The following is a 72,089-nucleotide window of genomic DNA, read 5'->3' on the forward strand; positions in this document are numbered from 1 at the left end:
ATGGATAAATATTAATATCACTACTTCTAAGTAAATCGCTGAACAGGTTTTATTTAAGTGTCTATTCTCGATATGGAAACGATTAAAACTATTGTTTCTACAAGCTAATAAGTAGTTCATACGAACACAGGATCATGGTTGAATTACTGCAACAAAATAAGTTGAAACAGATTATTTTGCAGCAAATGTATTTTTTATGGTTACAGCACAAACCCGGTACAGAACAAAAGGCCTAAATTAGCTGATTGGTAAATCAAGTGGGGTGGCAAAGTGGTTAGCACTTTCGCCTCACAGCAATAGTAGCCGGGTTCGATCCCAACTTGTGGCATTGGGTGAAAACTCATTGAGTTTACCAGTTCTCTGACTTCTCTCCCCACCTGTTAAAAGGGTTTTCCCCCGAGTTCTTCGCTTTCCTCTGAGCGGTAATAGTAAGTGTAGGGAGCTTTTGACTCGCGTAGCATGAAGGGCTTGCCACCACCCTCCTGCGCATTGTAAACTGGCCACTTGTTTAAAGGCATTATAAGTCGCTGGATGATTAAAATTTTTGGTGGTACTGGATATTTGTATACACTCTTAAAAAAAGGGTTTTTAATGGTATATTAAAGGTTTAAAATATGTTTATATATACACCCTTAAAAGGTTTTTTCTTGTCCCAAATTTAAAACCTGAAAAGGTGTATAATCGGTGTTATATTGCACCATAAACCGAGTGATTTAACACCCGGTAGGGTGTTGTTCTCTTAAGGCAGTAGTTTAACACTTTAAAGGGAGTATTTTCGAACCCTTAAGAGAGTAGTGTAACACTTTAAATGGAGTATTGTAAAACCCTGAAGGGAGTCGTTTAGTACCCTAAAAGAAGTAGTCTTGTATACCTTTAAGGGAGTAGCTAATAACCCTGAGGGGAGTAGTTTTATACCAGAAACGGTTTAGTAAAGGAAGCAAAAACGAAGGACAAAAGTACCCCAGACAGTGTAAATAAACGCCCTTAAAGGAAAAATACTATTTAAGGTTTAGAAAAACTTCCTTTTTAAACCTGTGAAGGTGTTAAATATGAGACAAGAAAAAACCCTTAAAGGTTTGAAAATAAACCTTTGTTTTAAGAGTGTAGTTTTTTATCGTTCAAAAAAGATGTGGTCAATCTTATAGTGCGTTTATTTTAACAAACAATAACAATAATCAGTGTGATTGAACTATAGTTCATAATTAATTGAGATATTGTTTAATTAATCGTGATCATGGATTTTTGGTTTAAATAAAATGTATTCGTGGTTGTTAGTGATTAGTTTAAACGACAGGGTGGTTGAAAATTCAATTTCAAATCACAACTTAGACATTTTCGTTTTACGCGCGTTCTTTTTTCAGTTTGTACTTTAACAAGTTTTAAAGAACTACAGTTAAGGTTATGATATTTACTATTGAAAGTTTGAAAAAGAGTCTAAGCTATTGTTAAGATGAGAAAAATTATTTGGTATAAATCTTTCTACACGGCTTAAATGTTTTTGAATTTAATTAAAGAAAGGCTTTTCACTATAATAAACCGAAAAGTATGATTGCTGTAAAATATTTTCCAAAAAAAACAAAAAATTTCGAGATTCTAAAAATTTAATTAACAAATTTCCCGATTAGATGACATTAAAGCCTTTATAGTTGTTGTTTCTAAAAATAACTAAAGCAGTGTATGGTTACGATAAATTTATATTGGAGTGTAATCTGAAAATATATTAGAATGAAATTTTGTTTCGTAAAAGTCACGTAAAATTAACAGCGCCGTTGCTATAGTTCCCTGAATTGTACCCGTCATTCACTTTTTCAAGATATTTTGATAACAGAAATAAACAGGGGCATCACTAAAAGGGTAACTCGTATATTGTTTCAATTATGTGATCATTCTGATAAAATCACATTTGAAGGAACATTAAGCTTTTCAATATTTTCGGAAATTATTCCTAAATTTCAGTAAAATATATATTTGTATAACTTTCATATACAATGGGAAATTTCTTAAGCTGTTACAAAATATGTACGCTATATTGGACATAGTTTAAAATTCGGTCATAGCAGATTAAGTTTTGTAAATCAATAGTTCAATACCTTAATTTCTAAGTGAGTTTCTGAATTAATCCAGTAGACTTGATTCTAGAATCCCACGATATTTGCTCAATTCTAGGTATACGGTGACGTTTGAGGCTGCCACTAAGACAAGGAGGGTTCGGCGTTTGCTTCAAGAATTTTGCTCTCTTAAGTTTTAGAAATCAGTGATCCGTTCCGTTAGAAGTCAACTTTAGTGATAGAAAGGTCCACGCTATTACTACACGGTGACGAAATAGAGTGAGTGAATAAGAGAGTACTTTGTTATACAAAAACATAGTTTGGCTTCGCAGTACTAAAAAACTACATTAATATTCGACTCAGATTAATCCTGTGAAGGTACCGAAATTATCTACAGGGTGTTTTAAAAGGGTTATGCAAAACTTTAAAAGAGTTGTACACACAGAGGAAAAACGCTGTTTTTTTAACAGCAAGGTAGTGGCGTTCGTAGATGCCAGTAAAGTGCTGTTTTTATAACAGTGAATCGACATTGTTAAAATAACAGAGGAAATTACAGTTTATTTTTAAACAACCTCGCTGTTTTTGCAACAGCATTTTGGTAGATTTTTAACATCAAATGCAGTATAATAAACGGTTACATATACTGTTCCAATAGTGTTTGCTGCGGTTTGGTTGACTGTCGATTACTGTTTTTTTTAAATAACTCGCTGTTGTTACAATAGCTTTTTGGTACATTTTTAACATCAAATTCAGAATAATAAACGGTTGCATATATTGTTCGAATGGTGTTTGCTACTGTTTGGTTAACTGTCGATTACTGTTTTTTTTTTGTAAACACCACGCTGTTTTTGCAACAACATTTGGGTAGATTTTTAACATCAACAACAGTATAATAAACGGTTGCATATATTGTTCGAATGGTGTTTGCTACTGTTTGGTTAACTGTCGATTACTGTTTTTTTTGTAAACACCACGCTGTTTTTGCAACGACATTTTGGTAGATTTTTAACATCAACAACAGTATAATAAACGGTTGCATATATTGTTCGAATGGTGTTTGCTACTGTTTGGTTAACTGTCGATTACCGTTTTTTTTAAATTCATCGCTGTTGTTACAACTGCTTTTTGGTACATTTGTAACATCAAATGCCGTATAATAAACGGTTGAATATACTGTTCCTATGGTGTTTGCTGCTGTATGGTTAACTGTCGGTTACTGTTTTGTTTTCTAAATACCTTGCTGTTTTTATAACAGCTTTATGCTGTATTTTAACATCCCCTGCAGTTCAATAAACCGTTGCATATACTGTTTCAATGGTGTATACTATTCTAATGGTGTTAGCTGGTGTTTAGTTAACTATCAATTACTGTTTTTTTAAATACCTATAGCTTCATTATTTACAATGCTCACTTTTTATTGGAGCTGTTTGCTGTTTTAAGAACAGTAGATTGTTACTATTGTAACTAATTAGGCAATGTTTATTGCACGTTGTCTGCTGTTTTCAAAACAGTTTATTGCTCAATTAACGATAACCACCGTTCTTAAAACTGTTGAATGCAAATTTGTTACTACTGACCATTACAGTAAGCTGCTTTTAAATAGTTATATTATAAATAAGAAAAAATCTAGCGTTTTTAAAAATTAAAAAATAAAAACAGAACAGCCGTTTTGAAATTTTATTAGATTTTCTTACAAAAATTTAGTCATCTTCTAAATTTCTGGAAATTAGAATAAAGTATATTAGTGATTTTATCAGATAATTATGACATGTTTATGCTTAACACACTTTTCATTGGTTGAGTCGTAGTTCCCTATTATTGTTATTAGAGAAAGACCTTTGGGTTTGTTGGAGGTAGTTGACACCACTTTCTTGACGTTAAATGACATTCCGTGATTATCCGCCCATGCTGAAACAGCGGCCAGGTCTTTCTTTAGCTGGGCTCATTCCAAATCAGTCACTACCGCATATTTTAAAATCATAATTTAAATATATTAACAACATGCAATTGTGAGAAGTTTATAACACTTCCCAAAAATACTGTTTACAATTAAAGCATAACTTTACCTCTGGAGGAATTCCAATGTGCATTTGCACTCTTCCGGGTACTCTATGTTCATCGTGTAATACCAAGTCTATCGAAGCAAAACCTTATTTACGTCCGAAAGTAGGTAACGAGAGCCCATATGAACCACGGCGATCGGTTTTAAACGTCTCTTCCAGTTTACAAACTAGAATTTCTCATATCTCCGACCTAAGCCGAGAGCCCGACACAGCAGTCTGACAGTGTCCCGTGAACAAAGTTCAATGCTAGACTAGCGCGGTTTTTCCCCGCCTGCACTCGATGTCAACTTCCCGAAAGCTTTATCTCGAAAACGAAACTACAAATAACGCCGTATAGGCCTATGACGCACCCTGTAAAATATTTCCAAGGTTTAAAAGATAGCTATCCAACGGCAAAAGTAAAAAAAAATAATTTAAGTTGTCACTTGCATCACTGATGTTCCGGGTGGTACATTTGTACTTTTTTAAAACATTTTAGATTTTGAATACGTATTTAGTACATTTTGTAAATTTATGATCGAAAAGTAAAATTTTTGATACGTATTAAGTACATTTTTAGGAAACTTTGTACAGTTTTTTCATTCAAACCACACCAACACTGTAATACTTGGTTATAAAGCACGAACTCGTCGGTCTCTTGAAGCCTAGTTTAAGCTATCTGTTTAATTAGTACTGATTTTTCTATAATTCCGCGCAGTAAGGTTCGCTGTTAGGTAAATCTGCATCGCCATTTATTCCTATTAACATTTCGCGCCACCTAGTAGTGATTTTTGGAACCTGCGGAAATCTATAGGGGCACCTAAAAATTTAAATACATAAATATCGTGCGGTTATTTAATAAATCTTGTGCCGAATATTGAAATATCACGCCAAGATTTAATAAATATCGCGCTGACATTTTAAATGCTAGGTGTTTTTATGAGAAATGTTATAGTTACAGTAAATTTTTACTAACCAATAAAGCTCGTGACTTATCTGAAATAGTTTTTAAATCGCGCTCTTTTATTTTATCGTATGTCTATTTTATTGAGGCAACGTTATATTTAGTTTGAAGTAACGTGCTGTTGCTTTGGCTGCAAGGTACTGTTTCGCTTGAAGCTCAATTTGAGGCAAAGTACTGTTTCGCTTGAAGCTCAATTTGAGGCAAAGTACTGTTTCGCTTGAAGCTCAATTTGAGGCAAAGTACTGTTTCGCTTGAAGCTCAATTTGAGGCAAAGTACTGTTTCGCTTGAAGCTCAATTTGAGGCAAAGTACTGTTTCGTTTGAGGCTCAATTTGAGGCAACGTACTGTCAGGGATCCTGGCAGTTATAGAGATGCGAAACTCCGCCACAAACCTGACAAAAAAATGCAAGCATCAGCGCCGCCCTTCGGCCGGAAGGAAGCGCCCGTTTCAAGCCGAGAGACGCAAAAATTGTAAACAACGGTAACAATCCTAGGATCTCTGCGATTACTCCCCACGTACAGGCGTCGCTGCGATCGGCAAAAATTTGAAAAAAACTGGTTTGCTTAGGGTATAGGGAGTTTCGCCTCTCTATAACTGCCAGGATCTCTGGTACTGTTTTGTTTAAGGCAACGTTTGGTGTATCTTGTAGCAATTTACTGTTCCAAAGGGAGTAGTGTAATGTTTGTTTATATACCATTATATTGTTATTTTCCTAAAAGGTTACTGTTATTATTACAGCAACTATTTTTTCTCTCAAAAAACACTAACACATTGTGAATTTAACTGCAAGTTGCAATAAAGTATCGCAAACCACAAACTATTGTGTTTTGAGAACCCATAACTTTTAAATTAACAATTTGAAGAAGTACTTTTGAGTGCTACATACTGTGATTGCATAAAACAGCATAATGTTGTATAAAATACTGTTAATGTTGTATATTTTCCAAAACAGCAGCATGCTTTTATTTAAACCGTAGTATTTACTATTGTTTTGACAGTAAGGGATGAGTGTGTAGGGGTGAGTTGAGATGTATGCTTTTTTCCCCATTTTCCTACGATGAGTAAAAAGAGCGCCAGAAAGCTTCAAAGTATGGCCTACTAGCCCCTGGAAGTAGGCTGCAACAAGCACAGAACCAAGCAGCAGGGGCTTTAAATATTGTTTAGTTTACTTTTTTACGTTAGTTACCTCGATTTGTTTACAAAGTCCTTTGTTAGCTATCACACGAACCCAAACTTAAATATTCGCATTTCCCTGCTGCTCAATTTTACGCTCATGGCAGCCTACTTCCAGGGGCTAGTAGACCACACTTTGAAGCTCTCTGGCGCTCTTTTCACTCATCGTAGGAAAATTTTATAAAAACAGGCATACTTCTCAACTCACCCCCTACAACTCCTTAAAAATTTTGCATAACCTTTTGAAACCCCCTGTATAAATATCTATTGGTATGTGTGTGTGTGTGTGTGTGTGTTTTTTTTTGGTTGGTTGGCTGGTCTCACTATAGGTGTCTTCACCGTTCCACCTGGCGCACCCAGACTTCGCACCGTGGTTCTTATTGGTCAACGGAAGCGAATCGCACCATTTGTACGTGAGCCTCGGACCGCTTCAATTATTGTGAAAATTCCCATCACTTTGGGAACCATTTGCTATGCTGAATTTAGGCAATCCTCACGCCAGAAATTTGATATTAGCTAGGAGTATATCAGTTGTTGATTTTGTACTTTTCAGAGCCAAAGTTGACAGTGCAACGGCACCAATTGCGTCAAAAACAAAGAAAACATTTTATTTTCAATTCTAAGATTGATTTCCAGAAATCAAAGTTTTCGAAAAACGAACGATTATCTCACTAAGATCGAAGAGTTAATTTACCCAATAATCTACGCATAAATATTTCGTTATCTGTGTATTAATGAAAATATCTTAAATTGAAGATGCCCGTGACACGAGAACTTCAAAAAACGCCATAATTTTGATAAGTTTCGTTTTGTCGATATTGCCGACTTAATATCTCTTATCGATTCACCTTTTTATCCCTGACAATATTATATTGTATGTTGAATGCAACGCTACGAAACTAACGCTGCTATTAATTGTACTTGTTTTTAAGGTGTTTTTAAAGTTCGGAAATCATGTTATATTAAATGTTTGAGGTAGATAGCTTTATTCAAATTATTTCTGTAAAATTTACTGAAACATGATTATTTCAACTTAAAGAAGCACAAATGTAATTCTGCAGTTGCAGTTAATCTTTTAAAATATTTCCATAACATTTTCAGAATAAAAATGTTTTACTCAAAAAAGGGCTGCGGTATTTTTACAGATCTTATTTTTAAGATAATAGAAGAAGTTTGGTTATTTCTGCAGTTACTCGTAACTATTTCAGTTTCTATGGTAAAGTTAACAGTTGTTTTATGTTTGAAAGTGATTATGACTATTCTGTTTTGCGTGAGTAAAGAAAAAGACAGTAAATGTTCGGTACCTTTCGATACTCCAAACTATTTATGTTAAAGTACAGACATTTATCTCAGTGCTGGACGCTGGTGTGTCATTCAATTGGTAGCAAAATCCAAATATGACAACTGTAGAGCTAGCCGGGGTTCACTTCAATTGTTATAAGAATTAACTTAAATTAAGATATTTTTAATGAAAGTATAAACAAAAGTAAAGTTGATCAAGGGCTATGCTCCAAAATGTAAATTTCAATCAAATCAAATTTAAAGGGCTACATCGATGTGTGAAACGTACGGGTGAAAATCGAGGAGCTTCTCTATTGTTTATGCATTGACGTATCATTTAAACATTTAAACACTAACGTTTTAAAATTATTGATACACTGTGGCGATTATAAAAATCCTCCATTAATATCAGAATTGGCACTTTTTTTAATTAAAAAAAATTCAAATAAATTGGATTTTTTTGGATTAATTGAATTAATTGATTTTTACTATACAATTAATAGCTATTTTCCTGTATAATTAACAGATATTTTACTTTTGAAAGTTAGCTTATCTTGAAATAATTAAATATTTATTACATTTAATTACTATTTAATGTTTTATTTACCGAGTTATATATTTTAAGGTTTAAGAAACTATTTTTGGCTATTTGTTATTCCTCCATTGAAATATATTTTGTGATTTAAATCAATCACTTAAATCAGCCAACACTGCTTAAAATGGCTTAAAGCGCATTATGCTTATAGACTTTGTTTCACCCCAAATGTGGATGATGAAATTTTATACAAACCATGAATATTATGGCTGATTATAAGTAGGCAGTACATTGTAACGATTTTCTTTGCACCTAGATGCAGCAAGAAAAGTACCATTGCATCTTTTAGTATTTTCTAAATGACCTGCTATACAATGTCGATTTTCAGTATAAAGTTAAGGTGACCGACAGATATTTTTCAAAATATACCAATATTGTAATGACATTTTAAAATATGGTTATAACACTGCATACAACTTTTTGTTTTTCAAAAAATCAGCGATTTATTAGTTAAGCAGCGTTCAGACTATGTGAAAATATTACGTTAGCATCGGTCGTGTCGTTTCGGTTATGTTGGTCGCGTCGGTTCGTTCATTTCACCGTTCAGAAAGGAACCAACCTTGCACGGAGATTAACATAAAAAGTGATTGTTCATCCAATCAGAGCTCAGTAATAACGGCGGAAAAATTGAAATAATTTTTATCCACCTCTGATTGGTTATAGTATTTCGATGGTTTTAAAGGTCGCCACTACCTAGAGTCAGCGCTGATGAGGCATAAGGCTATATGCCTGCTATGAACTTTTTGAGCGGAACGAAATGAAAAAATGTAAAGGACACGCGCGAAAATTTAAAGTCTCTGTTGATAAGTCTGAACGGTGTAAGAAATCGAAAGAACCGACACGATCGACGCAAACGTAATATTTTCACATAGTCTGAACGCAGATTAAGGTTTCTCGTATCTGTTCAAACCTTCGACCCTTCAAACTTAAAAGGCAGAAAACACTCTGTCCGATTATTGTATCAACATGGGATAAATTTACCTAAAATCACAATATACAATCACTCCTAGGTGAGAGGGAATGGCGTAAGTGGTTCATATGAGGAAACTGTTATTAAGTGTAAAATGTCTCTAGCCATTACACTCAAAAGAACTTTTTCATTATTTTTTTTTAAACACCATATTAAATATTTTATTGGACAAATAGTGAAGTGATTACAAGAAATTTAAAGTCCTCGAGGGAGGCCCCGGGAAAGAACGTGTTCAGCACCGAAGCCGCGTTTCCGCGTTGAATGGCGATAGCAATCCGTTGCTTGAGGTACTCGACGGAACGGATCTCGCCACTTGCTAAGCGAAGCCGGCGACCAATGGAATGTACCAGGGCTAAGCCGTCGCGGCCAAACGCACCGAGAGTTTCCACGGCAACGGGCTTAAAAATGTAGCGATGCTCGAATAAAAAATTATTGCGTCAACAGCAACCAAATTTGGTTAACGAGATAAGTACTAAGCGAATTTAACAACCGACACTTTTTGTAAATAATTCCATCCAAAACTCGTAAATGTCATCCCACCACCTGCTTCGACGTGAAACGACGTAAGAATTACCGTAGCCCCCCACCTCCCGCGTCCGATTCAGTTACCATTGAATAATCAATCCAAGGAAAGGTTGAAATGTCTATAACAATGCAACGCTTTTTTCAGTCAAGTACCCTTACTTCGTTCCGTGATCAACATCCGTCTTTCTAATTGCGTATTTCCATCCGTTTCGCCAATAAGGTGTTATTTCCTACGGCGGATTATTTTATATTAAATCTAAGTGGTTTGATTGACGCGTGGGCAAATAACTGCTACGTCCCCGATTCAAAGACAGGAAGGAAATGCATTTTCTCTATATATACTCGGTGAAGCACTAAAAACGAGAAAAGCCATTTCTTACGTAAACTATAACGACGTTCAAATGAAATTCAACAGAAAAGCAGATATGAGAGCTTCAATTAAAGCAACTCTTCTTTTAGGTATGTACAATAGTAATTTTATTCACGAATCGTGAGGTTGGACATTTCTTGATTTTGCATACGGGATTAACAATCGAATTTTTACCATCTGAGACTGATTCGAAGAATTTAAAATTAATGGTGACGTTATAAGTTACTTTTACATTTCAGATTTTTATGTTTTATAATAGTCGGCTTTGTTACGGATTTCAATGTTTTAAAGAATTATTACTTTTGGATTTTGAGGTTTTATAATAGTACAGCTATGTTTAGGATATCGATGTTTTAAATTAAGATTACTTTCAGAATAGGGAATTAATAACATGGTTTCTTCTCGTTTTTATTTCAATTTAAAGTCAGTTTGAAAATTTTACAACAAAATTTTATTTTAATCCTATCGAGTTCCAAAATTTTATTTGGAAAGCTTTGTTAAGCCGATTTTGTACAATAAATTAAAATTATTAACAATACAGCTTGGAAAATTAGAACTTCACGTACGTGGAAGGTTTGAGCGGATCTAAAGCTTTTTTAAACATATTACTAGAAGAATATCATATATTATAAGCCCCTTCTTTAGAAGAATGACGAACTATAAAATAAGCCTATAGTTCAGATTATTTTCAACCAAGAATTAAGGTTAAACAATTTTTTTTAAATGGTCTTATCCAAATTTCCAAGATAGACAAATAAAATATCTAGCCAGTTAAAACAATTTAATGGAAATTACACATTGACATTTTCAGTTCTGTAAACCTTGAAGCTCTTTTTCAACTTTTTTCTTTTAAATTGTTTTAAAGTTTATTTTAACTCACGAATAACCTTAATTTTAATATTTATAATTCAACCCTCAGAAAGGACAATGATTTTTGAGTCCTTCCGATAAAAAGGAATTTTAACCTATCGTTTAGCGTAATCTTGAATTGTGACATTACGTATGGATTAGCTCTGAATCCTTTCGCCTCTGCTCTACTACAACCACTTTTCGAACTACGGGGTCCAACATTGGTGAAAATTCCAGGAATAACTAATAAAATCCTTTTGTTAAAAATCCTAGTATTTCTTATTTTTATTAAACATCCTTGGACTAAGGACTTTCTTAATTTAAAATACATGATTTAATAAATCCAAAATCTCGTACGCCAAAAAAGGCGAGGGTCCGAATAGTATTTGACCAAATTTATATTTGATTTTATTCATAATTTTTTATCTACATTTCTAAAGTTTTCATCGTGGGAATTCAACAAGTACGAGCGCAGCGTTTGTACGTTGCACCCACGGACACCCCCGAGGTCATCAGTGCATTCTGTAAGGAATTAACTCAAGACGATTTGGCAGTGGGAAATTTGGTAAGAAACTTCTCACTTTTGCAATCTTTCAGTAACGCCAAATATATGTTTAGGGTAACAGATAATATGATGATGCAACCATGGATAGTAGAATTTAGAGGATCGGTAAAAAGCCTGGTTTTTAGCGCCTGTAAACCAATCACACTAAGGGAGTCGTCCAAGGTTATTTGAAAAAAAAAAAAAAAAAAAAAACAAGTATCGCTAAGAGTGAACGATATTGTTCGAAAAAAGAAAAAAGATAAACACAAACTACATTTTTACGCCAAAAGGTATATTTTCACGTTTTTATAGATTAAATATTATATACTAAATATCAGTTGATAGTTTTTATTGATTTAAAAATCCAAAATGAAAAATTACTGAAATATAAAGCGCAAAATATTACGTAACAATATCAACCGCATTAGATTGCCATTTTTAAATTTGAAGATCACGTGGTACAAACGCCCTTGCAAGACTCCCTCGGAGTCTCTCGAGCTGATTGATACGCGGGGAGAAATAAAATGCACTGTGGCAGAGTATCGAAAACCTGTCCTCTTAGTTTACTGTCCATGATGCAACTATAGTCTTTGTTTTCAAAATATTTAGAGAGTTTCAGCAACCCATTTCTATAGGCGTAAACGCGAACGACTACGCCCGATCCGATTTTATTTGACCTTGAGAACAAAAGGAACGCAGGAATCCCGCATTTGAAAAAGCAGATGACAAGTGAAAATAAGAACAAAGGATATTTTTCTTAACTAGTTTGGTCGTACAGCAAACAAAATGTTGTGTAACATTTTCCTAAATTAAGTTTTATTGGGTGCATATGACACGGTTACCTTCACACCAGTTTTTCAAAGTTAGAAAGATGGTATTGGTGCATGTCACAACGTTGCCTTATCAGTATAATATTTGAAACATAGATGGCGCCGTACTTATTTCAGTTCACTAGACGTCATAATTTTTACGATTTTTGCTTGAAGACATTTTTACTCAAACGTCGGGAAGTAACGTAGAGGTGCGTTGATTTTACTAGGGCGTCACAAAACCCCAACGGGTATTTTTGACAAAAACCTGAGCGGAACGAGCTAGCGACAATATAAATAATTCAAATATTGAACACACATTTAAAGAAATTAATGTAATAGTTCTTTTTTTTTAAAGCTAGCCCGGTCTTACTATTAACTTTCAAAAGTCGTTCTACGTTAAATCCGGGATCGAAAATTATGCCGTCCAATGTTTATACGCGCGAAACGGCAACGTATGCCATGCCACGAGCGAATTCGTTGGGTCCGAGATCAGCAACTGCTTGCTCAAGTGTTAAGCCCTGGGAACGATGAATGCTGATTGCGTAAACAAGTTGCACTGCGAATTGCTTACGAGTACAAGTGGCCGCCCCTTTTTTACACGAAACGGTGACTGGTGGGATCGGTATCAGATTGTTGTATAACGACGGACCTGAGTATGTTGGAAAATTAACAAGCACACAAAGTGGCAACTCGTTTAAATACTCGCGAGTACTGGTGGAAATATAGATAATGTCAATGACTTTGCCTATAGTACCATTGCCAGTTTCAATATCTCTCCATAAAAAAAACCCTCGAAGGGATTCCCCTCATCAATTACTGTTTCCCAGATTTTGTGAAATTTCTGCGAATTATCAGAGCCCCCATCCCCCTCCACTTCTCTACAAAATGTTCCCGTACAACTCGCTCCTATCCCCGCCGAGCGCCCCCTCTACCCTCTCGCTCTCTCTCTCTCTCTCTCTCTCTCTCACAACCCGTGGCTCATACCATTCCTCTTTCTCTTGCGCCCCCCCCCACTCCTTTGAAACTTACTAACGGACGGACGAACGAACGGACAAAACTTTCCCATTGAACTCACTGCTAAGAGAGCTACGCTCGCTTCGCTCAATAAAATAAAAAGTGGTCTTGTCCAATTTTTTAAGATGTTGCTCTTACGTCACAAATCACAGTAACGCTCAGTGAATTATCCGAAAAATTATTTTCCTTGAGACCGTTGCTAAACGTGACGTAGAATCTTGTTGAACGCTTTTTAAGCTTGTTATAAATTTTGTTGAATATCGTCTGCTGTAGAGGTCGGGGACGGTTAATCATTATCCATGATTAAGTTGATTTTTTTCGGGAAAAAAATGTAAACAAAGAAATCTACCGGTTAATATTTCGGAAAATGTTTAAAAAACATGTATTATTCGTAAAATTTCACCTTTTTATCGAAAAAAACGTCGTTTTTCCGTTTAATTTTACAAATTTATCAAAAAATTAATCGGATAATACAGAAATATAAATTACTTGATCAAAAGGTTTTACGAATAATTTTGAGAGCTTTGTCTATTGAATAAAAGTTAACCATCCCCGACCTCTAGTCTGCTGTGGCGTCTGCAGCTAGCCTTCCTCCGTGCTGCGATGTCACGTGACCGTTGAGCAACGAAAAAATACCTGTTAAGAAAGCAATGACTTCGTTGCTCAACGGACGGGAAACGTGACGTCAAGACCTGAAGCGCGAAAAACGAGCAGTACAATCCGGACTCAACGTTTACTCAACATAAGTATATTCTTCGCACGAACGATTGACACACGCGCTAGAAAATCCTATATTATCTCGCGACTGTAGCGCACTCTCGTAGACATGTAAAAGTAAGAGACTATGACGTCAGAGCCACATTAAAACAAGACGAAATATATTTCAAAATGGCGTACTTTTTAGCCTTCCGAACATTATCTGGTCTATTTACAGAGTCCGGGAAATGCTTGCAAGATTACCTGTCTGAGCGGTACAAGGCAAACCACGACCAACCAACCAGATGGGGAATACTGCGCGGGTACCAGCGCTGCTCCCACCTCGGTAAGAATCAAATCTACGAGATATTATCACTGGCTTCTAATCAAATAGCCTTGCCAGTTAACATAGAGCCACGGTAGAAGCATATAAACTGCGGGATTTTCGTCTGCTAAGCGGACGATTTGTTATTACAAAACATTGTACACCTGTTTAGCAGAAGAAAAGGTTAGACGGTCTAGATATTAAAGAGAGTATAAAGTAGGATGTTCAAAGGTGAAACAATCAATCAGTCAGTGTCAATACTGTCCTACTGTACGGAGTGCGTTTTACAGGAGCTGTGAAATGGGGAATAGAAATTAAGTCACTGCCTTCAATTTTCATTTTACATACACTTTATACTCCCTTACTCCCTTTAAATTGAATGATCTATCTACTTGTAATAACTTGTGGCCGAAAGCAGCCAGCCAATAGAATGATTTTCCCTAAGATGGTTTTGGAAATCGTGTTACGTCACAGCCTTAACTTAAATGGCAGTTTTTTTTAAATTCCATTGAATGAACTTTACATGTCACGTTTCTCTAATATCCAATTTAACTGAAGGTGCACATTTCAGTTTTGTTACAAAGGTAAATGTGTAAGAAGACTCGGTGACGCTACATCGGACCAAGGAAAGATCTGCGATTCCATGGGACTGAAATGGCCTATTGCGGTAAGACCATTTCTAACTAAACACCATTTCTCAATCACGAAATATTACCACCCAAATTGAAAGAGCGTGCGTTAAAACCTTAACTGAGGAGCTAAAGATAATAAACTTGATATCAATCGCTTATTATATTAAACACGTGTTCATTATTTGAGTGGAAATCTTTCCAAGATCGGAGCTTCTTTCAAACAACGAAACCCGCAATCTAGATTCGGGTCCAATAGTTGGTTTGTCCAAAGTGTAATCTCGTTATTGTAAGACGTGAGACAGCACTAACTCATTCAATCTAAATGCAGAAGCCAAATCAACCGTGCTCTATCCTCTGCATACCGGAAACTCGTAGCACGGGCACAATTCAAGAGGCGCCGAACAAACTAGGAGCCGCCTGTGTACAAGGGGTAAGACATCAGCCCTAACAGTGGCTCATCAAGATAAGAGTACTTCACAAATGAACGGCGTCATCTTGGAATATTTAAAATTCGGAAATAAACGGTTGGCGAATTATAAGTCAAGACTTGTGGCTATAACCTTCTAGTTTCGTTTCTGTCCCGTTAATGTGCTAAAATTTAACGGTCACTTATAAAATGCTTAAAGCGCCAAAAATCGATATACGTGAGGGAGAACTCGGAACTTGAAGTTATACCCATTTTTTTAAGTTTATTTTGGTAAGATTCAGACAGAAATCTAAAGTATTTATAAATAACAAAACTTTCAGGAATCCCAAATTTTTCCATTTTCCAACTATTTCTAAATAAATAAATGAAAAATACTGTCACGAGTAGAGCTCGGGATTTTGATAAGAAATATTCGTTTTATTTGTTTGTATCCATAACCAAAAATTATCTGAATTAAATCCTATTTTTTACATATTAAATCATTTTATAACCGCGAATATTATCCATAAATAAACAGTTTTAATTTTTATGAATAATCGAAAATTTGGCGGTTAATTATCTGTTCCGCCGAGCTCTAGTCCCGAGAATAATAAATATAAAATGATTACTTTTGTAACTACTAATTATGTGTGATAAAAATTACATTATATAAAAATTATATTATATAAAAATAAAAATAAAATAATATGAATTAAATATAATTAAAATATTTTTAACCACAAATATTTAACGTAATTATAAAAATATGATATTTATAATAATTAATTAATATAAAATACTTAGATGTAATTTTCTTATTCCTTTCAAGATATGGCGCTCTAGAACTAGAATCAAGTTTAAACCTGAAATGGGATAAACCGTATTTCCCGGTTTTACTCTCTTGTAAATTATTTTTTGAGAGCGTTAAAGTCGCATTGACACTGTAGTTTCGCTATTGTACGAAAGGCAGAGCCTCAGTTAAGGGTTGAATTTTATTTAAATTTATCTTCACGGGGGTTAAGTTTTATTAAAATTTTAGCTTCACGGTAATTTCAAGATATGGTGCTTTTGAGCTCTAAAATTGAACAGACACAATCCCGGATAATCCAATAGGCCGAATAGGCCTGGGCCTAGGGCACCAAGCCTACAAGGGGCACCAGGAGATTTCGAAAAAAATAAAAGTACAAAACTTTTATCATTTACTTTTCACAATTTTTTTTCCGTAGTAATTTTAGTAAATGCGTCTACATTTTTCGATGCAGTGTTAAGCAATCATTTATTAACGTCACTAAAATATCAGCAAAGTCTACAATAAAATTGTATTTTCCATTCATTTGTCAATTATAAATTGCAGGAGCGCCTAGCTCGCCACTGAAAGGGGGCACCAAAATTAGCTTGGGTCTAGGGCCCCACAAGGTCTTAATCCGGCCGTGAACAGACATAAAGCATCTGAGTATATTGCAGTTGAATACTCTAGCTTATGAGCTCCTGCCGATTATTACGAGTGGATCTTTAAAACTTGCTCGTTTTTTAAACTCTTTTCCAGAGCACAAGAGGACAATGCATCGGAGCTAAGTGCGTTAGAAGTCGTTAACGACAATGAAAAGGTTTCCATCGTTTCTTGTAACATTGAAAAGTATAATTGAATAAATACAAGCTTGCAAAAAATCTGTATTGGAGTTGATTTATATAACATTATTTGTACACTCTCACGTGGACATACGTCCATCCCATTCCAATCGGAATGGAAGACATGCCAGATAAGGAGCGCCCAAATCCTTCATCTGGAGAAAGTATAATGCTTTTAGACAGATATAGTTTTGAACAAAATAAGTTATACATGGTCTACATCAGAGAAGGGTCTGGCTGAACGTAGTAATGGTTTTCATAACTCATTGTTCAAAAATGATTCGCATCCCGAGAAACTAGCAATTTGTATAGTTTCACCTATTACTAACCTTAAAGGGCCGTAGCTTAGGTCCTTGCTGTCCACCCACAAAACACGAATGATCATAGATACCATTTTCTTCCGGAATTGTTTCCGGCCCGTTATGTAAGCCAATGAACTTAAGCTTTAACTTTACCATCGATTCGCGAATATCTTAGACCCGGAAAAAGAAACAAAATGACGTCATCCGCCGCCATTTGGAACCACCTCCAAAATAAGTCACTTCTACATTCTTCTACAAAGTAGATGTAGCTAAATACGTTGGCCGTGGACCATTTGGGTGCTCTCTAAAATCTATAAAAAAAAACCTCCAAATCATTTGGAAAATAATTCTTCGAATTTTTCTTCAATTTGATTTGTTTTTATTTTCGGAAAAAGGACTTCATTTTGGTAAATATTACTCCTCCAAAAGACGACAGTTCCGCAGCGCAACCTTGACCCGAAACTGACGAGTGCACTGACTCTAAGCCGTCATAATGGAGGTTGTAGGATCTGCCCTAAATTTCGTATAGTGGAAATATTTGAAAAAAGGTCTAAGCTGAAGGCTTACCTCTAAACTAAATCGGCGTTGCTGTATTTGGCGCCCGCGGGGAAATCCAATTCGTCGGTCATGTTCGGATAGGGCTTCTAACGATTATCTGAATAAGCAAACTGATGACTATATCTCATATCAGATATATTTCCGATAAATAACCAGATTTATCTGTCTACCTGTACCGTTTTTTATCTGACCTGCGGCTATCGGGTTTTTTTATTTGGTTTCGGTAACCGATGAGACCACAGATATAGTAAGACGTTTTTTTCTCAGATAAGCGCGTAGATATCAGTCTTCATGTTGTCTACCTTTAGACATCTAATTAATGTTTTTTATCCTTTAAAATTTTTGTATGGCAACAAAAAATTGGCCTAGTTCCACCAAGCCAATATAAAGATAAACTAAAATAGTATATCCGCAGTTATCGCGGAAAAAAAAATACAATTAAAAAAGCAGATCAACCCGTGAAAATCATTTAGGTTTGTCATTCAAGCGCAAATCGTATCCGCGTCCTGCCATTAAAGTAATAAAATATGTTATCCGCTAAAGGTATCGGATTAAAAATAATCCAGTTAATCTTGGAAAGTAACAGATAACAGATCACCGTTAGAAGCCCTATGTTCGGAGAATCTATCTTGTAGCAGAAGAACGTACAAGATGACGTCATGTCTTGAGTAGACGCAAAAGTGATGCCATTTTTGAGGATGGGAATCCGTAGAACTCAATAAATGGTCAATTAGGTCGCTAAAATGTTTAATGTTACGAAGCTGGTCTAGTTGGCCGATTTTTCGTTTAAAATTTAACTGTAGCTTAAAATGATTAGTATATGCAAGATCTTTTTATGGTCAGTGCCTATTCTATGGTCCTCCTAAGTAAAGGTTCTTTATACTTTTGTTCTATTAGCCCTTACCCGTTATTTAGTGGAAGGTAATTATGAAAATCAGCTAAGCTAATACTAGTGACTTGTGAAGCTTATTACTTGCGTAGGAGGGTTGTGACAAGCCCTTTAAGACACGCGAGTCAACAGCTCTCTACACTTAATAATACCGTTAACCTCGATACCAGATTTAATGGTATTATAAAGCTGCACTTCCTAGCGGATATGTCCTTAACTAGGCATTTCCGAAAAATATTTTGCGCAATGCATATGAACGTGTAAATGGACCAAGAATCTAAGGGGACTTAATGATCTGTATATTTTGCCACGGTAGGCGTGGCCTAAATCGGAAGGTTTACTGGGGTAATTCTGTTCAACTATCACCACGAGAGGCTTAGTCGGGGCTTAGGCGACAGTAGGGCGGTAAAATAGATAAGGCTTTGGTAATTAAATTCTTAAGATTGGAAATGAAATGGTTTCAAGTGAATTTGATTAAAAAAGCTCAGCCATATGTGGCTTACTGGGTATTTTTAATGAATCCAATGGTTAATGAACATTTCATATACTTTTGAAGAAGCATTTAAATAAAAATAGGTCTAAGACTTACTAACCTTCATCATTTAACCCTCATCATTTAACCGACCACAATGGCGCCATTTTGTCAAAATTGAGTTAACTTCGACGGAAATCGACTTCAGCGACGCCAAGTTCAACTGTATTTTCCCGCGGTTTTCCAATTTACAATACGCACGCGTGCTTTTTTAAGCCAGAACAGTGAGTCCCCTTAGATTCATGGTCCACGATGCCTACAAGTCATGAGCGCCCAATTATAAACTTGAAATAATACACCGCTAACGAACTTTCCGTTATGTATCAGTTCCAGGTAATAATGGCGAAGAAATTTGCACCGCCAGTCTTTCAACGCAATAGACCCTTTTAATTTTAAAATTAACATTACATTATCATTGACAAGTACGCCATAAAAGTATTGTCTTTAATAAATAATTGTTATCGGGATATGTCATAAAATATGTCACTTCCTCTAGAACTCTTCGACAATCTATAGATTAGCTTGCGCCTCACGATTATTAGATTTCGTTTCCATGGTAACCATTTCAATAGCGCAAGGATTATAAGTATTTTCCATTTTTGGGTCCACTTATTGTATGATCCGTGTGAAACGATGTATCATTGAAATTTGGTCTATGGAAATGATATACAAAGCTTACTTATGTTACATGTACACTAACCTCGGCAAATAAGTGATGAATTATTCAATTGAAACTTAAAATTGAGATTGTAGACCATTGAACCGAAATCCCATTCGTCCGAATGTACCATTCAACCGAATTCCAATCGACCGAAAACCGCGATTTGAGCGGTTTTCATTCAATATACCGTTAGTGATACATATTTATATATCGTAGGTTACGAGACTATAGTATATCTAATTTGGACTAAACTATGTCTTAAATATTTATTATTTCGTACCGACGTGTATTTTTAGACCTTTTCCCTTGAAATTTTATATTTTCCGGGTTTAATTTTGGAATATAACCTTGATAAGACCCGACCATATCTAACCTAACCCAACCAAACCTAACCTAACCTAACCCAACCCAACCTAACCTAACCCAACCCAACCTAACCTAACCCAACCCAACCTAACCTAAGATAACCCAACCCAACCCAACCCAACCCAAACTAACCTAACCTAACCTAGCCCAACCTGAACTAACCTAACCTAACCCAACCCAACCTAACCTAACCCAACCCAACCCAACATGAACTAACCTAACCTAACCCAACCTGAACTAACCTACCCGAAGTGAAAACGAACCAGATTTAAATTTCCCATTCAACTGAATCCCGCCATGTTGGGCTATAAACGAAAATACTTTTCGGTTCAATGGGACTCGGTCAAACGGGATTCGGTCCCATAGTATACAACCTAAAATGGACAGTTAAAAGCCATATTATTTTGTAGTTCATTTATCTGCCTCTACATAACTTGGTTTTTTGGCCAAGTAACAGAATCGACATTTCTCATATAATATGAATTGTAGAATAGCTATAGCCTACTGTGTTAACTGTTAAAAATATTCAACTCGACAACATTTAAAAATACGATGAAGAATTAGAAAAATAAATAACACATCATTTATCTTAATTAAAGGTGTTCCGAACATATGCACATTTTTAAAACGGATTTAAATTTTATATAAGATAAAATTTAATTTTCCTGTTCACAAAAATAATGGTTTTCCCAATTCCTGATATAAATGTTTTGGCTTTTTATATAAAGTTAATTAAATAAATGTAAAGTATTTCTGTTGTAATTATTTAAAAAAATAAAGTTGTGAAATGCGATTTAGAGGCAGGAAAATGATAAGGCAGTAGTTTTTGAAGAAACATATTGTCGTGCCAACAATTTTGGAAAGCTCATTTGATTAAAACAAATACTTAAACCAATCTTTAATGTGTTCGACAAGTCTGAATCCAATATTTAATGAGTTATTTTGTTATTTCAAACAAAATTAAAATTGGCACTATCTACGAAATACAGCCTTATTATTTGTCTAAAACTGACGAACGAACTGCACTGACCTCTCAATAAAAGGATTTTGATTGAAGAGATAATATGGCATACTCATTTTCCCATTTTCTACTTTGCGCATTCGTTTATATAAATGAAAGTGCAAAGTAGAAAATAAATAAAATAGCCAGAAATTCTAACGGTAGACCAGTTGGTGGTTTCTTCTAACTTAACTTATCGTATATACTGTTCTCCACCACACTCCCCCCTTTTCGGCTTTCCGTTGCTATATGCAACGCGTTTTGAAATTTTTAATGTTTAGGCTTAGTTTCTCTTTTAGATTTAACAGTCGCCAGCCAGATATCCCGCACGGTAGTGATGAGATCCAAATAGAACGAAACCGGTCTAACGTTGGAATTTCTGGCTATTTTATTTATTTTTAATTTAGATTATTACTCGAAGATCTATTTGATCCGAGTTTCGCGTTTTTTGTTTGCTCGAAGACCTATTGGTACGTGTTATTAGTAAGTTTTTTAATTTCTTCAAATTTGTTTAGGATTTAGCTATATTATCCCTTTTAATTATGGACTTATATACTTTTTCGCGTATTTTATCATAATTGTTGAAGATACTTGTACTTAATGACATTTGTACGTTTAAGGACACTCGATGCGAAATATGTCTTCAATATTACAAGTTCCATTAAATATATTTATACAGGTATTGACGCAAAAAATATTCGTAGTTTAAAGCTTATCTCTTCGCGAAAACTTGCGTTAGGCTTTTCGAACTTTGATCCCGTCGTTGAAACGAAACTGAACTTCACAGGCAAGCTCATATTTAAGTTTTTCGCCATCAGATGTTGGACGTATTGGGATAAATCGCTGTAAACGCACAGCCTATGAACGATTCTAACTTATAGGGAGCTAGTACAGTTTAATCTGACGGTTATTAATTGGTCTTTAAAAATTGTTTAGTCTAATCGCCGTTAAGCTAATGAAATTTTTCTAAAAATTGCCAAAGTTATTCGAACAATATTTCTTTTTATCTAAACCATAATTCACTATCTTTACCTTTGAAGATCACCAAATTTTTAAATCCAAAGGCTAGAGCGGCCAGAGCTGCTATCGTAAATGTACCACATCAAATACCAGAAATTATATTCCCTTTAATTATAGCTTTTATTTAACCACGTAGCTTAAATTATGACTTTTTTCATCAAAACACATAAAAGTTCACAATTAGGTCGTATATTTGAAGCTGAATAAATTGAAATGAGCCACTACCTTAAAGGGAATATAAAATCAAAGCCTTCTTTATATAAGAACTCTTACAATTTGAGCAAGAGTTCACAAACTAGCGCAAGAAATATCTAGAGCCATATAACTTTAATATTGGAAGTGTTCCACTCGAAATCCCGGAAAATTTATTCCCTTGAAGTAGAACTTATGACCTTTCATATTAGAGTGCTTATGTTTGAAGTGAATATTTTCTATCGAAGAAAAACCAATTTAGAAAACAACTAATCAAACGCAAATGGCTCTATTGACAAAAGTCTTCCTTAATTATTTAGTAAAGTATGTATGGGAAAGATCTACTGAATTTCTTAGTTAACCTTTACTTTTTACAGATAAAATATAGATAATCGAAGCTTCAACGAAAATACAACCATAGTTTTAAATGGTTTTGAATGTAATTTTCGAATAAAAGACTGTCGAAAAAATTTAAAAAACCCGAAAACATCGATAAATTGCTTTTAATTACAAATGTTTATAATTGGTAAAACGCCTTAATCCTAGTAACCGATAAATAAATATACAAAGGTTTGCAAAACAAACCCAAAACCATTATCCAATTTGCATAGAACTTTATTAATATAATCCAAAGTAGCAATAATTTTACAGTTTCATGTTGACACAATACCTTCAATTGAGAATGGGAGATACCCCAGTAGTGACACATATTCCATCACTGTCGCAGAAGCCGTAAGCTCCCAAATCCTTTGTCGAGAAAAATTATAATGTTTAGAGTTAGACTTAACAATAAATGTTTAAATCAAAATAAATTAAATATGGCCTAAATTGTAAAATCGTGTAAATAACCGTAACAAAGGTTTCCCATTTTCCATTGGTCACAAACCATTTTGCAACGCAAAATAAGTTCTTAGGCTAAATTAACGAAATCATTGAGAAAAGCAGGCCTAGCCATCGATTTACCAATTTCTTATAACAGGAAGTAAAGCTATATGACGTCATCCACAGCCAAACAAAATGTAACCACTGCTACGTTTAGTCATTTTTGCCGTAGAAGAGGCCTAACCCTTTAAAATGTAAATTCTAGGAAAAAGGTTTTCAAAGCTACATTATGCCAACTGAATATAATTATTTGAACGCGCCAAACATTTTGGACTACTTAATGTAGTTCAGTTGGAGATGAAGGTTTGCCTCTACGTACATCGGCGTTGCTACATTTAGTCCCAGCAGGTAATTTCTTTTCTTCAGTGGTCACGTCCGGAGAATCCATCTTGTAGCAGAAGAACGTACAAGGCGACGCTGGGTCCTGCAAAGACGACATTATTTAGATTCAATAAATTCGACAAATCTACAACTCATGCAGTTGCTGAGTAGCTATTGGCTCACGTGGCATGAAAGGAATGCCACCACCCTCCTACGCAATATAACACGGCCACCGGAGTTAATGGCATTCAAAGTCGTTATATGAATGATTTTGGCCTAGGGTGGTCCATTGGGTATTAGCCTAGCTGATTATTATTATTAGTATTGTTTGTCTGAATACTTTAATATTACAAAGTGTTTGTCAAAAATACCCGTAGGTGTTTTGTGACGGCCTAGTATAATTTATATTTTTAATATTATTATATTAATAGAAATAATTAAAAAACAAAATAGTTATATTGGTAGCAACAAGAATGTATTGAAGTTACTAAGAATATTGGACTACAGGATTCTGATTCCCATCCTCGCAGCCTTTGTAGCTTAAATTCGTCTGCTTTCCCATTCAAGTTTTTATATCGTATGACCTTGAATGCGCCTTAAATGCAGACGAACTTTCTCCACAAAAGCTGTGAGGATGGTACCAGGGGTTAATGCTATGCTGAAATATTCTTAGTAACTTCAATACATTCTTGGTAGCAAGCATTAATTCAGGTAACAAAAACATATAATGGCAGAGATTATTCACCTTTTCCTTACGTATTATTTAGCAAAAGTGCGTCAGCTTCCGAATTATCGTGGGACTTTCTCGTTTTGTAATTAAAATAAGAAGAACTTACGCTATGAAGTATACTAACATAGTACAAAAGACTAATGTTATAATTTCGTATAATGAGGTACCTAAACAAATATAAATTAATTTGCTTATAAAATGTTTAGTTATTTTAGAGGTACGCTAATTCAGCAGAATGAGATTTTTTTTCAACGTCACACTGACGAGCGAGTTGCAATAACAACCCGGGAGTGAGCTGACCTCTCAGTAAAAGGATCTTGATTAAGGAGATAATATAACGTACTCGGTCCCCGATGTCCATGTTAAGTTTGGCGCATTCTTTCATCAGCGACTTGGCGTGGTAGGTGCATTTGTTCCACAGACATGTCTACAGACGAAACCACAAAAGCCCTATTATAATAAAATTACTATACACCAGTTTAATTTTCAATCTGGCGTTTGCTTTGAAGTAATCACTTTAACCATATGTAACAAAATTACTCATACGTATGCCTCTGTATCACATTTCCATTGAAAACAATTCAATGAGACCTGGTTTCACGCGGAACATACATTAAGCGGACCCAAAAATGCAAAAATGTTTATAATACTTGCGCTATTGAAAAGGTTACCATGGCAATGAAATCATGTGATCGCTAGGCACGAACTAAACTTGTCATGGGCAAAGCCAGAAACGCGCGAGGAATTCTCACTAACTTCCGTTTCCAATCAGTAAAGTTGATGACGCGTATTTCGTCACGGAATTGTAAGTGACGTAATTTAGTCATATCCCGTGAACAATGTTTCATTAACGAAAATGCTTTTATGGCATACTTATGAGTGATTATGTTACATATGCTTTAGGGCCATTCCACGTCAATTCACCCAATGATGTTACCATGGGTCAAGCGATTTTTCTTAAATTTTAAGCACTGTTTGGTCAGTATTAGGAACGACTAAGTCTGAGTTTTTAGCTAACAATTCTTAGTAGTTATTGAAATACGCCCTTACAACCATTAGCCCCGGTTTTTCATGTGGCGCGTTTAAGTAATTCGCCCCCCTTGAAAAAAAGTTGAATATCTTTCTGTCTAACCATTAGAAATCAATGCGAATTAAGTTTCTAGGGTAAATTGGAGTACAGAACGCAGTAATCGTGTTAATATATTTGTAGATAGAAAAGTTTATGAGTTAAAAGCGAAAAAGTAGAAAATATTGTTGTTTTCAGGGGTAACGTACAAAACACTATAAGATGATATGGAAATGATATAAGTTAATATTTTAAGAAATACCTAGAGAGATAACGAAGGGAGCTTTCCAGTGATACCAAAAAACATACACTTATTGGATATTGACGTTATTTTCCAAAAGAAATACCGATTTTTGATATTTGGGTCATTCCATGTGAAATCAACACACTCAAAACCCAGACCATCTCGGATATTAATGAAATTTTGGATATAGATAGTGTCTAGGGATTTCAAGGAAATTGTCAAGTTTTATTGAATTATATCAAACGGTTTTCAAATAACGGCTGTTCAAAATTGTCATAAAATGGCAAAAATGACATGACTGGTATATTTTATAATCCCCATAGCAGCTGTTATAATTAAGCTACAGAGTTGCTAATGGTGTCATTTTACTCAGCTATGTATGCCTTTCCAACGATATACACCATATACATTTTTAAACAATATATTTTTCAAATTTCAAATTATTTTTTGAATTTGATTTATTTTTAAAAGTGCGTCATCAAAATAAAAAGAATACAGTGAATAGTTTGTATCTACGTTAAATGATTGGCCGTAGTGGGAGGGGAGGTTCATGGGTTAAAAATTTTACAAAAATCACTTGACCCATGGTAACATCATTGGGTGAATTGACGCGGAATGGCCCTTTAACTAAATAAAATTTTGGCGCTTTAGAGGGGAAAATATTTCAATAGAAATTCTAGCTGTAAAACCTTGATACGTTATACACAAATTAACCTTGAATTTTCAATACGTTTACCACTAGAGAACTGTTTTCGTTTAATACATTTAGAACTATAATTTCACAACTGCCACGATTTTTCGGATCATTAAGGGTCTGATTTGAAAAACGGAATTTTTATTCCGATAAGACGTTAATAATCTTCTTAATAAACAATTTAATTGTAGAAAGATAATTGTTTGGCCAAAATCAAACCTTATCAGTGCCACAATAGCTCATAGTGGGACGCCAGGTTCTCTTGATGATTGTGGATACGTTGCAATAGATCAAGCAATTGTTTGGATCTTCAACCTTGTTATTGAAAATAGAGCCAATCAATTTTAAATTATCAAATATTTCGACTTTAAAATATGTTTAAGATTTTTATACCGCGTAGTAAGTACCCTGCGCTTGCATTCCATAGCGCTCTTGGCAATATTTCAAATCATCCTTAGCCGTGAACGGTGACCCTACACATTCAATTCAATTTTGAGAACATCAGAAGTATGTAGTATTCGTTTTACGAGAGAAGTAGTCATGTCTCTATACCGCTAATGCTTTGGGCTTGAAACCTACCAAAGATAAACAGCTCGTACCTAAGATCCAAAATAACTGCCTCCCGCGTAGTTAAAAGCGTTTACTCACTTCCTGCCGGGCTTCCTAAAAACCTAGGAGCAACAAACACAAGGAGAACGCAGCTAGCCTTTAAACACGCTAACGAAGGGTTGTGTACGAATTTCATTGGACGAGCGTCATGAGCCTTTACGATGAATGAATGAATGAATAACAATAACAATAACAATAACAAATCCCTTTTAAATCAGGGAGGAATTCACTTTTAAATGAAACCGCGAGTACATATTCATGAACGTTTTACGGGCGGGGGGGGTGAGACAATTTCCGAATTTTCCCCTTCCGACGGCAGCAGGCGCTAAAGCGTCTAACCAATGAAAACTGTACATATTTGTTTGTTGCTCCTAGCTAGAAATTAAGTTTCGTAGTTACCATAGTAACAAACTTTAGATACCAACCGATGGAGACCAATTTTTGAGAGGTTAGGTGCTGGTTCAAGTGGGTTATCGCTTCGTTAAAATCTCGGAAAATCTCTGAATTTGAATATAAAGTACTCAGGCTCCCCCTGATTTCTGTTAAGACTTTTCAGAACACAAAATTTTTATATATCAAATACTAACTTTCTATAGCTATTAGCAAGAAATTTTTCAGCTGTTTATGTACACAGAAAAAACAACGTTTAGCTTTTCAACATTTGAATTGCAATTTAACGCGTTATAAATGTAAATGGATACTTTTGCCATTGATTCACTAAACACCAAAGTGTTTAAATCCAAAATGGCTAAACGACTAAACACGAGGAGCAAGCGAAAATCTATAAAAACGCGTAAAAAACCTAGGCGTTTAACAAAATCAACATAAACCTAAACATCTGTGTTTTAAAGTGTTCAAAACGAATCCACTCAGAAAAAAACAACGTTTAGCTTTTAAACACTTGAATTGCAATGTAACGCGTTATAGATGTAAACGGACCAAATGGCTAAACAACTAAGCACGAGAAGGAATCGAAAATCTATAGAAACACGTTTGAAACCTAGACGATTAACAAATCAGCATAAACCTAAACACACCTGTGTTTTAAAGTGTTCAAAATGGTTCCTCTGGGATATAGATTTGAAACGGCTTCTGTTATAAAAGCCAAAGTTTCCGCTAATAACGCGTTAGATCCGACTGCGCCGATGTAACCGTTTATTTTGCTTCTTTCAAATTCTAATGTTCCTCACAGATTTAGTTATAATTCGTAAACGAGTTATCCTACGGATTTGCGGTCGGTGAAATTCGGCACTAAACAATACGTAACATCCGAAAGTATGGTTGGTCTTGTCCAATATTTAGTGAAATTTCGAGAAAATCACGTTTTTGAGTGTACCTTTGGTCATAACTCGGAAACTATTAGTACTAGCGACCCGCGCTAACACATACTACAGAACGATACCCAACTCGACCAGAGTTCTAAATTTAAAAGGTTTTTTCATATCAGAGAAAAACGACCACGTAATTCAGTACAAATTACTCGGAAACAGTTCATCGTACAGACCTGTGGTTGGTCTCATTCGACTCAGCGTGAAAATTATCATCGGGCACAATACCAAACGCGGTCCAATTTGTTGAAAGCAAATTTCGGGGCCAACTGCCCCCTATTGCCTACTTTGCCCCACCCCCCAAAAACTTTGTTCGCCACCCCGCATCGCTGCGGACTCATCATCCTTAAAGTAGGCCAAATTGCAAGTTGGGGCGAATTTTGCCGTTGAGCTATAGGGACGGTTTGCAGTCGTATATTTTATTATACCTCTCGTGAAAAACGTTCGTTTACAAGCCACCCCCGCGTCCCCCGGCTTGAAATTTGGTGATTCAATTCGGAAACTACTTAGTTCTTAACGCCTTCTATCGTTCGGTTTTTAAACAAATATACGGAATTTTACCCGCCAAAATAGTCAAGTCGTCTGCTAAGTTTATATATGTTTTATAAATGATTCGTAATTTCTGACAATAGTGTAATGGCCGGCACTCCGTAGTTTTGAGCATGGTCGCCATTTTGGTCGCGATTTTTTATCTATAGGAAAAAGCATGGGTGACGTTCCGTGACGTCACACTGCCATTACTCTATACATTACTTTCCTGTATATCATTCCAATGACTTAAATTAGTAAATATCACTAGATTATCATCGCTCTCATGTATTTTAAATAGTTTAATTAACTTCAATATTCCAATGGCCAAGGTCTTAGGCCAAGGAATAAAAATCAAACTATCTGAAAAACTAATTCCTTCATCATCACAAGGTGCTCTTTTTAATATTCCCTACATTTACAAAATAGAACTAATCGGTGCGGCTCTGATGTCTGCATGGCTCCTGATTATTATAGTTGCTAGAAGACTTGGAAACAGCGGTAGTCCTGGGGCCAATGGCCCTTAAAAAAAAATCAGGGGCCCCTTAAAATAAATCAATTGAACGGGGGTAGCGGGCCACCAGGGCCCTCATATTAAATTAAAAAATATTTTTTAAGCTGTTTCTTAAACGCTGTCTTCCTACCCTAGATGAGAGCGAAATCTAGCGTTACTGATAGTCTGATGTGTTACAAATTTTACTACTTAAGCCCAGTTCACACTATACAATTAATTGGGCCACTTAATTGTATCCAACTAATTGTAAGCAAGAACATTGTACAGTGTGAACAGAAAAAGTGGTGACATATAGTATAAACAGAAAAAGTGGTGACATATAGTATAAACAGAAAAAGTGGGGACAATTCTTACAATTATTCGGCTCACACTATATAATTTTCTTGCTTACAATTAGTTGGATACAATTAAGTGGCCAATTAACTGTATAGTGTGAACTGGGCTTTAGTTACGTTTAATATGTTTTGAACATCTGGCAACGCTGTTCCTTAGAAATATTCGCATAGTCGCGTTATTTATGCTTGACTTCCATTTCAAGACGATTCCGAGCTGATCACGTTTTTCTTTGAAAGTAAGTCTACGTGAGAGATGATTTTATTTCTGATTAACAATTACTTGCCAAATAGAAGAGTTGCTTCTTCTTGTATATTAATGTAATTCCAAATATCTGCGTAACGAAAATTTAGGCCTAAGTTAAGCTTGGATGTAGTATTGTACTATTATCATGAATACCAGTGCTAGTCTGCCTAATGAAATCTATAGCTAAACGATTAGTAAATAAAAACTTAAACATTTTAGTTCTAAGCTAATTATTAATTCGATCAAAAATTAATATGAAATTCAACAATGTTATTACAATTTAGGGAAGACAATAATTATAAATGCTGTTGGTAAAGTTTAACTAGCGAAGAGGTTAAAAGTAGGAAGGGGTTAGTCTAGAAATTAAGCTTAGAATATAATTATTGGCAAAATGATATTATTGAAGTGAAGTAGAACTCATGAACGCCATGCAATGTGGTTTAGACAAAATTCTTATTAACTTGACCCCCTGACTCCTATTGTCGAAAAACACATGGTGGTAATAAATAAAGTCAGTACCATTGCGGAGGGGGCGGTTCGATCTGGGCTGCATTTTCAACGTGAGGCAATTTCATTTTCAACGTATTTTGCGTTGGTACAGGACCGTTCTTAGAGCGCTCGTGGCCCCGGGCCAAATGCATGGGCGAAACTGAGTGTAGAGGCCCTCCGGTATATACATCCCTATGGTAAAATTTTAGAGGCCCTGGGCGACCGTCCTGCTCGCCCCTCCCCCCCCTTAAGAACGGCCCTGTATGTTGGTATTATAACTGCCGGCCAAATTAAATGTTAGCCCAGGGCGCCAAAACCTCTATTTACGTCACAGAACGAAATCGTATACTTGGCGCTACGAATCTAAAGTGTTATATGTAAACACGCAAATTTATCGTCTAAATGATTCTTGGGCATCTTTCGTTGTAGACACACAACTTACTAAATATTGTCCACGCAGCTCAAAAGCTTCTTTATGAGCTCTACTTCACTTCACATCAGTTTGGTTGGGTCAAATAATATAGAAAAACAAAAAATGAAGTTTTAGGAAAGAACATAGCTGAACGGGCTCGTCTCACACCAAGAGCCCGAGCTCGATTTGAAGCTAAGCTCAGCCTTTTTATGAAAATGATACGAGCCCGAGAAGAGACCAAAACGTTGTGGTCATTTAATTTGAGCCCGAGATGAGACCTTTATATTATAGCGCGTGCTCGAACTGAAACTATTTTAATATAGCGTATATATGTGAGCTTGAGATGAGACCATTAAAATATAGTAAATTGCAGTGACCCTTAGCGGAGTCCAATATAATGTACTACTACGAGTCCGAGCTGAGACCATATTTTTGTAACGAGGCCGATATGAGACCTTTTTATTTTTAAGAGACGGTTGTGTCCGTTTTTGCACGATTATATTTCCCCTTGGCCACTGGGGAGCGCTGCGGAGCAGAGCAAGAGTACGTACTTAATAATCGGTCCCCAAAATCGTCATTTGTTAAAACCACCAAATATTTAAAATTTGCGGAAGAACATCATATTGATATAAAATGTTTGATAATCAATAAAATATTTTTTGCAAATAAAAATTTTCTTTAGAATAAATTTTTTCTTTGAATAATCCGAAATGTCTCAAGAACTCGATACGTTTGGAATTCTAATGTTGCGGGAACTCGACGCGTTTAAATCTTAAACGTTTCAAGAACTCGACGCGTTTAAATCTTAAACGTTTCAAGAACTCGACGCGTTTGAATCTTAAACGTTTCAAGGACTCGACGCGTTTGAAACTTAAACGTTGCGACAACTCGACGCGTTTGAAACTTAAACACTTCCAGATTTCGACGCGTTTGAAACTTAAATGATTGGAGAACTCAACGCGTTTGAAACTTAAACGCTTCCAGATTTCGACGCGTTTGAAACTTAAACGCTTACAGATTTCGACGCGTTTGAAAATTAAACGTTTCGTCAAATAGACGAGTTTACATTTTAAGCACTACAAGACCTCAACACGCATAAAACAATCATTTCTAGAACTTAACATGCTTTAACCGAAAACGTTTTGTAATTCGACGCGCAAAAAGACTTAACGTTTCTTCTACTCAACGCGTGTTGGTATAGTATATGTCTGTGAGAGCGTTGCATTTTCCCGTTTAGAAAAACGTCTAGAATTTAAACATTGTTTTTTCTGTGTAGGTTCACCTCTTGTTTCCCGGAAGCAAAACCCTCCGTTATGGTGCAGCGTTGCCACACGTACGATAAATATCGTATATGTCGATAACTTAAAGCTAATTTTTGGGCTTTACGATAATTTCAACGGCCTACTATATTGTACGCTATTTTAGATAATTCAGCATTCACGTACGATAATGTACGATAACATTTTAATTTGACAGAAAACCGAATTTTAAATTTTAGTATTTCGTATAAGTCAATATTTTTTCCAATAAGCCAAACTTCATTTCAGCTTTATTAAAAGAACTTATTTTTTGGTAAATATAACCAAGTTTTATATCAATATTCACACACAATTAAGGTTTACCGCTAATTTTCAAACGCACGATATTTTTTCTGAAATCGATAACTTTTGATATTGAACGACAATTTAATTTCCAAGATCTGGCAACGCTGTTCTGTTTTAATCTCTCTTTCTCTCTATGTGAAAGCGGAAAATATGGAAAATAGACCCTACGAGACCGAACCCGATCATTTTAAAGCTAGGTTTCTTAAATTATTTTGTTTCTTCTTTTTTGGAACTGAAAGATTCGTTATAATTTTTAGGCTGGGGCTAAATAATAAAATGTTTTGGAATTCGAGAAAGAATGCCTGAATCACGTTACGAACGGGGAATTAAAATTTATTGGCAGCGGCGGCGGCGCGCCGAAATGTAAATAAAACGGCTGCGGCGGTTCGAAACCAGAGAAAATATCTCTGCGGCGTTATTCTCAACACGTACGTAGTTTAAAGTCTGCGTTGACACTTTTGTGCTTTAAGCGGAGACTTCTCTCGTAAAAGATATACTAAAATATCCGTTAAATTAGGTACACACTTACGCATAATGCCACTGACCCCATCAAACCACAATACGATGGAAAGAACGAGTGAAACGGACACTGATCTGGAAAACATTTTTGGCGAAAAATGCAAATTTAATTGGCGACAAAACTAAATACGAGTTTTAATTATCCATGAAGTAAAAGTACTTTGAAACCATTTGAAATTGTTAAGTTATATCCGCCCGTATCAATGGAACAATAATTTTAAAATTGACGTTGGTTTAAGTCGTGTATAATTGTTTAAACAATGGCGATTGTAGTAAATTATATCTGTACGAATTTAAAATAGGGAAATGCAATAAATTAGAACCGTAGAGTTTTTAGTTAGTTAATATGAAGAAATTGATGCCTAGTTTTGCACATGACTTTAGAAAATGAAGTCAGCAAATGTATTATTTCTAATGATCACTATAGCAATCCGGGTTAAAAGTGAACATTCAAGTAAGGTCAAATTAATTCCGAAACTATTTAAAACCTAAAGGTGTATTCACACGAGCCAATTTTCAATTTAATTTCCAAAACGTTGCTTTTTAGTTCACAAGCTCCAAGAAAAGATGTTTAATCTTAAAAAAATATTTATTCTACTACAAAATATGCGAATTTACATTAAGAAAGTGCTAGATAACTTTGAACTGCGGTGGTGCTTTGGATATTAGCCTAGCTGATTTTTATTATTATTATTATAATTAAATTGACCAAGAAAAGTTTTTCTGTTATCAACACGTCGTGGAAAATTTTGATACCTTTACACGGAGCAACCCGTGTTGGTCAAATATGTTTGCTAAAAATCTGGCTAGTGTGAACAGGTCTTTTACTAACGATGTACATTATTACACAGATATGACTAAAGTTAAATTTATCGGGCAAAACGACGCTAAAGTGTGTGAACAGACGTTTGGTATTGGAACAAAGCTGATGGAGTGGGTCCCTGATACCACATCCAAAGTAAATTTATGAACCGAAATAAATAATATAACTCTTAGTAAGTGTGGAAATGAAACGTGTTCTTTCGCATATTCGATGTAGTTTCCAAAGGCCTCGAAATGATAAGTCTTAGAAAATCTCTATTAAAGATTTCACACCGCAAGACATATTATTTTAGAAAAGCGTGACTAAACGTAGCAACGGTTCCCAACTTTCATTGGTCTAAATTAACTCTTTTAATTTTCAAGTAAAATATCCTTAGTATTTATTACTTGACCTAATTCAGGTAGCAGTTTAACGTGTTTTACGCGAGTTGAAGGCTGGTGAATTACACATGGTAATTAACCGTGTAATCCTGGTTAAACATAACCGTCTAATGTACATTTATAAAAGTTGAAACCTCGCTGAAATAACGCTTTCTTAACACCAACCCTACTTTTAAGTGACATCAACCATACGCTTACCTATCACCAACCGTACGCTTTCCTAACACAAACCATACGCTTCCTTCCACCAAACATACGCTTCCTAAAGCCAACCGTATGCTTTCCTAACACAAATCATACGCTTACCTATCACCAACCATACGCTTCCTAACACCAACCGTACGCTTCCTGACACCAACCATACGCTTACCTATCACCAACCGTACGCTTACCTAACACAAACCATACGCTTACCTATCACCAACCGTACTCTTACCTAACAAAACCATACGCTTCCTATCACCAACCATACGCTTACCTAACACAAACCATACGCTTACCTAACACAAACCATACGCTTCCTAACACCAACCGTACGCTTACCTAACACCAACCGTACGCTTACCTAACACCAACCGTACGCTTCCTAATATCAACCATACGCTTACCTAACAACCACCGTATGCTTCCTAACACCAACCATACGCTTACCTAACACCAACCGTACGCTTACCCAACACCAACCATACACTTACCTATCACCAACCATACGCTTACCTAACACAAACCATACGCTTACCTAACACAAACCATACGCTTCCTAACACCAACCGTACGCTTACCTAACACCAACCGTACGCTTACCTAACACCAACCGTACGCTTCCTAATATCAACCATACGCTTACCTAAAAACCACCGTATGCTTCCTAACACCAACCATACGCTTACCTAACACCAACCGTACGCTTACCCAACACCAACCATACACTTACCTAACACCAACCGTACGCTTCCTAATATCAACCATACGCTTACCTAACACCAACCATACGCTTACCTTACACCAACCGTACGCTTCCTAACACCAACTGTACGCTTCCTAACACCAACCGTACGCTTACCTAACACCAACCGTACGCTTACATAACACCAACCGTACGCTTACCTAACACTAACCATACGCTTACCTAACACTAATCATACGCTTACATAACACCCACGTTACGCTTACCTATCACCAACAGTACGCTTACCTAACACTAACCAACAATTCCTAACACCAACCCTTCACTTACTTAACACGAACCCTTCGCATACTTGACACCAACCCTTCGCTTACTTAACACCAAACCTTCGTTTACCTAACACTAACCGTTTCTTTACCTAACCCCAACCCTTCGTTTACCTAATACCAACTCTTCGCTTACCTAAGGCTTACGTAAGGCCCAGTTCACATTATACAATTATTTGGGCCACATAACTGTATCCAACTAATTGTAAGCAAGAAAATTGTACAATGAGAACAGACAAATTGTAACAATTGTTCCCACTTTCTCTGTTCACACTGTATAATTTTCTTGCTTACAATTAGTTGGATACATTTAAGTGGCCAATTAACTGTATACTGTGAACTGGGCTTCACACCAACCATACGCCTACCTAACACCAACCGCACGCTTACCTAATACTCGATAGCTTATAACTAGAACATAATTGTCGGATTAAAAGAAGTCGAGCGAGATAAAAAATAAGCGAGTTAATTATAACAGAACGAGTTAATGAACTTGTAAAATAATATACTGTTCACTCTTTATAAAATGGAAAGAAATGGATAAAAACATTAATAATATATATAAAAGGTACGTCGCATAAAGTAGATCATATTACGTCGTATCACTACTAACACACCTATTCTCAACGGATATCGGGTGTACCAATTTTGCTCATCGTGTAGTTGAATTTATCTTTTGACAACAATATCAGTCGGACAGTAGCTGATATTAATGGTGCCTTTCTCTCTCATATTTTGTAAAAGTGGTAACGAACATATATATGCTTTGTCCTGCACTGTTTCTTTCGGAGTGACTCAACTTGATACAGCCCTGGTTGTCTTCCCAAAGGCGAGTTGGTTTGGTTGATGGAAGTCCTACTTCATCAAGAAGTTATCTTAACCAAAGCACTCCCTGCGTTGCATGAACCGTGGCTATGTACTCGGCCTCTGTCGATGAGAGTGCTGAAGAACGCCGATAGCTTTTCGACACAGATTAATTGTTATTGGATATCGTGTCTTCTTCTGCAGTCAACTTTAGATAAGCAAGATTAATTGGCGTTTTCGATATTTTCGACTCTCGCACGCCAAAGTCTTCTAGCTTGAACTTCATTTTAGTGCCTCGGTGATTGCTGAAGCTGCCGTCCGATGATCGCTCAATCTGGATACCAAGAAAATATGAGACGTTTCCCAGATTTTTCAGTTCCAAGTGCTTCTTTAATTTCTTGTACAGTGTGTTGATAACCGCTTTTCTCTTGTTCATGGCAAGTAGATCGTTCACATATAACAAATGATATGTCCATGAACCATCCTTCTCCAATCTCGAGTAGAGACCTGAATATGCTTTACTTCTTGTAAGCCCTTCGGCTAACTGAATCTGGTTGGTCTTGGTATTCCATGTTCTCGCTGATTGTTTCAAGTCGTATTAGCTACGTTTAAGTTTACAAACTTTGGCTTCCATTCCAGGTGTGAAGAAACCTGGAGGTCTACGTAACACCAACCCCAGGCTTAACTAAAATCAACCTCACGCTTGTCTAACCCCAACTATTCACGCGAAAAAAACACTAATAATACTGTTGAAGTTCGTATTCAACGAAGTAGTCAGCAAAGCTTCAATGACGGTGACGAAAGTTAAAGGAACGGAAACTGGTTTATAACTAAATTAACATATTTACAATAATTCCATATTAGAGCTAAAATGCTAGTGGACAACTCCAGAAACCGCGGTTTATGAAAGCGCCCTTGGTCAATAACAACATGCTGTTATAAACAAGATTTTAGGAGTATTATCTTTAGATAAAGTTAAGGAACAATCGAAAATATTGCAAAAAAAACGCCCGATAGTCTACGCAGGAAAGATGCATTTAGGGTCAGAAGTCCGCATAGTTTTATCTTTTCAACAAATACACTTATTCAAGCAAGCTTACCTCAAAATTCGGCGAAAAACTAGGCTTAGCCATCGATTTTCCAATTTCATTGGCTTCGGCAAAGGCACAAGTCGACGTCAACCGCATTCAACTGAATTGGAAACCATTGCTACGTTTAGTCGCTTAAATAAGCGGGAGTTTGCGAAGGTACAGACTTCAAGCATATTAAATTTAAGAGTAATATTATATACTTTTGATATAAGTCACTTAGATTAAATATTTTCAATCCCTGTATATTTTCCACTTTCCGAATAGGTGGAAACTGCAGGCTGCCACGTATTTTGTAACGTAACCACATCGCCTACGCTAATGAGGGCCAAACGTCCCACGTTCAGCGTTTGCGGTTTCAGAAAGGTAACTTAATCCATTTAAAGTAAAATGACCATTGTACTGATTTTTAAGACTAACGTTACAATTAAGATTTGCGTCAAAGACATTTGCGTTGACAAGGATCCAGATATTCTACAGCTATGCATAAAAACCAATTCCCAATACATATTTGGAACGGTACGAAAGTTAATTTATTTTTAATTTTAAAGGAAAAATAATTTAAGCATTTTCTCTTCTAATCAATGAATTAACAATTTTTTGGCCGCTAGTAGCGCTGTTGGTTGTACTTCGGGTGAAAAAGAGCCTCTATAGATCGTTTCACCAATTACTTATAGGTACCCCTAGTATTGATTGGATAGTTTGTAAATTGGTCAATAACATAAATTACAGCAATTATAAACAATTTTTTTACATGGGATTTATAATTAAGCTTAAAGTTCACTAAATAGAGTATAAGTTGCGTATCTCAAATACTCTACAATGGTTCTTTGACGACGTTATCATTTGGCTATTTTGAATTTTAGCTTCCTTTGCCATTAAGAGATGGCACCACGCTCTCCAATAATGTCGCGTATTTCGAAGAATCGGATAGATTAATGGCCATCTCTAAGAAAAGAGGCCTTTTCTTTATACACCTGGCAATGATTGAGCCACCACTTGCTTTACAGGAAAACCAACATTTAGCGCGTCCGTCTTAGAGGTTTGAGTTGAATGATTTTTTATAGATACTAGATGGTGCCAAATTTAAAACAAAGTACCTATCTTAAGCCATGTTTTTCAGAAAGACACTATCAACAATTAAATTTCAATTCGTGGAAAAATTGATATATTAAGAAATACCATTTGAAAGTTTATTTGTCAAGGTTTTTTGGATGTATTAAAATAACGACGTTTCAAACTACTGTTGCCATCTGGTAAGACTTCGGGTATTTAACAATCGGTCTCCAATTAAAATTCGTGCGTCTGCTTATCGATTCACCCCAGGAAAACTCCGATCATATCTACAGGAATGCACTTTTGGCAGTGTGAAATTAACAACTTACGTAGCACACTAAGGCGAGGTGGGATTCGTTCGAGTGTTACTAATTTTTATAAGGGGGGACGATTTCACTGGATAGCGTTGTGCCATTTATCATATGTAACATAATTACTCATAAGTATGCCTCTATATAACTTATCTGTATTAAAAATTTCAATGAGTCCTTGTTTCACAACCACCAAAGAAATCCCGAACAAACTACGCGCAAAACCGGTTTTAACTTCCTTCCCTCCCCGCCAGACCTGGTTTTGATGACGAAAAAGCCGTCATCGATTGGAAAGTGACGTCAATCACGTCATATCCTGTGAACAAGGTCTCATTGAGAAGACGTTCCTTTTGGCACACTTATGAGTAATTATGTTACATATGCATTTATTAATGGCAAAGGAAGCTCAAAATCAAAATAGCGAAAAAATAACGTCTTCAGAAAACCATTTATAATAATTGTAATTAGACAACTTAAACCCTACTTAGTGGACTTTGACCTAAATTATATATCCCGTATAAAATATAATGGGAGATATTATTATAATTTAAATTATTGACAAAATTACGAAACGATCCAATTTACGCGAGCGATACTTTTATGTCCCCCCTTTTGGGTCAAAATGTAGCTGAAGTAAAGTTGCTGGTTTTGATTTCGACGCTAGTGACATCTGTTGAAAAAGAGTTACTTCACGTCGAGCCCACACTAACAATTTAATACTTGTTTTTCTCATATGATTGGTTTACTTTTTATATGTAAAACAACAAAATTGCACTGAATATTAAAGCCTTTTTAAACCTTTTATGGTTTATGTATCTGCCAAAGTTACTGCTGCTACTAGTGGACACCAACAATGCATTTATTTGTAATTTAGGCGAATGACATGTTGATCTATCTACTAGACGATGGCAGTATGGCCCTCCCCTTAAACGTCCATCAATGAGCCCGGTATTTCATTGGTTACCTAAAACTGAAGTAATTTCTTCGTTACTACCTTCGCCCCCCTAGTAACGAGGGGAAAAGTAGGTTGGCCGCTGGTCGTCATTGTTGTAGACAAATCACATTTTTAATGACAAAATAAGAATGTTATTCCAGAGAACGGGAGTTGGAACTTGCGGCTACAAATGCTACAAACCAAGAGACAAAGAAGGAACAATATACTACTTCAAAGAGGGGACACCTTGTTTCATGTTTTATCAAACGGTATAGTTCATTTGTGTTTCTAGCCTTTAAATTTCCTAATAATACAGATAACATAAGTAACACAATAAACATAAGTATGACACTTCCTAGTCTCAAAACGCGAACTTCTTTAACGATAGTCTGTTTCACTAATGACCATATGAATCCGTATGTGGCTAAGGACTGACAAAACAATTGACTATTGAATTTACTATTTTATTAGTAAAATATTTTTAAATTTGAGACTGAACGTGTTTTCGCTCGTTTTTATAGCCATTTAACTAATTTGGTAGTTATTTCACCAGCAAAGAGAAAAAGTAGGGACGAGTTTCAGGTTAAGTGACTTCTGATTACGCAATCACTCTACGATAGACTAGCGGGAAGCTTGTCTTTCTCTATTATCTTCGTTAGCAAAATCACACAACCTATTTAAGTCTCAAATTCTAAAGTAGCTACCATGTGAAAAAAGATTATGTTTCTTACAATTGATGTTAGGTTGGGTTAATATTGGGTTTTATAATACTCGTTACGATACTAGAAGGTGGGGTGGCGGAGTGGTTAGCACTTTCGCCTCGCAGCAAGATGAATCAGGTGTGATCCAACCTTGTGGTGCAGCGGTGAGTTTGCAAGTCCACTCCCCACTGGTTTAAGGGGTTTTCCCCCTAGCTCTTCGGTTTCCCCGGCTATAAAAACTTATTATTTATTAATCCCTTTTGGATATAGTGTTACTTATTTAATAATATAACTTCTCTTAATATTCGAAGTATAATTTGTTAGTTTTAATGTTTAATAATAATATTAATAATAAGCTAGGAAAATACCCAAGGCACCACCTTATAGGCCCAAGTCATCTAGCGACTTATAATGCCTTTAAACAGGTGGCCGGGGGTTAGTGGTGCCAATGCTTAGCGTACGATACCATTTTGATAAGATTACTTATTCAATGTATTATAAAAAAAAAGAAAAACGTAAAAATTAATATGAAATAAAATTGCAAATTTGGGCTATTTTTGATCGAATGGGACTCAATGATAATCACTTTCGATCTTATGGTATTTCGGTTGAATGGGACCAAACCGTTTATTTTAGGTGCTGATTCGATAAATCAGTCTTATAAAGTTATCATTATTTTTACTTTTTAAGGGGTGTAAATTGTTGTTACGCCTAGGCTGCTCCACCGGGTGAAAATTCGGTCCAACTCCTTCCACGTTGAGTAAGAAAGTTCTATTCCGGTCCGTAAATAGGTTTTCTTCCGAGTACTTCGGTTTCCTCTTTCCGTAAAACTTGCGGAGGTTTTAAAGCATTAGTTAGTCTAGGGACGCTAGTTAATATCTGTGGCCGGGCTAGCCACAAACCTCTCACGCGGTTTAAATTATCCTGTTACTTGATCAAGCACAAGCAATATTGCTTATGTGGTCGAAGGTGGTGCCTTGCGTATTAGCTCTATTTAAAAAAAAAGGGCCTCAGACCGGCAGCTGCAATGCAGGTTATACATTTATTTATATTATTGTTGTTGTTGTTATAATTATAATCATGAATTTAATTTATGAATAAATACATGTTATTACGATGATTACGATTGTTAAGATTATTACGATTATTATCATGAATTTAATTTATGAATAAATTCCTGTTATTATGATTATTACGATTATTATCTTTAATTTAATTAATGAATAAATTCCTGTTATTATGATTATTACGATTATTATCTTTAATTTAATTAATGAATAAATTCATGTTATTATGATTATTACGATTATTATCACGAATTTAATTTATGAATAAATTCATGTTATTACGATTATTACGATTATTATCATTAATTTAATTTATGAATAAATTCCTGTTATTATGATTATTACGATTATTATCTTTAATTTAATTAATGAATAAATTCCTGTTATTATGATTATTACGATTATTATCTTTAATTTAATTAATTAATAAATTCCTGTTATTATGATTATTACGATTATTATCATTAATTTAATTTATGAATAAATTCCTGTTATTATGATTATTACGATTATTATCTTTAATTTAATTTATGAATAAATTCCTGTTATTATGATTATTACGATTATTATCTTTAATTTAATTAATGAATAAATTCCTGTTATTATGATTATTACGATTATTATCTTTAATTTAATTAATTAATAAATTCCTGTTATTATGATTATTACGATTATTATCATTAATTTAATTTATGAATAAATTCCTGTTATTATGATTATTACGATTATTATCTTTAATTTAATTAATTAATAAATTCCTGTTATTATGATTATTACGATTATTATCTTTAATTTAATTAATGAATAAATTCATGTTATTACGATTATTAAGATTATTATCATGAATTTAATTTATGAATAAATTCCTGTTATTACGATTATTACGATTACTATCATTAATTTAATTTATGAATAAATTCCTGTTATTATGATTATTACGATTATTATCTTTAATTTAATTAATTAATAAATTCCTGTTATTATGATTATTACGATTATTATCTTTAATTTAATTAATGAATAAATTCCTGTTATTATGATTATTACGATTATTATCACGAATTTAATTTATGAATAAATTCATGTTATTACGATTATTAAGATTATTATCATGAATTTAATTTATGAATAAATTCCTGTTATTACGATTATTACGATTACTATCATTAATTTAATTTATGAATAAATTCCTGTTCTTATGATTATTACGATTATTATCTTTAATTTAATTAATTAATAAATTCCTGTTATTATGATTATTACGATTATTATCTTTAATTTAATTAATGAATAAATTCATGTTATTATGATTATTACGATTATTATCACGAATTTAATTTATGAATAAATTCATGTTATTACGATTATTACGATTATTATCATTAATTTAATTTATGAATAAATTCCTGTTATTATGATTATTACGATTATTATCTTTAATTTAATTAATGAATAAATTCCTGTTATTATGATTATTACGATTATTATCACGAATTTAATTTATGAATAAATTCATGTTATTACGATTATTAAGATTATTATCATGAATTTAATTTATGAATAAATTCCTGTTATTACGATTACTACGATTACTATCATTAATTTAATTTATGAATAAATTCCTGTTATTATGATTATTACGATTATTATCTTTAATTTAATTAATGAATAAATTCATGTTATTACGATTATTAAGATTATTATCATGAATTTAATTTATGAATAAATACATGTTATTACGATGATTACGATTGTTAAGATTATTACGATTATTATCATGAATTTAATTAATGAATAAATTCCTGTTATTATGATTATTACGATTATTATCTTTAATTTAATTAATGAATAAATTCCTGTTATTATGATTATTACGATTATTATCTTTAATTTAATTAATGAATAAATTCATGTTATTATGATTATTACGATTATTACGATTATTATCATTAATTTAATTTATGAATAAATTCCTGTTATTATGATTATTACGATTATTATCTTTAATTTAATTAATGAATAAATTCCTGTTATTATGATTATTACGATTATTATCTTTAATTTAATTAATTAATAAATTCCTGTTATTATGATTATTACGATTATTATCATTAATTTAATTTATGAATAAATTCCTGTTATTATGATTATTACGATTATTATCTTTAATTTAATTAATTAATAAATTCCTGTTATTATGATTATTACGATTATTATCTTTAATTTAATTAATGAATAAATTCATGTTATTACGATTATTAAGATTATTATTATGAATTTAATTTATGAATAAATTCCTGTTATTACGATTATTACGATTACTATCATTAATTTAATTTATGAATAAATTCCTGTTATTATGATTATTACGATTATTATCTTTAATTTAATTAATTAATAAATTCCTGTTATTATGATTATTACGATTATTATCTTTAATTTAATTAATGAATAAATTCCTGTTATTATGATTATTACGATTATTATCACGAATTTAATTTATGAATAAATTCATGTTATTACGATTATTAAGATTATTATCATGAATTTAATTTATGAATAAATTCCTGTTATTACGATTATTACGATTACTATCATTAATTTAATTTATGAATAAATTCCTGTTCTTATGATTATTACGATTATTATCTTTAATTTAATTAATTAATAAATTCCTGTTATTATGATTATTACGATTATTATCTTTAATTTAATTAATGAATAAATTCATGTTATTATGATTATTACGATTATTATCACGAATTTAATTTATGAATAAATTTATGTTATTACGATTATTACGATTATTATCATTAATTTAATTTATGAATAAATTCCTGTTATTATGATTATTACGATTATTATCTTTAATTTAATTAATGAATAAATTCCTGTTATTATGATTATTACGATTATTATCACGAATTTAATTTATGAATAATTTCATGTTATTACGATTATTAAGATTATTATCATGAATTTAATTTATGAATAAATTCCTGTTATTACGATTACTACGATTACTATCATGAATTTAATTTATGAATAAATTCCTGTTATTACGATTATTACGATTACTATCATTAATTTAATTTATGAATAAATTCCTGTTATTATGATTATTACGATTATTATCTTTAATTTAATTAATTAATAAATTCCTGTTATTATGATTATTACGATTATTATCTTTAATTTAATTAATGAATAAATTCATGTTATTACGATTATTAAGATTATTATCATGAATTTAATTTATGAATAAATTCCTGTTATTACGATTATTACGATTACTATCATTAATTTAATTTATGAATAAATTCCTGTTATTATGATTATTACGATTATTATCTTTAATTTAATTAATTAATAAATTCCTGTTATTATGATTATTACGATTATTATCTTTAATTTAATTAATGAATAAATTCCTGTTATTATGATTATTACGATTATTATCACGAATTTAATTTATGAATAAATTCATGTTATTACGATTATTAAGATTATTATCATGAATTTAATTTATGAATAAATTCCTGTTATTACGATTATTACGATTACTATCATTAATTTAATTTATGAATAAATTCCTGTTCTTATGATTATTACGATTATTATCTTTAATTTAATTAATTAATAAATTCCTGTTATTATGATTATTACGATTATTATCTTTAATTTAATTAATGAATAAATTGCTGTTATTATGATTATTACGATTATTATCTTTAATTTAATTAATGAATAAATTCATGTTATTACGATTATTAAGATTATTATCATGAATTTAATTTATGAATAAATTCCTGTTATTATGATTATTACGATTATTATCTTTTATTTAATTAATGAATAAATTGCTGTTATTATGATTATTACGATTATTATCTTTAATTTAATTAATGAATAAATTCATGTTATTATGATTATTACGATTATTATCACGAATTTAATTTATGAATAAATTCATGTTATTACGATTATTACGATTATTATCATTAATTTAATTTATGAATAAATTCCTGTTATTATGATTATTACGATTATAATCTTTAATTTAATTAATGAATAAATTCCTGTTATTATGATTATTACGATTATTATCACGAATTTAATTTATGAATAAATTCATGTTATTACGATTATTAAGATTATTATCATTAATTTAATTTATGAATAAATTCCTGTTATTACGATTATTACGATTACTATCATTAATTTAATTTATGAATAAATTCCTGTTCTTATGATTATTACGATTATTATCTTTAATTTAATTAATTAATTAATTCCTGTTATTATGATTATTACGATTATTATCTTTAATTTAATTAATGAATAAATTCATGTTATTATGATTATTACGATTATTATCACGAATTTAATTTATGAATAAATTCATGTTATTACGATTATTAAGATTATTATCATGAATTTAATTTATGAATAAATTCCTGTTATTACGATTATTACGATTACTATCATTAATTTAATTTATGAATAAATTCCTGTTATTATGATTATTACGATTATTATCTTTAATTTAATTAATGAATAAATTCCTGTTATTATGATTATTACGATTATTATCTTTAATTTAATTAATGAATAAATTCATGTTATTATGATTATTACGATTATTATCACGAGTTTAATTTATTAATAAATTCATGTTATTACGATTATTAAGATTATTATCATTTATTTAATTTATGAATAAATTCATGTTATTACGATTATTACGATTTTATCATGAATTTAATTTATGAATAAATTCATGTTATTACGATTATTACGATTATTATCTTTAATTTAATTAATGAATAAATTCATGTTATTATGATTATTACGATTATTATGATTATTATGTTTATTTCGATTATTTCGATTATTAACATTATGACGATTGTTACGATTATTACGATCATTACGCTTAATACGCTTATTACGATTAATGTGATTATTACGATTACTATTATTATTATTACGATTATTATGATTGTTAAGATTATTACGATTAAATCGATTATTATGATTGTTAATATTGTTACGATTATAACGATTTTAGCGATTATTACCATTGTTAAGATTATTACGATTATTACGATTAATATCATTAATTCGATAATTACGATTGGTACGATTATTACTATTGTAGCGATCACTACGAGTTCTACGACTACTACGATTACTACGACTAAAAGCCTAACGCGGGATATTTTGTTAAGCATTAGTTATCGTTATTAATATTTTTACTCGCTATTATTTATGATGCCATAGACTCGCTCTGGGAGAGTATAACGTGTCATACTTATTCGTGTTATGTTCCGTACGATAACAATACTACAGTTTTTTCTGTCCGTTTCAGGTGCAATTAAATGCCGTTTTTGGCATTTGTAAAGGTTACTCTTCTTGCAGCGTGGATAGCGATTTAAAGCCGATTCTTTGAAAATGATACCTGAGCCACCTTTTCAAAGAGACTAAGATTGAAAAGAATAAACAATGTTAAGGGAATTCGATTAATAAATAAAAATGTTAATGATCATTAATATATGAATATTTATTTGCCACCAGTTGACTAATGAAATTAGCACTATAAAGTTGTTTCGACTCTCCCTCTCCTCATAACTAAGATCGACGTTTGATTTGACACCACACACACAATTAAAAGAAATAATAATACTTTGAAAACTAGTTCGGTGGTAAACTTTGTTAGCTGCCATTTTCATGCATATTTCCAGCGATCCCAAAAATATTTTTGCAAAGGCTTAAACTATTTAGGAAAATCAGTTGGAAAATAAATCAACACAGAAACGTTAAACCAAAAATTACTGGAAATGGTTATTTCAATTCTTTTTTTGTTTGATTTCATTTAAGAGATCGTGAACAAAATATACTTATATTGTTTGATATTAATCTCGATGGGCATAATAGGTTTCATTCCCAACTGAAGCGCTCGCTTTGAAATTGGCATTTCGCTAAACTGAATCAGTTTTAGTTTGCAAGAACTACAAGTGCCAAAGTCAGATAAGAGTTAATACCATATTTAGATTAAACTTTTATTGTGGAATCATTTGTTATATGTAATACAATTTTAATTTAATTCTTCTTCAACTTGGACCAATCGCAATCGCTCTGTAAAAAGGAAACTTAGTTTTAAAAATTTCCGTTTCGAATCAGAGCTATAAATATACTTACGCCGCCCAATTCCTTAGCTTTTGCCATCAACTAAATTTAAAATTAATTAAAATTAATTATCTTAGAGATATTTAATAAATAGAAAAATGTCTAGTTTAGATTCGGCTTTTCTTACGGTTTTCTTGGCTTCACAGGCCTTTAGGAAAAGGGTTTATTTGTCAATTAATTATGTTCTTAATTAAAGAGGTTAATTATTTACGTTCATTGTTACAAACCTTTTTAAAATCCTTGTCAGCCTATAAAATTTGTTAATTGTTATTTAAAAATCGTATTATTTTAATTTACAATAAATTAAGATACGTACTTCGAAGTCGGTACAGACTTTATCGAAGTCTGCCTTCATTGGCGTGAGTTTCTGTTACATTTTGCGAAAGAATTAATTAGACCGTATATCAATTTCAAGGAAAACTACCCTACCTCGGTGCATTTTTCTCCCAATTTCTTGGCCATTTCAGCTTTTTTAGCCTTTCCTGCAAAACATAATGTTTAATTACAGCGTCCCCAATACTCCTATATTTAATTTCCAAAATAGCCTTCTAATGAACCATATTGTAAAAATGTTTAACTTCCCTAAATAGGGCTTAGAATTGAATTGAAATCAGATACACTTTGTTCAACAGAACAAATATTTTATCTTTTTGAGTTCAATAGCGCAATTAAAAAAAATGTTTTGAATTGTTTTTAAATAAAACGTAAAATGTAAAAATATAAATTTTAAAAAGTTTTTAAAACTTTTACTTTCCGTTAAAATAGAATTTAAATAAATATATTGTTGCAAAAACTTTTTCTTTATAATATGTTAAAACCTGTTTTTGATATTGAAAGTTTTTAAATGGTTTGTTCAAAAATGTCGTTTAAAACTTGCTGACAAAATGTGTAAAATGAAATTTTATGCGGCTTTAAAAGATTTTTTTTTCTTTTTCCAGCCCAATCGCGTGGTGGTTTTAGCCTATTGAACAAAATCTATTCCGAATTTTTAAATTAATTTATTTTAGTAGGTGGGGTAGCGGAGTGGCTAGCACTTTCGCCTCGCGGCAAGAGGAGCCGGGTTCGATACCAGCTTGTGGAACTGGGTGCAAAGCTCGGAACTACTCCTTCGGCGTTGAGTTTGCAAGTTCTCTCCCCACTGGTCAAAGAGGTTTTTCTTCTAGTTCTTCGGTTTCCCCTTTCCATAAAAACTGGTAGAGGTTAACGGTAATAGTTAGTGTAGGAAGCTGTTGGTTCACCTGGCATGAAGGGCTTGCCACCACCCTCCAACGCATTGTAACCCGGCCAAATGCTAAAAGGCATTATAAGTCGCTTGAAAACTTGGGTATTAACCTAACTGATTATTATTAAATTAAAATTGCTTAATTTATGCAGAAACTACGGTTTAAAGGTATTTTTGATATCTGCCACTATTGTAAACAATCCAATTTGAAAGATTGACTTAAAACTTTTAATTTAACTCTTAAATGGTCTGTGTGACAAAGAGCAAGCATTTTTGCGAACATTACATTTTTACTCAAGGCATGTAGTTCTTTCTCTGGGGGTCGTATCGCTTTCCCAATTGCGTCATAAGAAATCGTACTGGGGTTTATCAAATTACTATTTATATTAAGCTATAGAGTGTCCTAAGCGAAACTGTGGGTAACATCAGAAATGGTAATTGAATATGGAAAAAATGTGACACTTTGATAAAACATTCACTTACAATTGTTAGTTAAGATATCAAATTTCAAACAGTTTAATCTTTATTTTAAATCAATAAGGAAGATTTTTACTCCTACTATGCTGAAGATGGCGCAACTTGCGATCCAATTAGCAGGCCAATCAGGTGGCCCGGTTACAAATAAATAGAAGTATGGTGGCTAGCTCTAATTTGACCTAATAACATCCAATATACCTTGAACAGAGCTTTTACCTCGATTCTCTGTCTATATATTTTAATCAGATTTTTTCACATAACTTTAGTACGAAAGCATCGTAAGACTTTATCTTAACCTTTAATTTAATTTAGAAATTACCGAAACAAGATCTTATCGTCTTGAATTAAACCAAAAATATTTTAGCATATATATATATATATATATATTATATTCTGTTTATTTCAAGAACGGATATGTTTTGAGGCATGCAAAAAAATAGTCCAAACAATGCTGAAAGATTTACAGGCGCTTAAAGAAATCTGATCTATAACTATTACTTCCGCGGCTATCACCTCGGTGTCTTGCCAAAGAATCTATATTTTCGGCTATGTAAAAATGTTCATGGACAAACGTATAATTTACCTGATCTATTTAATGACGTGCGTGTTCAAAAACAACTGTAACACGACGAACGAAATCGGACTCCAAAACACATGAGCCCGTAGATAAAGGGGTGAAGCTACACTTTCCATAAATAGTTATATTGAAATAATTCTCACCCTCCTCGGAACAACATTTTTTGACTCGCTCTTCGTTACACTCTCCGTGAACGACGGCCAAAGCGGCGCACGCTACTATCAACAGGCAAAGCAACGTGGTCTTCATAGTGATTGTATGTGTCTCGAGTATTTACTCAAAGTGAACGTGATCCCGGAAGAGCCTCCAATATATAGCACATCATGGAATTCAGACATACCTACAAACATATTAACGCGTGTTTTCACGGGACATTTCGCAAATTAACGATCGTATATTATATACTAAGGTGAGTAAATAGCGGTGTTTTAAAATCAGCATTACATCTATCTCAGTGTGTTTATTTTTGGTTGACAAATGATCATCGGGAATACCATGCACAACCTTGCTTTTTAAATATTTGATTATTTTTCTTGATTCAGATATAATGAATGTTTCACACGAGACAGGTTCTTTTTAAATGCGTGTCATAGTTCTATTTGGAGTTTTCTATCGTTTTGTTAGAAAACTAGTACCAATTGTTGACTTTGGATCGATTCATATATCGCAATTTCATTTTCGCGTTTGATTAAATGGGTGTATTTTTTTGCTCGATAAGGTAATTTGTTTCAAAAACTATGTTTTCTAGAAAGTGGAAATTTGTACTGTACATTATACGTGCCGGGGAACACTTTCTACCAAAATTGCATCTAAATCGAAAAATGTTTTCACGTTTTTTGAAAATTTAAATTTTAACTGCTAGTTGCTATGAGAAAATTGTCGAGCGTCACCGAAGACGTACAAATAGCGTTGGCGTGAAAAAAATAGACGTCTTTTTCACTGAAAAAATACGACTTGAAAAAGTGACAAGTTATGCAAGCTAAAATAACTTTTTTTAATTCCATTGGGAGAATAGTGTAACTTTATGAAAGTCAGAAATTTGTTAATCTGGTGTTTAATGCAATAAACACCGCTGAAAAATCGAGTAGACAATGGTGAAGAAGGTTTTACACGATTTAATTTAGTAGGATGAAAAATGCGATTTTTGAAAAAAACAAAGAGACATTTTATTTATCTACTTACAAATAAAATTGATAAGTACGTTTCGAAAATACCACCTTCAGCTGCGATGCAGGCTTGGACGCGAACAATCATATTGTCGAAGGCGGCTTGAATCATTTCCGGGGTTACTTCCCGGCAAGCGCTGTAATATAATTTGGCATATTCAGCGTAACAAAATTGTAAAACAAATGTATATGATAAAAAAAATTGTAGAGAAAGAATAAAGCGCGTGTAAACGGAGCGGGTTGCGAGAGCGAGGAGAGTTTTGAAAACGGAGGCGCGTGAAGAAGGCAGTTGAAGATTGAATTTAAAAGAGTGTAGATGTGTAAACGATTTGGAAGAATATATTAACAAAGAGTTACGTTTAAACCCTAGAGTTGTTTAATTTTACCACACTTATTCTTCATTGGTTGCAGCGGTGGGATATTCTCCATTTACCGTCGAAAATGACACGAAATCGACAAGAAATTCCACCCGTTATTTTCCGTTCGAACCTAGACGCTACACCGGATATGTACGACGGAGAAGGTGACTTTGGACCATGGTTGAGATATTTCGAGGTTTGCGCAATTGCGAATGAATGGGACGACGAGAAGAAGCGCAGACTTCTTCCTACGTTTCTAGTGGCGGAGCTTTCAATACTTACGATAATTTACCACAGCAACAAAAAGACAGGTATGATAACCTGGTACAATCATTAACTGACGCTTTTATTCAACCCGAAGAATCCACGTTTTGGGATTTCGCACAAGACTCCAGGAACCAAATGAACATTTGGATGATTTCTGCCAAGACCTTCGGAGACTTGTCGAACGAGCAATGCCAGGATTAAATGTCGATGCGTACGAAATTCTGGTATTCGAGCAGTTTCTATACGGATTACACGCCAGCCTTCAAGACGGGGTACATCAAGCTAACCCTAATAGCCTCTCTGAAGCCTTGTCAGTGGCGAAACGTTTACAGACTCTTCAAGAAATGAGACGAAATGATCCTCGTTACTGTCGACCAGAAACCCTTCAAGGTGTAGCTAAACCTCCGCTACCTACGCACTCAACAAACTTGACAGACAAAGAAAAATTAAATTCTTTGAGAACCACCGTGTCTCGACTAGCCACGGAGGTAGCCGCTTTACGTCTTCAAAGACACCAACCAGATACGACCACGATTCAAGATACGTACCATTCGTCGGAATCACCTCAGCGCCAATCGGCAAGTTACTACGCTAATCCATACTACCCTTCGCCTCAAAATAACCCACCTCGTTTCGCGGCTCCCGGTTATTATTATTCGCGGTATGGCTCGCCACGTAACAGGAGTTCCCGGTCATATCGACAACGTTACGCCGCCCCAGATAATGGTTGGGCTCAACCGGAGTATTTTGATTCCAGGCCAACGTGTTTCTATTGTCAAGAAAAGGGTCATTTTCAGAGGAATTGCCATCATCGTTTCAAAATGGAAGAAAACTTAAGGGAAAACCGTCATGGAAATACGCATGCCACGCGTAAATATCGCCAAGAAGCTTCAGGGTTTTCCGCTCCAAGAGACGACAACTCCGCGCTAAACCGCCCGAACCACGCGATGCAAGTAAAGGGTCACCGGTTGAAATCAATAATCGGCAAGTTTCTAGCCTCATAGACAGTGGATCTTCGATTAGCATTCTTCGAGCGTCATTGGCTCGGGATTTCGGATTAACGTTTGAGCCCCACAACGGTGAAAGTCAAACAAAATTATTCTCAATAACTGGAGAAGCTATTAAAGTTTTAGGAACCACGGAAATTGAATACGGTTTTGGATCAATTAAACAAAAGTGGGTCGTTTACATTGCCGAGGGTCTGGTGAACAATTACGTAATTGGTTGCGATCTCCTGGATTTTATGGAAGTACAACTTGACTTTGGGAAGAAAGTATTGCGTATAAAAGACATAACGCTTCCGTTGCTCAAGTCCCTTCACTTTTCCGATTCAGTGTTGTGTAAAATAGCCCTAGCCGAAGAAGTTGAAATTCCGGCTAATCACGAAATGATTGTCAAAGGGGCAATAACTCAAGACACTCGCCATTTTGAATTAAACCGTCTCAAAAATTTGTACGGTTTGATTGAACCAGTCGAAAGTTTCCGTCAATCGAGTACTCTGGATCTGGGTAGGAGTCTAGTAAATTTGACAAGTGACTCGTTATTTATTAAATTGATTAATACTGGCCCTACTCCAAGCGTAATCCATAAAGACTCTATAATTGGTACGTTGCACGAGGTCAATGAAGTTGAAGATGTCTCGAAGAAACACACCGCAAAAAATGGAACCAACCACAGACTCGCTAGCGGGTTTGACCTTGAATGCACTTCGATAGAGCCTCAAGAGAAGACCAAACTGGAAGAGTTACTCCAGCGCTACGACCACATATTTTCGAAGAATGAATATGATTTGGGACTTGTAAAGAACGTTCGACATACGATCAATACGGGCGAAGCCCAGCCAATCAGGAAAAGACCATATCGTGTGCCTTATTCGCAGAAAGATATTATTGATACTCAAATAGACTCTATGTTGGAACACAACATAATAGCTCCCAGTCTTAGTCCCTGGGCTGCGCCCATACTACTTGTGAAAAAAAAAGACAACTCCTGGCGTTTTTGCGTTGACTACAGATCTCTAAATGACGTTACCAAAAAAGATGCCTATCCTTTACCGCGAATTAGTGAAACGCTTGACTCTCTATCGGGAGCGACGCTCTTTACCACGTTAGATCTGGCTTCTGGGTATTGGCAAATAGACATGGATGATCGCGATAGAGAAACAACAACTTTCGTTACCAATAAAGGATTATTTGAATTCAATAAAATGCCATTTGGGCTCTCAAACAGCCCTGGCACCTTTCAGAGGCTGATGGAATGTGTTCTGCGCGGACTTCAATGGGAAATTTGTTTAATATGTTTGGACGATGTTATAGTGTTTCATCTACACTTGCCGAACATTTGAACCGACTGGAAAAGGTCTTCGTCCGATTCGAGGCGCAGTAAAACAGGCGTAAAATTTATAAATCAATTATAAGTTTAAAGGGCCATAAGATCGTTTGAATTCAGAAATCGGAATTAAAAAATGGCAGCATTTGATTGGTCGTATATCCAATGGCGAGCTATGGAAAGGAAAGAGCTACCAGAAATTAAGGGCGGAGTTTTGGATAAAGTAACCGTCAAATTTTCAATTAATTATAACTGTTTATTTATGGATATTATTCGAAACTATTAGATGATATAATATTCAACAAATAAGTTTTTAATCGGATATGGATATAAAAGAAATGAACTGAAAATTTATTATCCGAACGCCGAGGCTAAATTATTGAAATGATTTCCAGTTTCAATTTCATTGTTGAATACATAAGTTTAGACATTGGTTTTTTGGATAAAGAATTTTATAATCTATGTTAATACTTCTATACCGTTAAATTTACATATTTTAATAAATCTTTTCCATTGCGCCGAATCCCATTCGACCGAAAAAGCCGCAATTTGGTGGATTTAGGATTCGGTCTAATGGGATTGTCCCATTCGACCGAAAAACCCGCACTTCTCCGGGTTTAGGATTCGGTTTTATCCGTTTATCATCTGTCAGAACAGCATGCAGTGTTACCTAACCTCACCTAACCTAACCTAACCATAACGCTTCCATAAAAAATCAAAAGGAGTAGAAAGAAAACTATTTTTTTTGCGGTCGCTCAATTGTGAATATTGCGTCGGTCGATTAGAAAAATACAAAACCCGCCTTTGGGCTAATTTCATCAAAAAAATTGGCGGAATTCGGTCTAATGGGAATTCGGTCGAATGGGATTCGGCGCAATGGGCAGATACCATTTTGATTATATCGTAAGTCATGCTGTGTATGCTTCCGAACTATCAACCCCCTTCGAAGGTACATGTTCTATGTTTTTAGTCTAGATGGAAACGTCTCGAGCAGAGATATTTGATAAACTTCTGGTTTAATTTACTACACAGTTGCATTCCTTTCTCCTTCAGTTGGGGTTTTTACATAATTGGTCCATCAAGTGTTTTAGAAAAAAATTTCCCACCCAACTCAAAAAACCCCCTTTCAAATCTCTGATTTTAAATGAAAAACTGACTTGTTCAATGTGCAATGGACACTATATCTTAGACTGAATTGCAATGTGATACAAACTTTACTGGCTTGTTAACCTGAAACTTATAACTTTGTACTTCTATCTGTCCTTTGGTTCAGCTTTGCAGTACCTGTATACTTTTACATATCGTTTAATGCAAATATGGAAATTCTATACTAAACTAACAAAAACCACCTAAATGAAAAACACTCATTACAAATCCACTGGGTTGGGCTCGGGTTTTTTCGAACCCTGCTTTCTACTAGTTTCGTATATTCAAAACGACGCTATGAGGCTTGCAACGTCGTTATATCTTGGTTTCACAGATGGCGCCAAGTTCATAGACCAAAACGTAGGAGTTCTTTTATTTTTAGGTTATTGGGCGGTGAGAGCTACCTCTATTGTATGGTCCATAATTTACAATAAGTCTTGAAATACTTTGCGGATTCTCTTACTGCCGGCTTTCTGGAAAAGTTCTACAGCAAATTGCCCCTCCTTCCTCCCAAGTCAGGGCTCTAACAATCAGGATACCTTCACTTCATATTCTACTGGAGATGATTAGCGTCCTCCAGTGGAATTTCAAAGGAGTTGGTTGTCGATTACCGGACATCATCGACCTTCTAGGTGACTTACAACCCACTATTATCGCGCTTCAAGAAAATTTTCTCCCTCCAATGGATACAATCAATCTTCATCTCGGCTATTATGAAGTTTATGAACCCTTTCTTGTGGACAGGGCTGTCCGTCGACCTTCGCCTTCTATTGTCCGTGGTGGGGTTGCCACTCTGGTCGACAAGTCTCTTCCAATAGTCCGTCTACCTTCCAGCCTGCGTCGCTATGGAGTCCCTAGCCTTCAATATTTATTCCTCGGTTTGGAAGGTTCACCCTCAACAACATCTATGATCCTCAGGATAACGCCACTAATGAGTTTTTCGACCTTCTCCTTCGGGATGTAACCACTCCCATTAATATCTTAGGCAATTTCAATGCTCATAAGATTATCTGGGGCAGCTACAAGACAGACGCACAGGGTCGCCTCGTCCCGACTTGGCTGGAAGAGCACGACAATTTGCTCCTCTTCAACAGCGGCAAGTCTACTCGTCACCCAACTAAGGGCCCTGATTGCGCACTAGATTTTGCTTTTGCGAGTGCTCACCTGGCTATCCATCTCTCTTGGTCAGTCGTACACACAGGAACCAGTGGCCACCATCCGATTCACATGGACGTTTCATCTTAAGCAAATGGTGGTCATACTGGCCCAGCTCATTGGCACGATCCTTCGGCTGACTGGAAATGCTTTCGCATTTTTTGGATGACTCCCTATCGTCCAACTCCTTGACAGCTCAAAAATGAACACAAGGTGAAAACGAATCAAGAACAAGTCGCAGAGTGCCTTGCGCAGTCTGCTAGAGCGGATACCCATCCCCAGCCATTGCTTAGCCCAGACCAAAAAAACCATCCTGACCATTTCAAGAGAAGCCACCGGAAAGACACAATGTTCCTTTCTCAAAAGCGGAGTTATACGAGGTCCTCTCCAGCCTTCGCAACACCTCCCCGTGGAATGACAACGACTCCAACCTCATCATTAAGAACTCTTCTCCGGCTTTCTGAACGGCACTCCTAGCGCTCTATAACAGCCTTTTAGCGGAGGGCGTCATGCGTTCTCATTGGAAATATGCTGTCTAGCACCCCATTCTAAAGCCTGGGAAGCCCTCCACAGATTCTGCATCTTACCACGCCATCTCTCTGCCTCTTAATCTCGGGAAAATTTACGAGAAGCTGGTTATCGGCAGACTTGTCTGGATCCTAGACCAGATCGCTGTTCTGCCTGCGGATAAATCGGAATTTAAACGTAGCCGTCGTGTGAGAGACAATTTGATCTGCCTTGCTATAGCAGCCCAAAGTGCTCTCTCTACGAACAATCACTGCCTTGTGGTCTTCTTAGATCTAAAAGACGCTTTTAGCAGTGTTCACCACCATGCGTTTTTCTACTTCAACGCCGGGATCTTACTGGAAATCTTTTTCGTTGGGTAGAAGATTTCCTCAAGGATAGGACCTAGAAGGTCAGGGTCCAGGGTGCGCTCTCAGACGATTACCTCGTCACGAGAGGCGTTGCTCAGGGCAGCTCTATCAGCCCAATCTTCTTCACTGTAATGATCCCTCAATTATGCCAAGGGGAACGCGCCTACGATATTGTGGTCTGGATCTGTGGCCAAACCCTTTGAACTTTGTACGGCTCCATGCGGCAATTGCTTGATCACATCGCGACTCAATTGTCTTTTTATGTTATTCTTAAAAGAGACTATCATCCACGGAGATCTCACTATCAGCCTCTATGGGACTTAATTAACGAAAGTCCCCTCTTGTAGGTGGTATTTTCGACGACCGACTCTCATGGAAGCCTCACGTCGATTCTCTAGCCTTGTCTTTTCTCAAGCGCCTCCTCCTTCGGCGTACTATCTCACCGTCCAGTTGGGGTGCCAGAAAGGAAGTGCTAAGTATTTTGTTCACCCACCTCATTTGCTCCAGGCTGGATTATTCCAGTACCCTCTATGCAGCCGCTACTCTGCTCGCCACTTAGGACATAGTCCAAAACGCCGCTCTACGGGTCATCCTTGGTGTGCGCGGGTTAAGCCCATTTTCCTGATGGAAGCTTAGGCCTCAATTCCGTCGCTAAGCTTTCATCGATATCTTTGAGACCTCCATTCCCTTGCTCCATGCGGTGCAGCGGATACTCAAGACTTTTATCCCTCTTTTCTGCGAGACAACCTGCGTCAACTGGAAGTCATTGAACAGGGAACACAATTTATTCTTGGTGTTTCATTCCACAATGGGTCATTTTCCTTCCCCGTCAACCCTCAGTCGGAACCTCCCAAGGTGATGGTCATCTCATGTTGGCTAACTACTCGAAAAGGTGATCTCTGCTCTTACGCGCTGCGAAAATTGTTCCTTTCGAAGCACGAAATCTACAGTGACTTGTCTCTCGCCCACGACTCGGGAGTCATGGGTGCTGCCTTCGCCATTCCTCCTATCGTGGTTGGCACTTTGTCTTTGGTGGATCCCTGCCATTCTATCAATAGGATAGAGCTGTAAGCCATTCAACCGGCACTTTGCTCCGACTGCAAAAGCGTCCTAACTATGTTACACACGCGTTCTAATCAGGGTTGGAAAAAAGCCGGATTTTTTTGAAAAAATCCAGACCAGTGGTTTTAATTGGCTATATCTGTTTTTTTTTCGGTTATAACCGGCTAAAATATAAATAGTACCTTTTACGTATGTAAGTAGAAATTGTCTGCAGTTATTGTCGTAAATAAGAAACTAAACAAATAAAGTGAAATAACTATATAAAATACCTGAATTCTTTTGATTTCCTCGGGAAATTCCCCCTAGTTTTTGTGTATGACAGAAGCGAGGTAGCGAACTTTGAAACTTTAAACCTACCGAAAAACTGGCAAAAGTAAACCGGTTTCTAAATATGAAACAAAAAATAAACTAAATTTCTAAATAAAACTATTAATTTACTAAAATATTCATATTGTAATTTTTTTTAAAAAAATCCACAAAAATCTTGATTTTTTACAAGTGGCTATATTCGGATTTAACTAGGTGGCTATAACCGGTATGGCTGGTACTATGCCAACCCTGGTTCTAATGATCCGGAAGTCACCGCTATTCTTGACTTGTGCGACAGGTACTCCTACCCAGTGACTCTTTTGTGGTGTCATGTTGGAGGGGTGGGCAATGAAACGTCTTGCGGATGTCACTAACCTTCCACGTCCCTCCCGGCTTTACTCTCCGAATTTAAATCTGCTTGCAGTAAAGTGGCTACCATTGCTTGGTGGGACTCCTAGCAGGCGCTAGCCTCCTGCAACGCGCTCAGGGATGCTAAATCTAATCCCGACTTTCGCGAGATTATGCGGCTTCAGCTCCCCAGGCGGGATGACACTCTTTTGACGCGTCTCGGCTGCGGACGCCTTCCCACGAAAGCGACTCTCTTCCGCTTTAATTCGTGTAACTCGGACAGCGAGGTCGTCTTAGTACTCTGCATAATAGGGTTTTCCCCTGGTGGTGTTTTGCTCGCCGCTTTGGGTAGTGGGCTGAGCGGGGTGGCGGAGTGGTAAGCACATTCGCGTCGCAGCAAGTGGAGCCGGGTTCGATCCCAGCTTGTGGCACTGGATTAGAGAGCTGCATTTGAAGAAAAAACGTTACCATTCCCGACCACAAAAATACCATTCCCATCCCATTTCCATACCAATTTTGTCATTCACGACCAATCCATTCCCGTGAACTTTCAAAAAAATCCGTTCCCGAAAAAATAATCTAATTCCCGCCCATTCCCGTTCCATTCCCTAAATTGCTAATTTTTCCCATTCCCGAAGCAATTAATTTCGAACATTATAATAACACCAAGAATGTATTAAAGTATACTTCGGGAGAACGATTACGTTCCGAAGATCAACGGAATGGAACGGACACCATGGACGTCCTTTTCTCAGCCTCGTGCGTTTAAAAATGGAAAACGTCAACCGCGTCAGTCTCAATAATGTAGCTTTTACGAGGTCAACGAGATACCGGGACGCTTTGATTTATTATAACACGTTCTAGAATTTTTGAAAGTGAAAATAAAACTATCTTTTTCATCTACATACCACCTTTCACCTCTGGACTTTACCAGTCGCAAGCAAAGAATACTCGTCACCGTGGGGATTCAGGGGAAGTCCGTGAAGTCACGGCCTGGCATACGCGTACGCGTACGAGAAGCTGTAGGTGTAGGAGTTATCGGCGCAAAGCGCTTGTAAGAAGATACACCCCCATAATAATGAAATATTTACATTGGATTCGCCCGTTTCACTCGAACTCAATTCTATTTAAGGGGGCCAATTACTTAGTACATTAGGTATATAAAATGGGGGAAAATCCTTTCCCGTCCATTCCCGTGGCCAAATTTTCCATTCACATTCCATTTCTATTAAAATAAATGATTTTTCTTCCATCGCATTCCCGAAAAATAAATACTGATACAATTCCCGTCCATTTCCGCGGGAATCCCGCGATAACCATGGTAAATGGTAAAAAAACGATTCCATGCAGCTCTCTACACTGGATGAAAACTACGAAAAACTCCTTCTGCGATGAGTTTGCAAGTTCTCTCCTCACTGGTTAAAGGGGTTTCACCCCGAGCTCTTCGGTTTCTCCTTCCACAAAAACCTGTAGAGGTTAACGGTGATAATTATTGTAGGGAGCTGTTGGCTCGTGTGGCATGAAGGGCTTGCCACCGCCCTCCTACGCATTGTAACCCGGCCACCTGAATTAATGGCTTTAAAAGTTACTTGATGACTAAGGCCTAAGGTGGTACCTTTCAGGGGGGCATGCAATGGAAACCAAAAAAAATTGTACATACAACCATACAACCCCATCCCCCCCCCCTTTGTTTACGGCCCTGGCTGACTGTTTTCCCCGAGGTGCTGATCATTCCTCGTTATCGGTGTACAGAGCCGTACCTTTGATTGTACTAACGGACCATTGGACTACGTGGATAAATAAAATGGCTGTGAACCCGAAGCAACGTAAAAGATGAAGTCAGCCAGGAATGGGTAAGATTGGCGTTTAGACAGCTAATCCCGAGAGTTTCGCGAAAGAAAATTAAAGTGGCCATTTTGAGCTAACGTCCCGTTGGAGGCGACCGTATTCGCGCCAGTGAGATGGCCTTAAACTAAAAGTGTTCAATGACTGCCACTTTACCTCTCACCCGAGATTCAAAGTTAGTTAATAATAAGCTAGGATAATACCCAAGGCACCTCCTTAGGTCTTAGGACTTATAATGCTTTTAAATAGGTGGCCGGGTACAATGCGTAGGAGTGTGGAGGCAGGCCCTTCACGCCACGCGAGCCAACAGCTCCCTACACTCACTATTACCGTTAACCTCTACAAGTTTTTAAGCTTATCAGTATTTGGTTAGGGTAATATGTTTTTTCTTTTCTTTATTTAAAATAAATAATTTAGTTCCTTGCCATTCTTTAAACTGGCTTGGTAATTTCTACGTATAATCTTAAAATTCCCTAGATATTAAAATTACAATTGTTAGTCAATATTAGAAAATCCCCTAGACAAACTCCTTGTGATTTTTATACTCCTTGACACCCAATTAGTTGTTTGACACTAGCTAATCCACAGTGTTTCGAAATCGACTTTTTAGTGACAAAACTAAATATTAACTCAATATAATAAATGTGTATATATTTTAAATTGTTGATTTAAGTTGTATCCGAAAATATAAATTATATTTCGTTACCTACCACCAGAAGGCCAAACGTTCCACCTACATGGAATTTCACTGAATTTCTTTTTGCAAAGCGTGTATAGAATTATGTTATACATAAATTTAAAGTTTGGTGAAATTCGATTGAACAGATCTTCTATAAAATGCAATCAAAGGGCCAATTTTGACCAAAATACGGCTTTTTCTAAAGGCTTTTATCAACAAGTTGCAAGTTGTTGCAAAATATTTCATCACCGCCTTGTAGAACCGTTCCCAATTTTTAAGATATATCAAGTTTTATCACGTTTAGAAATATTTCTTGAAATAGCTAATTTATGGTGTCTCTGTACATCTTGTTTGCCTTTTCGTTACTATAAAATCAATTAAAATATATTTATTATAATGAGTTTATATTTAGTTTTCTCACTAAAAAGTCGATTTCGAAACACTGTGCAATCGTAGATCATACATGAGCACTCCGGGCAAATAATAAATTGTAGCAGGGTGGCTCATAGTGATGGTTGGGATGTCCGTCGATAGGCTTTAGCCGATCAAAGTGTATCTAGCCTTACCCAAACAAACGCTTGACTCTAAAAACCTCTTTAGATTTTAAATTTTATTTGGGAATCTTCATGGCTCTTTATATTTCTAACAACTTAATTTTTACTACGACTTAAATGGTACATTAAATAGTTTACTTCAATGGGTTTTAAGATAAGGAAAGTTACAATTTGCCATTGTAAGGCAAATGGTGGGGACTTCTATAGAGTATATACATGATAATTAAGTTCATATTTATATTTAACGTTTATTAAGGAAAACTATATTATATACAAAATACATAATGGGAGCTTATTCCTTCTTGTTAAACATCTTCTTGAAGTCGCACACGTCCTGCAAAACGAAATTCATTTGTATAAAAGTAATTCTGCTGCTATTATGAGATAAAAATTATCTAACTTTTCCCAATTCCTTAGCTTTTCCAAACAACTAAATTAAATAAATTAATTAATTATGACATGAGTTATTAATGAAAAGAAACGTAATGATTAGATTTCGTGTTATCTTACGGCTTTCTTAGCTTCACAGGCCTTTAAAAAACGATTTATTCGTCAATTAAAATTCAAAGAATTTATATAGTTAATTGTGTAAAATTTTAAGAATTTATTACATACCTTCTTAAAATCCTTGTCAGCCTAAATTTTTTATTTTTTAAAAAAGGTTATTTAATTTATATCTAGTTAATTTTAATAGTCAAGAACATACTTCGAAGTCGGTACAGATTTTGTCGCAATCTCCCTTTAGAGGCTCGAGTTTCTGTAATATTTTGATAAATAGGCATTAATATACAGGGTCTTTTTTTTGCTCGGAAAAGTGTTTTTTTTCAAAAACTATTTATAGTACCGATTTCAAATTTGGAAGGTCAATTCTCTATACCGGGGGACATCAGTTTGAGAAATTTGAGCGTTTTCGGTAATGTTTTTCACCAATTTTGAAAAATTATTTTTCGACCACTAGGTGCGAGATAAAAAATTTCTATTATAAAGTTGTAGGCCGTCATCGAAAACCCTTAAAAATTGTTCACTCGACGAAAAACAATTTATTTATCAGTGAAAATTCGAGCTTGAAAAATTTACAAGTTGGTGAAGCCAAATTACGATTGTTTGAAACGATAATTGAAACCGAATTACCTAATCCAGTTGAAACTTTGGTTAAAAAAACGACCGGATTTAAAAAACACGAGGCTATAGGACAATCCTAAACATGCATTGGGTATTTAAAGGAAAACTTTGGGAGATTATTATCAGTGTTTGATAATATTCAGTAGCTGAGCGTACCGAGATAGTTGCCATTTACTATGGAGAAGCAGCGCAAAACCTTAGAAGAGTGACTGAAATCTTCGCAGAAAGACATTCAAATGGAGCACCATCTGTAAATACAGTAAGACGAGCAATTCACGATTTCAATCAATTTGGTAACTTGCAACCTAGGTTTCGCGGATTGGGTCAACCGGATTTAGACTTCGAGAACAATGTACTTGCGTACTTTGTGGCATATCCTCGTCACAGTTGCGCTAATGCCGCTGCTGATTTGGGTTGTTCTGCAAATCGTGTGTGGAAAATTCTTCGTAAGAATCGCTATCACCCATACAGAGCTACGCTCCACCAAGGACTAATTGACGGAGACCATCAAAGACGTTATGAATTTAGCAACTGGTTACTAAATGCTGTCCAAGAAGATAGACAATTTTTGCGCCATGTTTTGTTCTCCGACGAAGCGTCATTTTCTAGAGATGGGCCCTTTAATCATCAAAACAGCCATCTTTGGTCTGACATCAACCCACATTGGGGTTTTGAATATCATCACCAGGTTCAATTTGAACGGGTCAATGTTTGGGTTGGACTTGTTGGAAACCGTTTGATTGGTCCCTTTTTCCTGCCGACGAACCTCAACGGCCAAAGGTATTTACATTTTCTACAGAACGAACTGAGTGACGCAATCGACGACCTTCCATTGGCTGAAAGACGTCAGTTGTGGTTTCAGCAAGATGGCGCCCCTCCGCATTTTTCCCGGCAAGTAACTGAGCACCTCAAAAACGAGTTTCCTGAAAGGTGGATAGGGAGAAATGGTCCAGTGCATTGGCCAGCAAGGTCACCTGACCTAACACCGCTGGATTATTTTCTCTGGGGATTCGTTAAAGCAAAGGTATACGCCACGCCCATTGAAAATAGGGAGGAACTCATTAGACGAATAATCAGTGCTTGCCGAGACGTCACACCAGAAATGGTAGAGAAAGCGTTTGAGAACTTAATTGTCCGCGCACAAACCTGTGTTGCAGCCAATGGTGATATTATTGAAAATGTTTTGTAAAAATTTATGTGAATAAAATATCTGCATTTAAAAACCAAACGTGTACATTTTTTCAAGTGTGAAAACTCTACTACGTTTGTATTAGACTTGTTCCCTTTTCAATTATCGTTTCAAACAATCGTAATTTGGCTTCACCAACTTGTAAATTTTTCAAGCTCGAATTTTCACTGATAAATAAGTTGTTTTTCGTCGAGTGAACAATTTTTAAGGGTTTTCGATGACGGCCTACAACTTTATAATAGAAATTATTTATCTCGCACCTAGTGGTCGAAAAATAATTTTTCAAAATTGGTGAAAAACATTACCGAAAACGCTCAAATTTCTCAAACTGATGTCCCTCGGTATAGAGAATTGACCTTCCAAATTTGAAATCGGTACTATAAATAGTTTTTGAAAAAAAACACTTTTCCGAGCAAAAAAAAAGACCCTGTATAAAATCGATATCAAGGTATATATCAAACCTTTTCGCATTCCTCGCCCATTTTCTTGAGCATTTCAGCCTTTTTGGCCTTTCCTGTGTACATAATGTTCAATATTTAATAACCGAATATAATCTAACTTATTTTATAGCCGTTTCAAAAGGGATCAACGTATAGTATGGTCTACGGTATGCAATTAAAACTCCACTTAATGAATACCCAATAACTCTTATAAAATTACTACCATAACTATATACTTAATTGTTATTTTTATATTAACTGCTTCGAAAGCTAAGATTACTAGAAACGTCAATTTCACCTAATTATTAATTATTTTTTCATTTTAACCGTTTTCTTTCCAATGAGATTTCTCGGGTGTTGAGAATTCTTTACGAAAACAACCTGAATTCAAAAACGGGATTTTTTTCTATTGACGTAAGATTGCACACCATATATATCTAAGGATTTCTTGTTTTGCAGCTCGGCTTTACTAAACTACAGTGGAAATTCCCTTATTGCATATTGCCAAAGCAGATCGAGGGAGTGTAGCCATTATGTTTCTTGGGGAAAACGCGCATTGAAACAGTATACCCATAGTTTTGCGTGGTGCTAACGCACAACGAGAGCGTAATATCATTAAATCTAAAAATTTTCGACTGAATCTTATCATTTACTATTATGTCCAAATTCTGCTACAATTAGGTTGATTAAAGCTAGGAGCAACAAACACAGCACTCCACACAAGGAGAACGCAACCCGTCAAAAGTCGTGGATTTTCTTGCGTACAATATTCATTGGTCGTAAAACGTGCAGCGTAAAGTCTCGACCAATGAAATTTGTACACAACACTACCTTAGCGTGTTTAAAGACTAGCTGCGTTCTCCTTGCGTTTGTTGCTCCTAGATTAAAGTAACATTAAATTGTGCTTACCCTCAGCGGAACAACATTTCTTGACGGACTCTTCAGTGCATTCCTTGTGGGCGACGGCCAGAGCCACACAGGCAACCACCAACAGGCAAACTAAAATACACTTCATGGTGATGATATTTTGTCTCGAGGAAATTCTCAAAGTGAACGCTATGTCAAACGGACCTCCAATTTATACTAAATTTTGTCAATTGCGTAACAATGGCAGCAATATTAACGCGTGTTTTCACGAGGACATTTCGCAAATTAACGATGTTACGAATATAATAAGGTGAATAAATAGTAGTGTTTTTAAGTAGGTGGGTTTTTTTGGTTAGCAAATGATCATCGGTAATATCTAGTGCAACGTCGCTATTCAGATATTTGGCTAGCCCACTTGAATCATACTTGTCTTATCGATTGAGACAGGTGCTGGCTCTAATGCGTGTCATTTGGCCATTTGCGTGTTTTTGGACGTTTTGTTAGAAATTGGTACACGGTGAGTTAACCTTGGAAGAAGTTGTTACATTGTTTTCAAATATTTCTACATCAAAAAGATAAAACGAAAACTTGCAAAAAATTTAAAAGATTGTTCGTCATAATTTACATTAAATAAAAATAAAATATTTTTATAATTCTTGAAAATAAATCTTACATAAACTGTTTAAATAATATAAATCTCAATTCTTTTTTATAAACGTTTGATCGTTAGTTTTCGAAGTCCTTTCTTTATTGTAGAATATTGTTTTAGATGAAAGTCGCTAGATTTCTTAGACCTAAGTTGTCTTGAGTAATAGCCTAGCTGATTATTATTAACTGATATGTATATTATCGTCCATAGCAATATTTTGATTAAACTCTCTAGTTAAATAAATGTTACACTTGATATTAGCCGGCAATGAATGGAATGTTTAATAAATAGGGTAAATATAATTTGCAGATGGGAATAAAGTTATCTGAAAGAAAAAATTAACTTTTTTCGGAAAATGCTTTCAATATTTTTAAACGTATTTTATGAAAGACTTTTCTTTAAAAAGAGAGCGGAGATAAAATTATTTTATTTTATCAATTAATAATATATTAATTATTATTAATATTGGCTTTTGTTCGAAAGGTTTTAAAGCAAGTTTCGAATCGACGTGAAGTAACTATTTTTTCAATGGATGTCGCTAGCGTCTAAATAATAAAAAAAATATAAATAATCAGCTAGGCTAATACCTAAGGCACCACCCTAGGCCTAAGTCATCGAGCGACTTTTAAAGGAGTTACTTATAGGTACCCCTCGCGTTCATTGGATCGTTTGTAAATTGGTCAATAACCCAAATAAAAGTTATTTTAAACATTCGTTTTACACGGGATATATAATTTAGGTAAAAGTCCACTAAATAATGTAAAAGTATAATTATAATGCTCTACTCAGCCTCTACAATGGCTCTCTGACGAGGTTATCATTTGCCATTTTTTAATTTTAGATTCCTTTACTATTAATAAATGGCACCACGCTCTCCAATAAAAACGCATTTAATAAAAAATTGTATAGATCCATGTCCATCCCTAAAAACTGGGGCCTTACATAATACAGGGGGCAATGATAGAGCCAACAATTGCTATTATACACGCTTTTAAACTGGAATCAGTACTTATCGAGTGGCTAATCACTTCCTAAAATGCTGTACACCGATTACGGGCATAAGAAACTGAGTACAGCCTTTGGAAATGGGATTTCTGTAATCAGTTACGTAATCCGTTTAGTACAGTCAAAGCTACAAGTTTGTAACCTATTGTGGGGAGTTAACAGCCGGCAGCCCCTCGGTATTTATTTGATAATTAAATATTTTTAAGTACTCTTGCGATTACTGGTAAAAATAAGATTAAGTTAATGTAGTTTCTAATATATTTATGTGTGCAAAATTAGTTTGAGCAAGTGATAAACCTAATTTGCGCAAAGGTTGCATATTCTGCTACAATTATTTCTAGCCAAATTTTAGCTCGGAATTTAGTAATTAATTTTTAAATTTTAAAACTAAATTTTCTCCAAAGGTTGCGAAGGGAAACTTAAAAATGTATTAAATGGACTAATTTTAACGTTTACTAATACATGTTGTAAACATTTATAGTAATCTACACTCGTCTCTTGGAATGAATCGCGTGTAAAACATGCTCCAAAATGAATTTTTCCAACCTTTAAACTAGTTTTTACTATTGCTTGAAATATCTTACGACTTTGAAATTTTTCCACGTTCTAAATAAGCTAAGATCTATCGAATGACCCCAACGAAAGATAAAGTATCTTCACCGCTAGGAGTCGCAGCTACGTCACTCTCCATTATTTCCTTACTATTGAAATGTTTCTATTATTTGTAACAGACTATTTTTCTAATTTTTTACAAAATTTGGGCTCTTAGAAACACTGTGCTGCTTACTCTACTTAATCCACACGTCATCTGATGGCAGAAACGATGTAAAACATTCTTAAGGTGTCAATTTAAAAGTGATATTGAATAATTTTAATTTGTCAACTCCAATTTTGTTCTTTTACCTTAATCCAATTTTGAAATGATATACTTTATGTGTTGGTTCTTACTTTATTGTAGGCATTCTTCATTGTACAAAAACATTGAAATTTTATTAATTATAAATCGTATATTTTATTAAACTTTAATTATAGAATCCCATATTACAATTAATACATAATTTGTGTTTAATGTTTGACTTCCCACATTTTGAAATCACACACGGCCTGTTCAATGGAAACCATTTAGAAAATCATATTTTCAACGAGGGGTAGATCACAGGTTGTCTTAATAATTAAGATTAAATGTAAATATTATTTATTCATTTTTCATTTTTACTCAATTGATTTTAGTCATGATTTCCTAATGATGTAGAAAAGGTTTCATGATTTAATCATTTAAAATCTTTATACTTAAAAACCTACTAATTTTATTTTAATCAGATTTTATCATGATTTATTAATACGAGAATGTTCTAATAATCAAACAAATGATCTGCCCTCGATTTCCGTTTCAATTATCAGCTTTAAATTTTCTTACTTTTCCCAATTGCTTCGCTTTTCCCAGCAACTAAATTATACAATTTTAATAGTTATCGATTATTAAAAAAATATACGAAGTTATGAGTAGTATTTTTGTTATCTTACAATTTTCTTGCTTTGACAAGCCTGTAAAAATGCAATTAATTAATTAATTTTTATGGATTTAATAATGGCAGGCATTAAAGACCCGTCTCCTTATTACACACCTTTTTATAATCCTTGTGGACCTAAAAATTTCGGTAATTTTTAAAAATGAGGATTGTTTTTTAATATTTACTTTTTGCGAAGATTTAATTCAATAACATACTTTGAAATCAGTACAAATCTCGTCAAACTGTTGTTCCAACGGCGCCAGTATCTAAAACATTTGGTTGAAAGACAAATTTATTTAAAATCTCGCCCTTCAAGATATTAGCCTACCTCTTTGCAACCTTTTCCCATTTTCTTGGTCGTTTCTGCATTTTTCACCTTTCCTGTGCACATAATTTTGTATTACATATCAGTGAAGGTTATAACAGATTTTGTTGAAACTCGGGGGTTAGGTCAAATTTATCAATTTGGGTAAGTTTTGGAAAATATATATTTTTTTAATTTTGGAAGAATTTTCACATGGACCATTTTTTTGGTGGAAAATTAGTTCAAATCCGATATTGCAATTAATGGTCGCACTACGATGTTCAATTTTTTTCACGAAACAATGCGATAATATTCAATTCTTAAAGGTCGCAAAAGCACGATAATTATTCACACGAAGGCTAACAATTTGGGTTCTTCAAATTTGATTATTCGAATATTATTATTCTTAATGATCTTGATTTGCACTCGTTTGACGTACGACAGCCTCATGCTACACTAATGAGATCACATCTGGTTACATCTTGGCTTTGGGAAGCTTCGTGAACTATTTATGTTGAGACAGCTATCTAGTGTTGGGTAGTATTTTAAATACATTATCAGTATTTCATACTTTATTTTAATAACTATTTTAAATTATTTCGTATTTTATTTTAAATACATTTTCAGTATTTCATATTTTATTTTAAATACATTTTCAGTATTTCATATTTTATTTTAAATACATTTTCAGTATGTCGTATTTTATTGTAAATACTATTTTAAATACATTTTCAGTATTTTGTATTTTATTTTAAATACTATTTTAAATACATTTTCAGTATTTCATATTTATTATAAATACTATTTTAAATAAATTTTCAGTATTTCGTATTTTATTTTAAATTCTTTTTTGATAAAGTATTTTATTATTTTATTTTAAACACTTTTTTCATAAAGTATTTAGTATTTTATTTTCCATACTATTTCGTAGTATTTTATTACATGAAGGGCTAGCCACCACCCTCCTACGCATTGTAACCCAGCCACCTGAATTAATGGCCTTAAAAGTCACGACTTGGGCCTGAGGTGGTGCCTTGGGTATTAGCCTAGCTGATTATTATTCAATTATTATTCATATAACAATCCAACATATTAGTGTATTTTTGTGAATCTTTCCCATATTGTTATAGTGGATTTCAATTGTTTTTAAATACGCAGCTGCGCGAGAAAAACGGCGTAGTTCCGGTGAGTTCTCTACCGATATCGCGTCGAATAAAGCGACTTGTGTTTAGAAGATAACGTTATTTCTTGCTCATTTCAGCAGTTTTATCTGTTATGTCAAAATGAATACATCTACCCCCGATTCAGAATGATAATTTTCCTAAAATTTTAAAGGATCATTTTTGAAAATAGTTAGCTTAAATAAAATTACTTTCAACGTTAAAGCAAAATGTATGTTTTGTCCCAGTACTTATAGAAATAACTGTACTACTCTCTCGGCTCAAACGAATGCAATATCAAACCTTTTAAAATATTCGTAAACATATAATCATTTCAAGCAATTATTGTTACTTAAAGAAAATGTTTCTAAATGGAGTATTTTGTATTTTTAAATTCTAAAATAAAGTATTTTATTTTTATTACGTTTTTCAAAGTGTTTTAGTATTTTATTTTAAATACGTTTTTCAAAGTGTTTTTAGTATTTTATTTTAAATACGTTTTTCAAAGTGTTTTTATTGTTTTATTTTAAATACGTTTTTCCAAGTGTTTCTAGTATTTTATTTAAAATATGTTTTTCAAAGTGTTTTTATTGTTTTATTTTAAATACGTTTTTCAAAGTGTTTCGAGTATTTTATTTAAAATATGTTTTTCAAAGTGTTTTTAGTATTTTATTTTAAATACTTATTCTAGCAAGTATTTAGAATTTTATTTAAAAACAACATGTTGTTGTGTTGGGTCGTCGTACACCGAGAGTGTACACTTAGCGTTGGTGGCAACAATACGTATCAAAACCGTGTACCGATATTGTTCTGTGGCGCCAAAACACATCAAGAGAGTACCAAAAACGTTATTGGCCCTAACGCAAAGGAGTATACCAATCATGCAACAACAGCGTAGTAATTACAAATCGACTAACTTTTGGTGCCCTTATTTCCAATGAATCTTACCATCTGCACATATGACTCCCTTTTTTAAAGGCAGTTTTTCAACGGTATAAATTTTAAAAGTCAAATGAAAACCTTACCTTCCTTGGAACAGCAATTCTTCAGGGACATTTCGGTGCATTCTTCAAGGTGGGCGACGGCCAGAACCACGGAGCAGACGACAGCCAACAGACAAACAAAAGTATTCTTCATAGTGTCGATATTTGGTTTCGAGTAATATCTCAAAGTTAAAGTTCTCTATTTTAAACTCTTTCAATCGAAATTACTATTTCGTTAGAACTGGTTATTATTTTTTATGGAATTTGAGAAATGTGTAGTGTTATGAATATTATAAGGTGAATAAATAAAATAAGTGTTATCAAGAATGTATTTAAGTTACTAGATAATATTAAGCTTCTGGTTTCACAATACGCGGGAAAATAGCCTGCTGCTTAAGAATAGTTGCCTTCCTCTTACCGGGAAAAAAGGGTAAAGGTTACACGAGAGAAGGCAGAGGGGCGTGGTTATTCTTACGTGAATCACGAGGCGAAACGGCGACAAACAACATATTCTCTGTTCACCTAAATATATTTTTGGAGTTATTTAGCACTTTATTTCTTGACATAAGGAATACGCATCGGATGCTTTTTTGTTATTTTCACGATTGAGGTAAAACGCGTGTTTTACTCGTGACAGGTGTCGGTTTAATGCCTGCCATTGTTTCATTTGTGTGTTTTTCGAAGGTTTGTTTCGAAATCGTTATGACACATTGACTTTAAAAGGAGTCAATCGGTTCATTTTGCTAGAATGGATTTCCTCAAAAGAACGAGTAAATATTTATCTATTTGAATGAGATAATTTTGATATCTAAAATTATGTAACGAAAGTAATCCAGAACTAGAACCATTTTGTTTTTGATAACCATTTTTATTCAGATGTACATTGACTTGTTTTTAACCATTTGAAGTTTAGTTCTTCATGGCTTCTTTGGCTTTAGCGACGCAGTCGTCCTATAAAATAAAATAAAATTTAAATAACTATAAAATTA

The 72,089-nt window shown here is 34.6% G+C and overlaps 6 protein-coding genes across 6 annotated transcripts in view; 2 read left to right on the plus strand and 4 right to left on the minus strand.

The window, feature by feature from the left end:
• Positions 1-9,865: 9,865 nt before the first annotated feature.
• Positions 9,866-16,917, plus strand: LOC149962012 (uncharacterized). Its single transcript, XM_090174095.1, has 6 exons — positions 9,866-10,058; positions 11,259-11,383; positions 14,123-14,230; positions 14,781-14,876; positions 15,170-15,271; positions 16,794-16,917. Exons 1-6 carry the CDS (start codon positions 10,001-10,003, stop codon positions 16,839-16,841), a joined length of 537 nt encoding a protein of 178 aa, XP_090030221.1. The 5' UTR covers positions 9,866-10,000; the 3' UTR covers positions 16,842-16,917.
• Positions 16,918-22,990: 6,073 nt separating this feature from the next.
• LOC149962013 (uncharacterized) lies at positions 22,991-33,065 on the minus strand. The gene is made up of 6 exons (XM_090174215.1): positions 32,926-33,065; positions 26,727-26,806; positions 26,553-26,648; positions 24,673-24,756; positions 23,598-23,702; positions 22,991-23,143 (listed from the first exon to the last, which is right to left on the minus strand). Exons 1-6 carry the CDS (start codon positions 32,999-33,001, stop codon positions 23,069-23,071), a joined length of 516 nt encoding a protein of 171 aa, XP_090030341.1. The 5' UTR covers positions 33,002-33,065; the 3' UTR covers positions 22,991-23,068.
• Positions 33,066-33,264: 199 nt separating this feature from the next.
• Positions 33,265-46,864, plus strand: LOC149962014 (uncharacterized). The gene is made up of 6 exons (XM_090178104.1): positions 33,265-33,369; positions 33,767-33,873; positions 37,511-37,609; positions 37,676-37,762; positions 39,706-39,813; positions 46,684-46,864. Exons 1-6 carry the CDS (start codon positions 33,303-33,305, stop codon positions 46,762-46,764), a joined length of 549 nt encoding a protein of 182 aa, XP_090034230.1. The 5' UTR covers positions 33,265-33,302; the 3' UTR covers positions 46,765-46,864.
• A 503-nt stretch (positions 46,865-47,367) lies between these two features.
• On the minus strand, positions 47,368-50,042 carry LOC149962015 (uncharacterized). The gene is made up of 7 exons (XM_090174255.1): positions 49,921-50,042; positions 47,931-47,983; positions 47,818-47,868; positions 47,729-47,749; positions 47,629-47,649; positions 47,514-47,543; positions 47,368-47,450 (listed from the first exon to the last, which is right to left on the minus strand). The coding sequence occupies exons 1-7, from the start codon at positions 50,024-50,026 to the stop codon at positions 47,415-47,417; spliced, it is 318 nt and encodes a 105-aa protein (XP_090030381.1). The 5' UTR covers positions 50,027-50,042; the 3' UTR covers positions 47,368-47,414.
• A 12,120-nt stretch (positions 50,043-62,162) lies between these two features.
• On the minus strand, positions 62,163-65,654 carry LOC149962016 (uncharacterized). Its single transcript, XM_090164361.1, has 7 exons — positions 65,531-65,654; positions 64,643-64,695; positions 62,577-62,627; positions 62,486-62,506; positions 62,381-62,401; positions 62,271-62,300; positions 62,163-62,204 (listed from the first exon to the last, which is right to left on the minus strand). Exons 1-7 carry the CDS (start codon positions 65,634-65,636, stop codon positions 62,163-62,165), a joined length of 324 nt encoding a protein of 107 aa, XP_090020487.1. The 5' UTR covers positions 65,637-65,654.
• Positions 65,655-71,979: 6,325 nt separating this feature from the next.
• LOC149962017 (uncharacterized) overlaps positions 71,980-72,089 on the minus strand; it is a 1,308-nt gene continuing 1,198 nt past the window's right edge. The window contains exon 7 of the mRNA XM_090174264.1: positions 71,980-72,051. Coding sequence (XP_090030390.1) covers positions 72,010-72,051 — 42 coding nt within the window. The 3' untranslated portion in view covers positions 71,980-72,009. The remainder of the gene's footprint in view (positions 72,052-72,089) is intronic.

Source organism: Leiobunum rupestre, chromosome 1 (assembly GCF_980474605.1).
Source record: "Leiobunum rupestre chromosome 1, qqLeiRupe1.1.hap1, whole genome shotgun sequence".
Taxonomy (NCBI): Eukaryota; Metazoa; Arthropoda; class Arachnida; order Opiliones; family Sclerosomatidae; genus Leiobunum; species Leiobunum rupestre.

What these genes read in the sequence shown, in the direction of transcription:
- LOC149962012 (XM_090174095.1), top strand. Translation starts at nt 10,001, where the DNA reads ATGAAATTCAACAGAAAAGCAGATATGAGAGCTTCAATTAAAGCAACT. An exon ending in TAAAGCAACTCTTCTTTTAG is followed by an intron (nt 10,059 to 11,258) that starts GTATGTACAATA and finishes ACATTTCTAAAG; the next exon opens with TTTTCATCGTGGGAATTCAA. An exon ending in ATTTGGCAGTGGGAAATTTG is followed by an intron (nt 11,384 to 14,122) that starts GTAAGAAACTTC and finishes GTCTATTTACAG; the next exon opens with AGTCCGGGAAATGCTTGCAA.
- LOC149962016 (XM_090164361.1), bottom strand. Translation starts at nt 65,636, where the DNA reads ATGAAGTGTATTTTAGTTTGCCTGTTGGTGGTTGCCTGTGTGGCTCTG. An exon ending in GAAATGTTGTTCCGCTGAGG is followed by an intron (nt 64,696 to 65,530) that starts GTAAGCACAATT and finishes TTATGTACACAG; the next exon opens with GAAAGGCCAAAAAGGCTGAA. An exon ending in CTGACAAGGATTTTAAGAAG is followed by an intron (nt 62,402 to 62,485) that starts GTATGTAATAAA and finishes CGTTTTTTAAAG; the next exon opens with GCCTGTGAAGCTAAGAAAGC.
- LOC149962013 (XM_090174215.1), bottom strand. Translation starts at nt 33,001, where the DNA reads ATGTTTTCCAGATCAGTGTCCGTTTCACTCGTTCTTTCCATCGTATTG. An exon ending in TGGGGTCAGTGGCATTATGC is followed by an intron (nt 26,807 to 32,925) that starts GTAAGTGTGTAC and finishes TTGAATGTGTAG; the next exon opens with GGTCACCGTTCACGGCTAAG. An exon ending in ACATGGACATCGGGGACCGA is followed by an intron (nt 23,703 to 24,672) that starts GTACGTTATATT and finishes TCGTCTTTGCAG; the next exon opens with GACCCAGCGTCGCCTTGTAC.
- LOC149962015 (XM_090174255.1), bottom strand. Translation starts at nt 50,026, where the DNA reads ATGAAGACCACGTTGCTTTGCCTGTTGATAGTAGCGTGCGCCGCTTTG. An exon ending in AAGTCTGTACCGACTTCGAA is followed by an intron (nt 47,750 to 47,817) that starts GTACGTATCTTA and finishes CAAATTTTATAG; the next exon opens with GCTGACAAGGATTTTAAAAA. An exon ending in CTGACAAGGATTTTAAAAAG is followed by an intron (nt 47,650 to 47,728) that starts GTTTGTAACAAT and finishes CTTTTCCTAAAG; the next exon opens with GCCTGTGAAGCCAAGAAAAC.
- LOC149962014 (XM_090178104.1), top strand. Translation starts at nt 33,303, where the DNA reads ATGAAGTCAGCAAATGTATTATTTCTAATGATCACTATAGCAATCCGG. An exon ending in TCCCTGATACCACATCCAAA is followed by an intron (nt 33,874 to 37,510) that starts GTAAATTTATGA and finishes CTTTCCGAATAG; the next exon opens with GTGGAAACTGCAGGCTGCCA. An exon ending in CCCAATACATATTTGGAACG is followed by an intron (nt 37,763 to 39,705) that starts GTACGAAAGTTA and finishes ATGTTATTCCAG; the next exon opens with AGAACGGGAGTTGGAACTTG.